Source organism: Malus sylvestris, chromosome 3 (genome assembly GCF_916048215.2).
Source record: "Malus sylvestris chromosome 3, drMalSylv7.2, whole genome shotgun sequence".
Classification (NCBI taxonomy): domain Eukaryota; kingdom Viridiplantae; phylum Streptophyta; class Magnoliopsida; order Rosales; family Rosaceae; genus Malus; species Malus sylvestris.
The window spans coordinates 33,007,072-33,067,617 of record NC_062262.1 but is presented as its reverse complement, the minus strand read 5'-3'; the positions used below and the strand labels follow the sequence as shown (position 1 = coordinate 33,067,617).

At 38.4% G+C, this 60,546-nt stretch overlaps 4 protein-coding genes across 5 annotated transcripts; 3 read left to right on the top strand and 1 right to left on the bottom strand.

Moving 5' to 3' along the window:
* The first annotated feature begins 10,041 nt into the window (after positions 1-10,041).
* Positions 10,042-12,675, top strand: LOC126616778 (uncharacterized). The gene is made up of 5 exons (XM_050284888.1): positions 10,042-10,394; positions 10,500-11,263; positions 11,343-11,538; positions 11,640-12,126; positions 12,476-12,675. Exons 2-5 carry the CDS (start codon positions 10,817-10,819, stop codon positions 12,579-12,581), a joined length of 1,236 nt encoding a protein of 411 aa, XP_050140845.1. The 5' UTR covers positions 10,042-10,394; positions 10,500-10,816; the 3' UTR covers positions 12,582-12,675.
* Positions 12,676-19,994: 7,319 nt separating this feature from the next.
* LOC126616472 (uncharacterized) lies at positions 19,995-25,634 on the top strand. 2 transcript variants are annotated; one of them, XM_050284532.1, is made up of 16 exons: positions 19,995-20,484; positions 21,282-21,384; positions 21,691-21,760; positions 21,900-21,938; positions 22,026-22,143; positions 22,237-22,294; positions 22,408-22,479; positions 22,670-22,730; positions 22,894-22,953; positions 23,087-23,106; positions 23,203-23,268; positions 23,715-23,882; positions 24,069-24,326; positions 24,496-24,708; positions 24,811-25,082; positions 25,172-25,634. In XM_050284532.1, exons 1-16 carry the CDS (start codon positions 20,375-20,377, stop codon positions 25,311-25,313), a joined length of 1,830 nt encoding a protein of 609 aa, XP_050140489.1. In that variant the 5' UTR covers positions 19,995-20,374; the 3' UTR covers positions 25,314-25,634. The 2 variants fall into 2 exon arrangements, with proteins under 2 accessions (XP_050140489.1, XP_050140490.1); XM_050284533.1 differs by lacking the exons at positions 19,995-20,484; positions 21,282-21,384; positions 21,691-21,760; positions 21,900-21,938 and having other exon boundaries at positions 22,024-22,162.
* A 746-nt stretch (positions 25,635-26,380) lies between these two features.
* Positions 26,381-28,176, top strand: LOC126617204 (uncharacterized). Its single transcript, XM_050285238.1, has 2 exons — positions 26,381-26,715; positions 27,987-28,176. The coding sequence occupies exons 1-2, from the start codon at positions 26,381-26,383 to the stop codon at positions 28,174-28,176; spliced, it is 525 nt and encodes a 174-aa protein (XP_050141195.1).
* Positions 28,177-46,444: 18,268 nt separating this feature from the next.
* LOC126614529 (pentatricopeptide repeat-containing protein At1g53600, mitochondrial) lies at positions 46,445-48,922 on the bottom strand. The gene has a single exon (XM_050282195.1). The coding sequence runs from the start codon at positions 48,830-48,832 to the stop codon at positions 46,667-46,669; it is 2,166 nt and encodes a 721-aa protein (XP_050138152.1). The 5' UTR covers positions 48,833-48,922; the 3' UTR covers positions 46,445-46,666.
* Between the last annotated feature and the right edge of the window lie 11,624 nt (positions 48,923-60,546).

The window sequence follows — 60,546 nt, the reverse complement described above, 5'->3', positions numbered from 1 at the left end:
ACATCCAGTACCTCATGTTTACATCCAAAACGGCATGGCTGATAAATTCATTAAGTGTTTACAAATGATTGCTCGATCGTTGGTCATACGTACCAAGCTCCCGATCACTACTTGGGGCCATGCAATATTGTAGGCAGCCATGTTGGTCCACCTGCGGCCTGTTACGACCTAACCATATAGCGTATTTCAGTTGGTTACCGGATACGAACCCTACATATCACATCTGCACGTTTTTTGTTGTGCGGTCTATGTGCCGATTTCGCTGCCCTTATGTACAAAAATGGGGCATTAGCAAAAGATGGAAATCTATGTCGTATATGATTCTCCTTCGATTATTCGTTACACATAACCTTTAACAGGCGATATGTTTACCTCTCGATTCGCGAATTGTCACTTCTATGAGACAGTATTCCCGTCGTTAGGGGAAGATAAGAATGTCAACGTTCCTGAAAAACTACACGAATTATCGTGGACGACTCCCACTTTGTCTCATTTAAATCCCCGTACCGCTAAGTCTGAAATTGCAGTGCAGCACATATTATATCTCCAGAGCATAGCTCAGAGCATGCTAGATGCTTTCATTGATCTAGCACGAGTGACAATATCACATATTCCAGTTACGAATGTGCCTGCAAAGATGGATGTAACAAATATACGACAGACTTCCCTCCTAGAGGCCTAGGATGCCAACTTTGGTGATCCACGTATATTAGCAACTAGCCAATCATCTGCCCCTACACATAAGCATGGCGGACCTCTTGGTTCAAAGGATTCACACTCCTAAAAGAAGAAACCCACGACACATGCTTGTGAATAGCCTAACGTGAATCCAACTGTTGCTTACTCATTCTATCCAACTCATGAGGAAATTTTAGATTACGGAAGCGTTCTTAAAGAGACGAATCATCCTTCTGAGAATCGTGATATTTCAGTCTATTATGCTAGCTTAGATGATGTGTGGTGTAGAAATGAGATGATCGCTAACGATGCATTAACATATGCAATAACCACTGAGATCATATTGAGCGATGACATTGAACCTCGTTCTGTTGATGAATGTCGACGTAGAACCGATTGGTCAAACTGGAAACAAGCAATCTAAGTCAAACTCAATTTGCTTGCGAAACTTAAGGTTTTTGGACATGTAGCTCTTACTCTTTCACATGTGAAGCCCGTTGGTCATAAGTGGGTTTTCTTTCGGAAGCTTAATGACAAGAACAAACTTGTGCATTACAATGCTCGTCTTGTTGCGCAAGACTTCTCACAACACCCCAGGATTGACTATGACGAAACTTATTCATCCATTATAGATGTGATTACTTTTCGCTACTTTACAAGTTTGGTAGTTTTCGAAAAACTGAGTATACAGCTAATAGACGTAGTAACTGTATATCTCTGTGGGGATCTTGATATGAAAATTTATATGAAAGTTCTTGAATAACTTACATTGACTGGATCAAATATTTCCAAACCTCGAAACACGCTCACAATTCGGCTAAGGCGTTTATTCTACGGTTTGAAGCAATTCGGAAGAATGTGGTATAACCGTTTTAATGAGTATTTAACTAGTCAGGGATATGTGAACAACAAACTATGCCTTTGTGTGTTCATTAAGAAGTCACATTCTGGTTTTGCGATAGTTGCAGTATATGTCAATGACATGAACCTTATCGGAACTTCTGAAGAGCTCGCAAGAAATGTCGCGTACCTGAAGTCGAAATTTGAGATGAAAGATATAGGAAAGACTATATACTGTCTCGGTTTCGAGATAAAACACTATTCTGATGAAATCTTTGTACATCAATCAAACTACACCTGGAAGGTGTTGCGTCGCTTTAACAAGGATAAAGCGAAGCCTTCGAGTACTCATATGGTCGTTCGATCGCTAGATGCGAAACGGGATCCCTTCCGTCCAAATAAGGATGATGAAAAGATTTTGGAGCCTGAAGTTCCTTATCTAAGTGTGATAGATGCTTTATTATACTTAGCTTAATGCACTAGACCCGACATCTCCTTCGCTATTAATCATTTGGCAAGATACAATAATGCACCAACACGCATACACTGGACTGGTGTTAAAGACATTTTTCGCTACCTTAAGGGTACTACAGATTTAGGCTTGTTATATCCTTACGAATCCTCGAGTGATGCCGTACCCCCTGCTTCTCGAGTCGATTCTCGCCTTGTTGGTTATCCCGATGCAGGATACTTATCTAATCCGCACAAGGCGCGTTCTCAAATGGGTTATGTCTTTACTGTTGGAGGCACCGCAATCTCTTGGAGGTAAACTAAATAGACCTTAGTTGCCATTTCGTCTAACCATGCTGAAATTTTCACCTTACATGAAGCAACTCGGAAATGCTTTAGGTTGAGAGCAGTTGTGGGCCATATTCGAAGCTCCTGTGATTTTTACCCTGTCGTGGATGTCCATGCATTGAACAACTCAAGAAGGGTAACATCAAATGAGACAACATCAAGCACATTGCGCCGAAGTTGTTCTTCTCACATCAACAACAAAAGCATTAGAAAATTGAAGTCACGCAAATATGTTCACAAGACAATCTAGCTGACCTTTTCACTAAATCACTACCGAATGCGACGTTTTAGAAGCTTGTTCAAAGAATTGGTATGCGTAAACTTTCTGAATTGTAACATTGTTATTTCTCTTTAGAATTGTGTCAAACTCAAGGGGAGTATTCTGAAGAATAATTGCTTGATCTTAATGTACTCTTTTTCCCTATGATTAGGAGAATTTTTCTCACTGAGTTTTTGCTACCTAACTAGGTTTTAATGAGGCACGCACCTTGAGTTGATCATATCCCTGATGACGTCTCGTAGACGTTTATTTTGATTTTGCACTTCTCACGCATTTTTCCTTATACTATGGATTTTATCCCTACTAGGGTTTTTGCCATAGCCTTAGGATTTTTTAGTGAGACTTACTTCCTTATGCAAGTTCCTACCTTATTGAGAATAAGCGTTGTTCCTAGAATCAGTGTCGACAAGTCGACTTCCTCAACATCTGCATGATGTTGAAATCTACCTTGGGTATTTACACACTCAAGGGGGAGTGTTATGAACTTTCCTAATTTAAGTGTGATTGTGTAAATACTAGATTAGATTTGATTCTAATTATTTTTTCCTATATGAACTTATATTCCTTGGGGATGAAGGAATTCTACTCCCTCTTTCCATGCTACCGGCCCTCTCTCTTTAGTTAAATAAAATAGCCTACAACAAATCCAAGTTTTAAGGACAAACTCAAACTAAATAAAATAGCTTACAACAAATCCAAGTTTTAAGGACAAACTCGTCGATTTCCACTGCTTTTTTAACGCCTAGTGATATTGATTATAGTATTATCTCTGTTAGGTTATTCATGTTAGTTGTATATCATTTTCATGAAGGAAATTACACCATCTATTCCAATATTAAATTGAACAAGTATTTTACCATGTTTCAACTGCATTCAATTATTTTTAAAGAGTTTTAACGAAACACTCTCGGTAATGTTCATTTTTAACAAAAAATGATATTTTTACCTTTCATAGTACTATTCACTTACACCTATTTGTCATTTTTCATTAAAACTAAAATTTTTAGGATCTTTCGTTAGTTTTCCTTTATTTTTATGCTTGGTCGAATGCTTCCAAATTGTTTTAGGTAAAGGGCTAGCTTTCTATTTCACTTGTGAGTCGTTCTGCATGGAAAAAAGTTACGCAATAAAAAATTAGAGTTAGTATGGAAGTATTTTATAAAATTACTGACAATGGTTTTAGTAAAATATTGTTGGAACTAACTCTTAGAAGAAATGCAAGTAAATCTTGAAAAAACACTTAAAGTGATTTTCTTGGAAGAATCACAAACTAATGCTTCTTCTATGAAACACTTTAAGTGATTCTGGAATCCAAAAATATTTTTTCTAAAAACGTTTTAAGTCATTTTAAAAACATTTTCAATCGAGTCATTAGTCTCTCTAGACTTGCAAGATAAAAATAACTACTTGATTTGAAGACAATGATCGAAAACCTTCATATTTAATTTTTCACACACTAAGCAAATGCCAAATAATAAAACGTTTAAGTTATTATGACCTCACAAATTAGAGAGATTTTTCAGTGTATTCGGAACACAGGGAGGTATACTACAATGTCATTATACAAGTGGATGTACACTTAGAAAATAAAACTTCCCTTCACTTATATAATGACATGTGGTATACCACTCTCTATTTCGGGCACACTAAGAAATTTCTTCACAAATTGGAATAAATTAGAGATAAATGTTAAGGAAACACTCTCAAAGTAGGGATCCAATACATGAGGTGGTAGAGAGTCCATAGAGAGTTCCACTTTTGAAAAAGACTATTTATAAAGTGGAAAAATACTTAAAAAATAAAGTTGTCATCTTCTTATGTACTAATATGTTGTGTACTATCCGAGTTCCAAACACATTAAAAGATTTCTCTGCAAATTGAGAAATAAATTAAAAGCTCATGTCGGAAAAGCAAACATTTAGGTCGTGTAAATAAAAGGAAAATACTTATTATAATAGTAGTAATATCTGAAAAAGAAAAATAATATTTTCCTGCACCTACCATGCACGCACAAATCAAAGAAAAGCATCACCTTTGTTCATCCCTTATCCTAATTAAGCAACAAGTTAGCAACAATTAGGGCAAAACCCTACTTCAAAAAGAAGCATAAGCTTTGTCATGCCTTCCATTAGTTATGGATAATCCACTCACCCTTTCCCTTGATGCAGGTCCAACGCTTTCAAGCAATCACCTTATGGAGGAAAAGCATAATAGTATCCTTTATCGTTCATATTGTGCACACTATGACATTATGGGTAATGTGTTATCTATCCGAATTCAAAGTGTTTAGTCTAGTCCATCTTTCTCATCTGACTTCTTATCTTATACATAAATTCAGTTTCATCTCTTGTGTTAACGACAAGACTTCAATTCTTTTCATCCATTCTCTTGAATATACACAAGCGAATAAACATTTTCGACCAATGTGCCCAAAAGTTTATCAATTAATTTCGAACAAACGATTTTATCTACACTAAGAGTGTGGGAGATTAGGCTAACCCTCACAATGGGCTAGCAATAATGTCGTTCAAATTCACATTTGGCGAGAATCGAACCTAAGACTTCTCACTTACAAATAAAGAGGAATATTAAGTGGCAGTTTAGCAAGTCAATTTTAACTTCCACATTTTTACGTTGTTGTTAACCTAATTAGGGATCCAATATGAACTTGCTTGAAGAAGAACTAATATTTCCTTAAAACTTTGGATCGAGTTGAAGTGTGAAATCCCATATAGATACACATCATACATTAATAAGTCACTAACCATTTGTCACTTAATATTACAATCTAGTGGTATTCCTCTTTACTTGTAAGTGAGGGGTTTCTGGTTCGATTCTCACCAAAGGCGAAATTGAACCACATTATTGCTAGTTGATTATGAGGCTTTGCCCACTCCTCACATCTTTAGGGTAGATAATATCGTTTGTTAAAAAAAAAATAAAAAAGCACTAACCATTTCTTCACGTCATAACTATAATTAAATACGATGGAAATTGTTGTTATATTACAAACCTACAAATTAAGATGATTCAATAGGGAACGAAAATTAGGAATGCTTGACTTCTCCTTAAGGTATCAAACTCCCATTTACATTAACATATTGTATTTTTTTGTGGCTATTTGACAAAAAAGAGAAACATGATAAAGTAGAGCGAATTTTGAGTTTTAAAGAATAAAATAGCGATTTTTGAGTTACTAAAGACAAGGTGAGATCAAAATCGACATTCAGAAGACGTAGCTAAAAGTAAACCTAAAATGATCTATGAATTTAATTAAGATTCCATTTGGATGCACCCTCCTCAAAGCAAACATTAGCATAATAATAAAAAATCTCATCTACCAAATCAATAACAAACATTATCTATACTTTATACCTTACTCAAACCCACAAGTAACAACAAATTGAATAAAGAAGTTTCACCGTTCATATTAGTTCCCCAACTATATAAAATAAACAAATCTTCGAATATAGTCATCATGTCAATAATTTGACAATGTATGATGATTGGTCATTCGAGTCTGAGTCGGTGATATACTCATAACGAATTGAGATGTTATCACAAGTCCGCACTCGTCACATAATATCAGAACATTCAATTGACTAAAAATTTCGAACACTATTCAAAGGTTGCTCCCACGCGTAATGGACCGTAAATTCTCCATGCACTCGATTGCCACTAGCATAACTCGTTTGATTCGACATATGCTTTCCAACTTCATGTGGATCCTCAAAGTACACCCGACGACATTGCGGAATCGCTAGTCCTCATAGTACACGTACTAAAGCCCTAAGAAAAAAAACCCTCAGAGCCTGATTGGTGAGCCAATTGGGATATGTGTGACCAATTAAAAAGGATTTGAATCGAGTCCGTTGTTTGTTGTGTTAAATATAAGATGAACAAGACTATAAATGAGAGTTATGAATTCACAAGATGATGAATTACTAATATATTTTTATACACGAATTATAAGTATTGTTATACAAAGTCTGATTCTTAAAACCTAATCTTATCCGGACCTGGTTTTTCTGCCTTCCGTTCATAATTTGTGTGGTTACAGTTAGGTCATGTCAACATTTTATATTAATTTTTTTATAGAGATAATAAAATAAAATAAAATAGTGATATAAAATATTGACGTGACTTAACTATAATTGCACAAATAAAAAGAGATAAGAGTGTACGGAACTGGAAGGGCAGATAAGCCGGGTCCATCTTATCCAACGCGTCCTGAAAGCTTGCAGAAGCATCCTACGTTTTTGTGTGGACAAAACACGAAGGACTTGTACGCATCAAATGGTCACATCAGGTGGCATTATCATCTCAACGTCTCTCTTTCTTGAGAGTTCGTGATAATTGTAAATATTTAAGGGGACCATCCTACCCACTGTAGACTGATATTGTACGTAATTTAGTGGGACATATATGTCATTTCAGCAGTGTTTTTGAGGGTCCATTTTACCTGAATACCTAACTCTTTCCTCTTCAACCCACTTTTGTCGACATGCAAACTTATGGGCCCACCAGTACTAACGGGCTCTGAAATCTGGATCTATAGATCCGAACCCGATTTCTCTCAACGGCCACTGGGAGGATTCAAATTCCGTAAGGATGCGTTTGTTGTATCGGACTGTCTCGGACTAGACTAGCCTCAGGAACTAAGTTGGACTGGCTTAGACTAGACTAAGCTGGACTAACTTAATGAAGCGTTTAGTGCATTGTCGGACTAACAAGCAGGATAATTAACAAACTCTAATATTATATTATTTAATCCATAATTATTAATATTTTATTTTTATCCTATGTTTTTTATCCCTCTATTCCTCCCTTATCGTCCCATTCTGTCCCTCTTTTTCTCCCTATTTTCTCCCTTTTCCGTTCCAATATTTTCCTCCCTAGATTAAACCTCTCGATTCCAACCTCTCTCTCCTCCCTCCTTCCCAATTTCAGTCTGTATATCTCTCTCTCTCTCTCTCTCTCTCTCTCTAGCTCTGCTAGTCGAATGGAACCCTCACGGCTCCATTTTTTTCGATGAGTTGCAGGTTTCCCGACAAGTTTTTCGACTAAACCTTGTTGGATTAGATGATGTTTGCACCACTAACAAACTCTTCCCCATCTTTAGTCCTAGATCCGAGCTTTGCATGCTCGAATCTATCATGGATTCGATAAAACCCAAACCGCCCGAGACTTCCAGGCGATTTTTCGGCCACCTCCAACCACCTTTAGGCCTCGATTAAGGTAGAATCGTAATCCCTTCACTCCCATCTTCAATTTGTTATTTTATATGAAAATTGGTTGTGAAAAGCATCTAGTCCAATGGTTTTCGAGGGTGTGTGGTTGAGGAGCAAGGCGAGGAGGAGAGAGGGGACAGTCTTAGCCAGTCCCATGGTTTTCGAGGGGTCTCACTAATACCAGATAGTCCCTGATTTAGTCTAGGCGAGTGAGACTTAGTCTCATTAAACTTAGTCCATGTCGAGAACAAACATGGGACTGGACTAACCCTTAGTCCAGTCCAGTCCAGTACACTTTAGTGAGGGCAAACAAACGCCCCTTAAGGGGGTTAGTGTGGTGATTTGGCAGTCAGCCGAAGTAATCCAACGACCATCACCACCATGTACTGCACACGTGTCGAAAGATTACAGAAAAGACATAACGTCCCTAATGCCGCATGCCTTGCTAACGGAAAATGATCATCGCTGGATCATTTTCCTAGAGATTTCGTAATTGTGACCGTTTATCGTATATCGTGCGACAAGAAATCATTTTAAAATTTAAATTTTCAAATTAAATATAAATAGTACCTAACAAAAATTGACCGTACGATGTACGATGAACGATCACGATCACGAAATTCCTAGGATTTTTAGGAAAAGGATTCCCCTTGCTAGCGACCCTACACCAACGGCTATGCATAAATTAAAAGGAAAAATTCCCTGCTTTCCCAAGTGAGAGTAGCACCAAGTACTCAACGGTCATCGAGTATGGATCCCACACCCTCCAACTTTGTTTTTTTTGACCCCAAATTTTAGCATTATTAATTTTTTTTTTCAATTTTCTCTATAGCTTTCACCATCACTTTGGTTGGTTCCCCAATCCTTTCAAAAATTTTACCATTTATAAATTTAAAGTATATGTAAATCTTAGGTGGAAGAACATTGGTCTATAATTTGATGTTTAATCAAAATTATAGATCATCAACCAAATTATGGTGCTTCAGTTACAAATTACAAACTACTAGTTTCAAAAGCAACGTTTTTTTTTTTTTTTTTTTTTTTTTTTTTTTTTTTTAAGATGAAAGAGCATATCTAAAACTAAAAAGTAGTTGAAAGCGAGAATATAACGTTTACCTCGTATACAATATTGAAAAAACAGAGTTGGAGGGATAAAATTTCGAAAAAGAAGGTAGTATGAGGGAACTATTGTTTTACGTATTTGATTTTCACAAATGTCGAAACACAAGCATCACTAATTCGTTATCCGATCACTGTTTTGTTAAGCAACACCTTGGTCACATGGGCACGACGCACGTGTCTCCCATCCCGAAGTTAGCTTCGGGTCTATTTGTAATACTATAATGTTGTATGTAAGTTATGCAAAAATGTGTAAAACGTATAGTACAATTAGAAATTCCTTCTTAGTTGAATACTGAATAATTTTTTCCTGAGGGGCCAAAAACTATTTTACCATTACTATAGGGGCACTTCCAGAAAATACTCCTAAAATGGACCACGTTAATTCAGGTTTACAAAAGGGCCTTTCTGTCATACAAGGCGCGCCAACCACTCCAATTTCAACCTGGAAGTTTGATGGACTAAAATGACGAATCTACCCTAATCCATATCCAGCGACGCTGCCTGAAAATCCGTCCCAATCAAACTTTTATTTCCATCCGGATGATAAATTTTGTGATCGGCACACGAGGTGATACATAAATTGTTATTATACAAATGATAAAATATGTGTGTTAAAAAGTTAATAACTTAAAAAGTAAAATTTCCCAATACTTATATAAAAAACATGTAATGTACCTGTATTTCCGTCACAATAGAAACTTCCTTCACCCCCGGAAGAGGACTTTTCAGTCAAAACAAGTTACGAAAAAAAAAAACCAGAAAACAGATTGTTTTTGGAACTCGGACCACGCCACGAACGTGAGGGCGGTTTTGGGATCGAGAGCGCCCGTATCACGAGAGCCTCGAAAACAACCACCGCACACCGGTAATATTAGCAAAACCCAAGGGCATTTGACATAAAATGCGGAACCAAGTCGCCACGTAGCCACAAAACCGTAACGTGTCAGCACGAAACGGCGACAGCTTAACGAGCCCGGTTCGCGCTTACGACACGTACCCCTCCCTCGACGGATTGAATACTTTGCCACGAAGGATATCTACGTGGAGGGCCGAAGTCTTAGTCAGCAGCTCCTCTTTTTATAGCTCACACCTTTTGCTCTTTTGCATCCGTAACAACAAAAAACCAGAAACAGAGGAAGCAGCTCTCATTTCGTTTTCACCTCTCTCTCTTTCTCTTTCTCGAAATTTCTAGGGTTTTCGCCGGCGAACGGGAACAGGTATCGCCGGAAAATGGAGTTTCCGGCCGCCGATCGTCTCGGAATTGAGGATACCAGCAGCAGCATCATGACGTTCTCGTGCCGTCGCGTATCTCGGGAACCCTAACCGCATTTCCAGAGAAAATCCTACGCAAAAGCGACTTTTACCTGGCAGAGTTTCGAAGTTATTCAATGCTTTGTTTGGCAAACTGGAGGCAGAAGAAACTATATAATATTGGATATTAAAAGGTACTTGCTACTTGTTCTTCATCTCGCTCAGGAGCCTCGAATTTAGCTTAGTCCGGAATATTTTTTTTCTAATTTTTTTCTTGATTTCTGTTTCATCGATCTCAGTTGCGAGAAGATGCTGTGGAGTTGTCAGTGAAGGTGTTTGATCGATGTATCGGCATTAGAACCCTCTGCCTTTCGCTTTCGGGGTTTGAATGTTGTAATTTCGGTTTTTTTTTTTAGCGTAAAAGTTTAACTCTTTGGTCTCGGATTTTGAACGTGATTGCGGAGAGAAAATTGATTAGTATAATAAGTAGAGAATTAGGCTTAATTTTTTTGATTAAGCTTGAGAGGAAGCTTTAACCTTGTGGAAATGGAGGGACTTTGTGAAGACGATCGGAGGTTCTGATTTCTTTTTTCTCGTGAATTTGATCACGCCGGTCATGCCTTTTTCATTGAAAATCCAACCGATCGATTTTCGCACGAGTTCTGACGACCTGACTCGGTTCGAGCCGGTCAAGCCGGTGGCCGCGAAGTCGCGGCTCAAGCGGCTCTTCGAGCGGCCGTTCACTAACGTACTGAAAAGCTCTGCAGCGGCAGAGAAGGCCGCCGTCGGAATCGAGGAGCCGCATTTCAACAAGGACGGCGTCGTCGCAGGCGGCGGCGGAGGATCGGCCGAGTTCGAGCCGAGTTCGATGTGCTTGACGAAGATGGTCCAGAATTTCATCGAGGACAGCAACGAGAAGCAATCATCGACTGTGGCGCGGTGCAGCCGGAACCGCTGCAACTGCTTCAACGGCAACGACAGTTCGGGCGACGAATCGGAGCTGTTTGGCGGTTTCGGCGACTCCAACGTGGCATCCTCCACCCAAGCATGCGAGCTTCTCAAGGTAAATAAAGTATTTGATTCTCCGGGGTTTCAACAGCCAAAAAACGACTTCGTTTTGATATGAAAATGTTTTTCCACAGGGTTTGGTTTCGTGCCAGAGCGTCAGCGAGAGGAACTTGCTAGCCGAAGCGGCGAAGATCGTTGAGAAAAACAAGGCCTGCTGCAAGCGGAAAGACGACGCCTGCAGAACCGTCGTTTCTGATAGTCTGTTAGCTCTCGGATACGACGCGTCGGTTTGCAAATCTCGTTGGGAAAAAGCGCCTTCCTATCCCGCCGGTACTTTCTCTTTCCGCCTTCCAAATATATCGATCCATACGACGCCGTCTTGGAATTGTTGGAATTTATCAGGACTAAAATTTGCTGATTTTTTTTTGCAGGAGAATATGATTACGTTGACGTGATCGTCAGAGGAGAGAGACTGCTGATCGACGTCGATTTCAGATCGGAATTCGAGATCGCACGGCCGTCGAAGAGCTACAAGGCGATTCTCCAAACGCTTCCGTACATCTTCGTCGGGAAACCCGACCGGCTGTGGCGGATCATCGCGGTGGTGTCGGAGGCGGCTAAACAAAGCTTGAAAAAGAAGGGGATGCACCTTCCGCCGTGGAGGAAAGCGGAGTACATCAAGGCCAAGTGGCTGTCTCCTCACAGTCGAGCCACGCCGGCGCCTTCCGATTCGACTCAGCCTCCGGAGGCCGGCGAGTTGGGCTGCGAATCGGTGTTTGAGATGTCGGCGAGTTCTGGTGAGGAGGAAAATGCGGTGGTGGTGAAGGAATGGAAGCCGCCGGAGCTGAAGCCGAAGAGATCGTCGGTGACCGGAGTAAAGATCGTGACTGGTTTGGCTTCCGTCATGGAAGATGAGCAGTAAAATTTTGATAATTTTTGGATTTTTCTTGTACTTTTACTTTTGACTGATAGGTTAAGTGAAATATCGTATATGACCCTATAAATGGTAGAGCATAACAACCGTTTGATCCCTTCTACGTTTTTTATGTAAGGGTCGGATTTACTAATAGCAATAAAAATAATATGTTTACTAAATTATTTTGCCCTTTGCTTTTTTATTATCTGGGAAATTTTGTTATTTTAGTCTGCGAAAATAAGGAAAAGAGAAAAAGATAAATATTTTATGGTTTACATTTTTTCAGTGGCTTAATGATATTATTATTTCAAACCCCTCAATTGTTTATTTTCTTTTTTCTTGTTTTCAAAGGAGAAGGAGAAGATGGGCAACAAAATTCGATGATGAAAGACTGAAGAAAACTTGGCATATACTCGTGTTGTCTCGAGAATTGCGACGGTCTCTTGGGCTTGTGTGATTTTCAATAAGTTGAACTTATAGTAATATGTTCGTGTTTTAGTCAATAAGTTTTAATTTTCATTTGCGTTCGGAATAAGCCATATTTTTCTCTATTTTCATTGTTTTGGTGGGAAAAGGATCCTCGCCTGAACTTTTTTTTAGGGATCTCGTGATCGTAATCGTTCAGCGTACATCGTGCGGTCAGTTTTCGTTAAATATTATTTATATTTAATTTTAAATTTTAAAATCTGAAACGATTTCTGATCGCACGATGTTCGATGAATTGTCACGATCACGGGATCCCTAGGATGATCCCAGAAAAAGAATCCAGCAAGGATCCTTTTCCGTTTTGGTGAGCAATTTTATCTTTTAAATTTCAGAATCTAGTGTGGTACAATACTGTGGCATATGTTACTTATATTCCCAATTTTTGCCGTTGAATTTATTGAATTGGTAGAGATGGAAATGTGCTTTAACAATCTGGTACTGATGGTGGATAGGAAACCGGAAGTTTCATTTAGAAGTATGGGGCGAGCTCTGGCCTGTCGGTTATTGACACAGTTGCGGCATCAATGAGTTTTATCTCCTTCGCTCATGGAAAGTCGATAAGAGAGTTTGTCATATAACCGGTTTTATATCATCTCTGATCATCGAAAATCTTAGGTAGATTCGGAACTAAAAAAATGAATGATAAATTGGCCATATAAAAGGAATGGGAAGGCTCGTATGCACTCTCGAGGCGACACTACCCAGTACACTCTAGAATCAGTAAGGCATGTTTGAAGCATGAACGATATATACTATTGAACGGGAACGTTTAATAGTTGTGTACCATTTGACGTATTGACTCAAGTGACTTTTTTTAGTTTAGAAAGGGATGTTTATTCATAACATCACGAGATAGTGTAAAATTCAAACACGAATTTTCACGTTTTAAAACTTACGCTAATGAAAAACTCTGCAAATGTCAACACGGCAATAAAACCAAATATTCGGTTGGTGCCAACTTCGCATGGAAAACGTCGTAAACACATTTAAACCCTAATCTTGTAAATTTATAATCCTCCACCCACCGCGCAGATAGCACCTTCACTCCGTGAAGTCTGCTAACTTGCACCAAAATTTCCCTGTCGCCTTAAGGAGCCTCGTACCGAACCGCCGGGTCCATAACCTTTATTTGGAACTGCGTTATTTTAAATTTATTTTTTGGGTATTTTGTTTTAAGTCATGTAGAAAAGTGTTTGAAAACTTTTATTTTTAATAATAAGGACAAAATAAAGGGTAAAATAAATAGTACCAGGTTTGACGTTTTAGTGTAAAAATATGATTTTTCGTTAAAGTGAACAGTACTGTGGACTTTTCGTTAAAACTCTCTTATTTAAATCTTGAAAGTTCATTCTATCCGTTTCGCTTTTATTGTCATATAAACATTTTAAATAGGGAAATTCAGGTAGGGTCAATTAAAATTATACAATTTGGAAGAGAGGAATAGTAAGAAGACTCTTTTAAAAATGAAATTTTTCATGAATTTTTTAATACTTTATATCTATGGTATAATATTTTATAATGTTGGTATGAAAAATAACGTTAAACTGTGAGTTGATAAATAGTTCATGAAGAGCCTAACTTTGAGAGAGTCTTTGTAGCCTTTGTTGAGAGAAGATGTTAGACCTAATCAAAACAAATTTGTTTGTTATTAATTTGAGAAATGTTAAGGCGACTCACTCAAAAGTGTAACTCTTCACAAACTATCTGTTACTTCACAATTTCACATTAATTATCGTGTCAATATTATAATACATTATCCAGTAGGTACGCAGTGGTGTGATTGTTACGCACAATTCTCCTAAACCAACATCCAACTACTTGAGACCAAATGCTAAGGTGACTCTCTTAAAAAATGCAACTCTCCAGGAATTTTGTGTCACGAAACAATTTAACATCAATTCTCGTGTTAACATTATAATACATTATCCAGTACTACGCAGTGATGCAACTGTTATGCCGCAAAATTCTCCTAAACCAACGTCCAACTGATTGAGACCGATGTTTTACTTTGTGAAAGGAATCCACCAACTTTAGTTAACTCAATCGCAAATAAAATTTTGTTTTTGGTAGCTTGTCCTTGAAATATTGGGTTACTTGTGGGATTAAGCTTGGGACAAACTAATTTGGTGAACTTGCAAATCGCTGTGATTCTTTGCTTAATTTAAATCTTAATCGCGTTTGAAAACTCTCCTTTATCCAAAGTTTCTCACACTTAACCACGTGTGCTTTCACAGTTTAAGCTAATTTTTTTCAAACTTAGTTTTTGGGTCCAGATGTAGTTGTCTCTATTTAGCTGGAAAATGCTTTATGTTAGATTTTATAGAGCTTGTTTCAATGTGCTTTTAAAATGACTGAAAACACTTTTTAGTGAAAACACATTAAAGAATTATTGTCTGTTTAGGTATTTAGAATTATAGTCATTCGATACCCTTTCGATCAATGGCTGGTTCTGCCCTAGACCGCTGGAGCAGTGCTCAAACATAAATAAACAATGAAAAAAATTGAAGTTCCAGTATAAACTTAATTGGTAATATGGGAAGTAGGTCTTTATAAGCACCTGCAATGTCTCTTTTCTCTCGATGTGAGCTTTATACTCTCAACACGTTTCCTCACGTGTGACGACTTTCAAATCTAATGCATGGACAATATAAATAGGGTAACGTGAAGCATATATGACCGTTGGATTTCACACATATTCTGACACTATAAAAAAAGTTAAAATTTTATTATAAAATAAATTGACAATATGAAAATAGTTGAACTATTTTTTACCACATGCACTCTTTTCATAACGTGGGATTGAAACTTTGAATAAATAAGCCAAGGTCTCTTTATATGAGGCAAGTTTTGAAAATTTTGAAATACGGAATGGCTTTTGTATAAAGTAGTCGGTCTTCAGGTTCTGGTGGAGCGTTCAGAGGCTTTGGGATTCTGCTATCTTAGAAGACAAATAATGCTTTCTGCTAGTTGCAGTCTACTATGATTTTGTCCTCAACTTATAATTTTTAGGGTTGATTTGAAATTTTGTGTGTGTTCAAAAGAGTTTCCAGTAAGAAGTATCTGCTATGTATTTTTTTGTAGAAAGTATTTAAGTATTTTTTCATAATTAATTTACAATTGTATTAAAAATAGACAAAAAATAGTTTCTTTAAAAATCATTTCAGTCGTTTAAATTACTTTCCAAACAAGTCCTTATTCACGATATGACAAAATGATAGTTCTTTCCCCAGTTCACTAATATATACTCTATTATTTTATTGCGGTAAAAGTTGTTTTAAATTTATGTTTCTCATGTTAAAAGAACAAAATTAAAAATAATAAATTACGAAGTCATGAAGGTACTTTTGTGATGCTAAATACGTTCTTCTCTTTCTTAGTGTAGATAATATTATTTGTTAAAAAAATAATAATAAATTAAGAAGTCATGAAGGTACCTTTTGTGTTTATTCTTGGTCGAATTGCATTAGTAGTGCCCTTTGTTTACTTGTGTTTTCAGTTTCGTACATGCAAAGGTTTTATATGGCAGTTTTTATGGAAACATCGACAACTTAATCTCCGAATGTACTGACAGATTTTTTTAATAGTAATATATTAATTATCAACGATAATGATAAAAATGAGGTCCTAAACTTAAAAATTTAAGTGAAAATTTAGAAATGATTTAATCACTTAACAATGCATGGACAGATGTAGAATTTTTGTTAAATTTGTGTATTTATATTTTTGGTTTTGATTTACTTTAGTCAAATCCGTCAAATAAGTAGATTTTTCCATGCGAACATCCTCTCATTTGAAAAACGGACTAACCGCACTACAAGTAGAATACAGCAAGAACAAATTGCAATACAAAATTACCATGACAAAAGTGAAGATCCGAATAAACTACAGAAATTATATTAGAACCATTACTGTTATTCAACCTTTGATGTTTTGCATGCGTCGGTGCAAAGGGACACGAGAGTTTCGCTTCGTGTCTGATATGATCCAAACACACATCACACATGCCTTCCTTCCGCTTCGAGTACTACTGTAATCTTTTTACTGTCACATTATATGGACCACTTCGAAGAATTTATATTATGATGCTAGCTAGGGTTTGTAGAGCAAGCTTTATTAACCCTGGCTTCTGCTCTCAGGACTTGCCAAAAGTAGGGTTCTGCTTTTGGCATTCAAAGAATGTGTCCATACTACGTTTTTTCTGTTGTAGTTTTTGCAGATGATAAAGGGGTCTTTGTTGTTTGTGTCATTCCTGGTTCCTAATGGCATCATATACTAATTGCACTATACCAAATGCCACAGGTATGGTTTGATGGTTGTGTCCTTCCTGTTCCTACCCATCAAACCATACCTGTGGCATTAGGTATAGTGCAATCAGTATATGAAGCCATTCCCTGTTGTATGGGAGCAGTAATGATGTAAGAAATGAAGTAGGATTCTTTTCCCTTCCCTTTCCTCTTCTCCTATAACAGTCACGATTAAGTCATATCAACATCTTGTGTTGACTTCTTCGCAGAGAGAGAAGACAAAGAGGAAAGTGAGATGGTGGGGAGGGGAAAGGAGGGGAGAGGATTTGGAAGGGAGAGAATTCTAACTACTTCGTAAGAAATAGACCTAACCCTAATCTCTTCAATCTGCCACCATATATGTATAAAATATATAGTTAGACTAATTGTAAGTTGTGAATGTATGTAAGTTTTGATTCTCGCATACTTCGTTGACATCTAGTCATCGATGTAGCGAATATAGCTTAGTAGGGGGCTAAAGTCCTTTATGTCCTCATGAGGAGAAAATATTAGCGAGCATAACCAATAGTACATGACCATAAAATTCCTACTAGACCACAACTTTTTAATCTCATCCTAGAAAGACAAAAGGTCAACATATAAACTGTTCAAAGCTAAATTTTTTATGACTAACTGACATGCGCGTGGACTATAGACACTTGCTAAATTTCGTTACGTGAAATTAGTTCTGCAAGATTGCAATCAATGGCTCACTAAAATGCAACCATCTTTCTCTTGTACAAAAACTTATTCATTTGAATCCACACTCACAAATGATTAAAAAGGGTTTAGGGTTTATGTACACGTCGATCTCAGATCTGCGGTACACTGCGCGTTGCGATCGGTGACGATTCTAATTTTGGGGATTTCTAGGCTCTGGTACAACAATAGTGAGAAGTTACGGATTATGAGGCTTTCCCATCCCCTCCCCTCCCACTTCCCGCACCTAGGCGTCTCTCCTCCTCCTCCTCCTCCCACACCAATTGGTGTGGTGGGCAACCTCTCTTCCTGAATTTCATGGAAACCTTCATCGCAAACTTGGAACTTGGCCTCTTACAAGGTCATTTTCGTTGATTTTAAGCTAGATTCGTGGCTTGTGTAGGATTTGTGGGTTTTTGGTGGGTTGAATTCATCTTCTACGATTAGTTTCCATGCAAAATGAACTCTCCTCGACCATATCTATGGCAGTGCCGCCTTACTTGGTCAGATCAATGTCGGCTCTGTCTCGCTTGACTCGTGGTAGCTGCGTATCTCACTAGAAACGATATGGTCACGGGCGGTCTTTGCGTAGGTATCCTAATCCCTGTTATCGAGATAGTCAATCGATGGATTCTTCTCGGATTAGTGTCGATTTGTTGTTTACGCCGTTTTTAGCGTGTATTGTCTCACCTACTAATGATGTGGCCTTACCTATCAACCATGACTTGACATGGTCTCGCTTGCTAGCGATGATAGTGCGCGCTTTACTGTAAATTTGTTATGTGTATCGTCTTTGTGACAGATTTGTACTAACGGTGTCTATGATGACAGTGTAGAAATTAACTCATGATGTTTATTTGTGCAAATTACCTATAAATCAATGTCTTAATTACATGAAAAATATACTCACGTGGCTCCCATTATAATCGTTCTTATTGATGACTGAAATATCGCTTATCACGTCTTGTCAAAACGGGGAGATTATGTAACACATAATTAAGATCCCAAAGGCAAAGAGCCTCTGCGATGTAATTATGGTTCAAAAAGGCTTTTCGATGACCTTAACCAAGTTAACATGTCTCACTAAATTGTAGAGGGTAGGCCGGCCCAGGAGACTTCCCTGTTGGATTAAAACTGGGCCGAGGTGTCCAGAGGATGGGATCCGTTTGTTGGTGCAAGTGATAGGGCGGGGTACTTTGTTTAGGTCCGTTTTGTAAAAGCACTTATGTTCACTAGCATTTTATGAAAAAACACTTGCTAGAAGCATAGCAAAAATTTTTAAACTAAAAATTAAAATGTTTCCTGCAACTGCATTTTAGAAGCACCCCTCCCCTGAAAAAACAAAACCCTTTACAGGTTCTTACATAACTCATAAATAATTTTATTTTTTTATCAAGCGTCCCCGAAAATATTTTTGACATGAAGGAATATAAATCGGCACTTAATAAGGGTTGAGGCTTCAATGTTGCGGAATACTCAGTGCCACAAGTGCTTTAGTCGTTAGAATTAATCCACAATTGCTTATATTTTTTATTTTCAATTTCAATCATTTATTTTTTGTACCACTTATTATTACGTTACATTAAAAAAAATTTGCTTAATATGTTACTGTTGACTTTAAAAACTATCAAGCCTACGTGATGCGCATGCCGAGTAATTAAAAAGTTAACTACGTCATTCGGTTGTGTGCGGGGCATGCCAACTTGACGGTCGAGCTTGGCCGGTGAGTAAAATGTGTTGATGTCACGATGGGCGAGCTGCTGACTTCTTGATCTTGCGACTGTGGTCGAGAAAGGAACATGTCTCGGCCTTCGGGTTTTAGAGCCTGAAGACAAGGTTGCTAGTTTTACGAAGTTCACGGATTGTTGGCGCCGAGTTCGGTCATAGTGATTATATTCGTAAGGGTTTAAGCACGCCGAACTGGCACCAAATTATACGGACACAAGTACTCAAAAGAGATGTATGTCTTGATGATGAATGTGGTTTTCGGCCATTAAAATGCCAAACTGTAAAACTTACTTATGAATATCCAATCATAAAATAACTCGGCGTTTAATGCGCTACATCCATAAGTCCAGCGGAGCAGCAAAGATGAACTGCATGCGACAAAGGTTCCAAACACAACCACCAACAAGAGCGGCCCAGACAAAGCCACGACCAGATTTTCAAGTCCAAACCAAAGCAACACCACCAAAGAGGCGCTGTGCTCTAATCCCAGCGTGGATATAGGCAAATCCACAACACCAAAAATGAGTGTCGAACCGTGGCTCGAACCCACCAGTTGCCCCAATCCTCACCAAGACAATTTAAGAACGTTGGAAAAGTCGTGGAGTTCCGTTTTGGAACACAAAAGGTAAACAACAACAACAACAAACAACGTAAACATAACCAATCAGAATCCAGTTCTCTTCCAGATGCCAAAATCGTTACTCCGACATATTGTTTACTCTAATTTACCAACCTACCCTTGCCAAACTCCAAAATCCGAGGATTCATCCGTCAATCCAAACTTATACCCCAATCAGACCACTTCCGCTCTCTTAGGGCAGGAATCCTGTGCTTTTCGAGACCAAAAGCCAACTGTCCTGAAAGCTTTCCCCTCACAGTAAACCGCCATCGTGTGGGTGCACGATTCTTAACGTACACTCATCTCTTCGTCTTCCCCAGATCCCATTCACGCACACTGCCTCTCTCTGTTGAACACGATTGCTCTTCTGACCCCCATGATTGCTCGGTGCACACAGTTCCGTGAACCCGCCTGTAACTCCACTGCATTTGCCATATGAAGGCCCCTGCTTCTTCCATGGCGATATCGAATTGGGTTTTTGTGTTTTCGATTGTTGTCTGCTTTTTCGCATCTGGGTCGCTCGCAATTGAGAATTTCCACCAAGCGTAAGTGATTTCTGTGATGCAAGCTCTGTTTTTTTGAATCTAAAGTTTGGTGTTTTTTCTGTTTTTGCTGATGGGAGAAATCTGGTGCCAATGGGATTAGCTGGAAACAGCTTTGGCTTTTGGCTTTTTTGGATAGTTGGAGTTGAATTTTGATCATGGTGAACAACATTGCAATGCATTTGTTATGCTTAGTGAATAAATTTTGAAACTTTTGTTTTAGATCTGGGACGGCGTTTAGTGATTCTAAAAACAAGTTTCAGAAACATGAGAAAGTTGGAAAAGTGCTTCCAAAATACTGAAAAGTTGGGAACTTTTAGCTTATTTGTGTCGTTTAGTGATTTGTTAACAGCATGAAGTATGTCAATGTGCTTCATATTAAATTTTTTTTTATGAGCCAATTGATAGTGCGGTTATGTTAATTTACTTTCTGATAGTGTAAATTAGAATGATGCAGCAATGCGAGAGTGCCGGCCAATCACGAATGTTGAACATGATTTTAAGGTGCTCTAGATTGTGAAGGTTAAATATTGTTTTGCTCTCGACGTAGGTAGGATGTTCCTAAACACTAATGAGAGACTATAACGAGGGAAATAAAACATCATAAGAAACCATGCTTCCTGCCTCAACTGTGCGGTACTGCGAATTTTCGCATCTTATTTTGGAAACCTTGTCGACCCATGAGTCACTTTATGCACCTTAATTTTGAGATTACATGCTGCCTAACCATTGTTGCTGTTTTTCTGCCAGTGTTATGTACATCGTATGTGGCTAATGTTTGTGTAATATTTTACATACAGATTTCCTATTGTGGAACCTGATCCTGGTCATACAAAACTTCGTCTTTCAAGGGAAGGGTTGGAGGCCATTGAAAGAATAACAAATCCAATTGCAGCTGTTGCCGTAAGACTTAAACCTGTTCTCCTTAGCATCTATGTTACTTGTAAGCTAGAGTTAAGAAGATATCAAAGTATAATACGTAATATTAAAAGATTATACATCGAACTTTACATTTTTAATTTTGGAAATCTTACCAAACTCTGGGTATTTAGTTTTAGCTTGAGTTTAAGGCAGTGGTTTTCAGTCTCCATGCATACAAATATGACTAAAGATTTACGATTAAATTTATTGTCTTACATTTCCCTGCGTAAAGCAAATTTTCTATTCTCCGTGTACATTTTGATTCTATTCAAATGATTTTTTTCTTAGGTTATTGGACCGTACCGCTCTGGAAAATCTTTTTTGCTCAACCAACTGCTCTCCCTTTCTTGTTATGAAGGTGTAGTCTTTACTTCTATTAGTTATAATTTTATCGCCTTCTCCTTGTGGATCTTGTTTGATTAATCTTTATGCATTAGCTGTTTGGTTTGAACAATATAACAACCTTTAAGTTTTATTTTTAAACGGCTTCCCCACAGGGTTTGGTGTTGGACACATGCGTGACACAAAAACAAAAGGTAAATCTATATGCAACCTTGATATCATGGATGTGCATTATTGTTTTTTAGAGAGATATATTTACGGTGGCTGTTTGCCTCTTACAGGGATTTGGGTATGGGGAACACCAATAGAATTGGATATTGACGGAGTGAAAACTTCGGTTTTTTACCTTGATACTGAGGGATTTGAAAGTGTTGGGAAGTCAAATGTATATGATGACCGGTAATCTCCAAGTCATCATGTAATCTTCAATTTTCCTTTGGTGGACATTTAAGTTTTGTGTCTTCCGCTGGGTTTCTGAGTATTCTTTTGCAGGATTTTTGCTCTGGCAACTGTTATGAGTTCTGTCCTTGTTTATAACCTGCCTGAGACGGTGAGTTGCACAACGCGTGATGTAATAGAAACATGTACTAGGTCCTTGGTCCATTATTGTTCAAGCCCAGTTTGCCGTATTTGATTTATCTCTTTGGTTGTCATTTCCTGTAGATCCGTGAAGCTGACATTGCCCGTTTATCATTTGCTGTTGAGCTTGCTGAAGAATTTTATGGAAGGTCCGCAGTTTGTTCAATCCTTGTTGTTATTGTACTTAATTTGTTTTGCTATTATCAAAACTGACATGTTTGCGTCTTGGTTGCAAATTTCATGTGGCAAATAGAGTGAAGGTAAATTCCAATCCCTTAAATCATTGTCCTTGGTGTGTATTATCTCACAATAATTTACACATGTGAATGATTGGATTGTTTTGTAGGGACAAGATGTTGCTTTTGAACCTGCAAAGCTATTGTGGCTCATCCAGCGTGATTTTTTACGTAAGTTTGAGAAATGCCTATAGCATGTTTGTTTAAGTTAAATATGGGCAACATAGAAGTTACAATGACAGTCTACCAAGATTTGTTTTTTCAGCTATCAACCCTTTTTTCCAAGCTTTCAGCAGAATGCTCATGAATTGACATTGTGGTGTTTATTCTGCAGAAGGGAAATCTGTGCAAGAAATGGTTAATGAAGCTCTTCTTCGCGTCCCTAACAGTGATGGTTAGTGTTTTGTTTCCTCCCAGTATGCATTCTTGTAAAAGATCTGTTTTTACTACTTACATAAATGCAGGACAACTTATTTATTTATTTTGTCTATCATGGATTTAATAGTGGGTGCTTTGTGACATTGCAGGCAACAAAAACATTGATATGGTATTTTTCACCCCTATATTATCACTTGCCGGCGTTTCCGCTGAGATATTGCTGTTTGCGGAATGAAAACGAACCCTTTTTGTGTGTCTTTATCAGGTCAACCAGATCCGAGATTCTTTGGCTATTATGGGTGATAATAGCACCGCCTTCAGTTTACCACAAGTATGGGTTTTCCTATTTTCAGCAGTTTTTGCACTCATTTTCTTGGCTTTTTATTTTAGTTGGGAGGTTGCTCAATGAAGCCTCTCAGCATTACACATTTACAGCAAATCCCTAGATTTTTTTTTTTTGTTAAAAAATGGGCAAAATGTTGTGTCGAGTTCCCTTGACGTGGGCATGTTTTGGACAAGCTTTATTTTTGACCTGTGTGCAATAATTTATGATTTCTTAGTTGCTATGTATGCTGTATGGTTATTTCAACATTGAGTCAGACGCTTGAGTTCATTGTTGATAAAAATAAGCATCGTTCTAACCTATACAATATAATCCATATTATTGTAATATTGTGCGTGTATTATAATAAATTTAAACTTCCCTTTGCTATGGATATATTTTCTATTTGTTTGTCAAGTGTTTTGATTCTGTGGTGATTCCGAACTTTCAAACAGCCTCACCTTGAGCGAACGAAACTCTGCGACATGAAGGATGGTGAGCTTGACCCCATGTATGTTAAGAAAAAGGAACAACTAAAACAGCTTGTTTCTAGTATCATCCGTCCAAAGATTGTGCAGGGAAAAACTCTAAGTGGAAAAGAGTTTGTATCTTTTCTGGAGCAGGTACCTGTTATATTATAATGTTGGTTGGTTAAAATCAGCTAAGATAGGAGAATCATTAAGTTTCATTACAATTTATGTTGTGTGGCATCCCATCCATAAGGTATTTCAGAGAAGCAAAGGAAAGGATTCTAGCTACAATCGTTCTTTTAGTTTGTTTTGCGTTTTTTTAATTAATTATTTTTTCAGATTCTGGAAGCGTTGAACAAGGGGGAGATCCCATCAACAGGTTCTCTGGTGGAGGTTTTCAATAAGGGTATTCTTGAGCGATGCTTAAAGCTGTACCATGAAAGGATGGAAAAACTCAGTTTACCTCTCGTAGAGCAATCTGTGCAAGAATACCATGAACGGTCCATGGAGGAAGTGATGAAACTTTTTGAGGATCAACATTTTGGCCGTCACCATGCAAAGAAGTCAGTCGAGCAACTACAAGAAGAAGTAGACAAGGTATATGAACTTTGTAATAGTAGCTCTAAACCCCTCTCTATGTACTTGGTCTCTGCCTTAACATGCCAAGTCGTTTTACATATTTTGTTGGCACCCTCACTTGCACCAGCTACGCATCCTGCAATATTTTAGCATGACTTTGCTGCTTGAACTCTGGGGATTTGTTTAGGTGTTTAAGAATGTGGTCATGGCAAACAAATATCAATCTTCAAAGCTCTGTGAGGCATTGTATACCAGATGTGAGGATAAAATGGACCAACTACAAGTTCTCAGACTTCCTTCCATGGCAAAATTCAACGCAGGTTTCCTGCAGTGCAACCAAAGTTTTGAGCAAGAGTGTGTTGGACCTGCAAAAGTAAACTATGAGGTTCGCATGATGAAGGTCAGGCATATGTTGTGTTCTGCATTTTGTTTTCCTCGTCTTCAATCTCTCCCCGCAGTGTGCAAAAACTCATTTGTACGATGTATATGATTTAATTTGCAGATGTTGGGCAAGTCACGATCTCTATTTATAAAAGAGTACAATCACCGACTCTTCAATTGGTTGGTCGCCTTCTCCCTTGTCATGGTGGTCGTTGGCCGGTTTATCATAAAGTTTATATTGATTGAAATCGGGGCCTGGATCATGTTCATCTTCTTAGAGACGTACACGAGGATGTTTTGGTCTGCAGAGTCTCTCTACTACAACCCCGTTTGGCATGTAATAGTAGCCACTTGGGAAACACTCGTGTACAGTCCCGTCCTTGATCTGGACAGGTAACAAAACCCTCCTACTCTGTAGTCCTCTCGAAGTTGCTTGAATAGCAAGTGAAGTTGTGTTTTAATTTGTTCTTCCTTTGTGGCAGATGGGCTATTCCAGCCGGTGTCTTGGTAGCTCTGTTCATACTATATTGGCGGTGTTACGGAAGAAGGAAACACGGGTCCAGATGGATCTTACCCTTGTACAATAATCACAAAGGCGGCTCAAATCGCCCAAGATCAGACTGAAGAGACAGAGAGGATGCTTGATATATACTTTGTCTCGGGCGATTTTGTCTATTTTTGTACACAAAGCCCGGCCGGCCGGCCTAGCAGCAGCTCTTTTGGTACTGAAATGTCAGATTCATTTCACTTTCCAATTGTGAAGAGGTGAAGAATCAAAAGGACAGCTCGTATGGGTCGAATTACTGTAACAATTCCAAATTGTTTGTACTGCAATTATTTTTTAATTAATTATTCGAAGTAGCCATTTAAACTGGACTTGTATAACACTAATGTTTAAAAAAGAGAGGATAGCAAAAAACAGAATGAAATGTTCACTTCGGATGAGGGCTTTCTTTTTCCCGCTCTTTGTTGAACAAACCGAGCACATTGACGTTTTAGGATTCATACTGTTGACTTCACTTAGTGTAATAAGACTTTGTTGTTCCGTTATTGAACAAATTGATATTGTATTGGAGACCTTGTCGAAAATATGAGATTTCCGAATATCAAGATTTTAAATAATTAACATTATCTTGTTATGGCCTTAACAGTTTATCAAAATATGAAGATTCAGTCAGCTTCCGATAAACCATTATTTTATAAGGAAAATTAATGAAAATTGCTTGAAAATTTTGAGTTTTAATGATAAGGACAAAATAAAGGGTAGAGTGAATAGTACAAGGTTTGACTTTTTAGTGTAAAAATGTGGTTTTTCGTTAAAGTGAATAGTACCGTGGGCTTTTCGTTAAAACTCTCTATTTTATACTCGGTTTTGTGCTTAAACAATTATTTTATTTTTATTATAAGCAATAATATAGAATAATGAGAGGATGATGATTTGAATATGAAACGCAACGGATTGAAGTTTAAGGTCATATTCGAGAGGTCAATATCTACCAACTTTAGCTCTGGGTTTGCGTAATAGATTTCCAAGAAACTGCTTCGTACATGCCATAACAGACTAATTCACGCATTCTTCCTTTACATTAATAATGTTCACATGAAAATGGAAACCCAAATATACGCAACACGCAGAGATATAAAGAGTGCGCGAGATGCCCTTTTGCGATACCTAATAAAACTGTGAAGAAATGAACGCATTTGAAATATGTCTCATAGCCGTTGGCTCTGTGATTGCCATTTTTGGGGTGCTTTCTTGCTGTAGTACAGGTAACAAGAAGAAGCAAACAAGCCAAGCCACCGTCGTGCCTTCTTCGGCTCAAAAACCTAACCGCGGCGATGTTGAAAGAGGCGAAGGCGGTGGACAGAAAGATGGTGGGATGGTCATTCTGGCAGGAGCTGGTGCCGCTTTTGCTATAGATAGTAGCGGTTGTGGCGGGGGCTGTGGCGGCGGTTGTGGTGGTGGGGGCTGTGGCGGCGGTTGTGGTGGTGGGGGCTGTGGTGGTGGAGGCTGTGGCGGAGGAGGGTGAGGGTGCTTGTGATCGGATCATGTTATACTATTTCTTCCCAATAAAGGGTAAAATGAATAGTACCGAATTTGACTTTTTAGTGTAGAAATGTGGTTTTTCGTTAAAGGGAACAATACCGCGGATTTTTCGTTAAAACTCTCTTATAAATAAACTTAAAATGAGAAAACATTTAAAAGAAATGAGTGACACATAAGAAAAATATGTAAATACAAAAGTTTCCAAAAATGATTGTACCGAAATATATTAAGACTGTTTGTAACCGAAATGTCTGTATTGAATTATATTATGATGAATTAGTATACCTAAATGTTTGTACTGAACTGTCTGTACCAAACTATATTATAATGAATTTGTGTACTTAAATTTAAATGCCACAACCATAGGAGGTGTTATCTATACCAGTTTAGAATTTTGTTTTTTTGTTTTTTTTATACATGTGATAGTTTACACTAAATTAATCTAAATCAAAGCTCTCATTCGAAGAAGAAAAAGTGGCCTTTCCACTTCTCTGCCAAAGCCATTTTGTCAAATCACCGCTCACATAATAATAAAAGAATTGCTTAAAAAACTCATGGGTTGAGTGTTACATCGTGCGGATGCTCAGGTGCCGTAGGCTGCGATGGCAAAGATCCCGGGACTGAAGCTAAATCCGTTAGGAGTTAGTTGCCCTACCGTTAGGCTTTCTCCCTTCTCAACCAAATGAAGGAGATATGAATTCAATTCCAGCTCATCCAACGCTTTCTCGAGCAAAGTCAATAAATGACTTATTTTGCACTACACCATCGCGTTTGATACCTTTCTTGATACGTCATTCCTCACTCGGCAAAAAGAAACACACTACCCTGCCCAATGTCGATCCCACTGGGCCTAGTACATTATTCGTATGCATAAGTATGGCTTGCATGATAAATTCCAAGAACTTGCTATATGCACCAAAAGTCAACTTATGATGGGAAGAAAAATGTTGAATGACAAACTTGACGCATTACCTCCCACAAATTAGTAAACCCTAAAGAAATTAACGACAACTGTAAACTTCCACATAAACGCACTTAAAAAATGTCTAGCATAATGCATGCACGATCCAACCCCTAACATCCGCAATACGAAACGTGTATATATAAAGAATGCGCAGCATGCCCCTTTTCCTGTGGAGGATAATTGTGAAGAAATGACTTCATTTGCGCAGACTCTCGTAGCCGAAGGCTTATCTGGGGTTGCTGCATTTGTTTGGTGTGTCTTTGCTTTCTACACGTCAAATAACAAGAATCGTAAAGCAAAATGAGCCACCGCGGCGCCTCATTCTGGTCAACGAGGTTCCGGCCGCGATGTTAAGTGGAGGAACTGTTTTGGGAGGAGATGGTTTTACTTTTGCTACTGCAGCTGCTGTAGCTACAATAACTAGTGACGTTGGTGGTGGCTGTGGTGGAGGTGGTGGCGGTTATGTTGAATTATAAGTCTATAGCTGATTAGTATTAGTGAAATAAGATGAGTTTATTTGTGTATTCACTTGCGCATATCTACCAAGTGTAAAGTCAAAAGATGTAAGGCCATGAGTGCCATGTGTGATGATCCTAGTTGTTAGGTAATGAATGGCTGAGATCAATTTTTCTGATGTGTTGATCCAGCTCAGCTCTTGTTAGCTGTAATATCTCTTCCTGCACGTTGTGTGAGAGAGTGAGAAAAGCATTAATGAAATAGAATATCCCTCTGTGAATTTTGCAGAGAGGAAGAGCAACCATTCTGTTTGGATTAAAAGTTAACTTTGGGCTCAAGAAAGGAGTTGGCCCAAAAGGAGGCCCGAAAGGGAGATAGTCAAAGCCCAGTCGAAGCCCAGAAGGCAGGGAAAGGCCTTTTCTGACTTGGTGCAGCTCATGAAGACCACTTGCTTACCTACCCAAAGGCCAAGTGGTGTAGACTGGTCAGCTACACAGCCCATAAAGCACTTTATGGTGGCATTACATGTAAAATAGCTGATGAGTCATCACCCTCAAACCGCATTCGGGCAAAGCTGCTGCTGCCAAAGGCCAAGCCGAGTTGTCTATATAAGAAGAAAGAAAATCCAGGATTAAGGACACTTAAACAAACAAACAAATGCAAGCACAAACTCTGCTCAAAGCCAGATTTGCCTTCAAAACAAAGCTGTAGTCAGCCTTCATCCATTTCGGGATAACCCTCTATTCAACCCTTTGTAATAGCTCTGCTACCTTGTTCAACCTTGCTGTAGTATCGATTCATCTTTTGTAATCTCTCTTTCTCTCTCTCTACCCCTCTAAACTTTCAGACATTTGACAAAACTACAAAGCTAGGAACCTGCAAGACGAGCAACCTTACCCGATAAGCCTTGCCCGAAGAGTCTTACCCGAAGAGTCTTGCCCGACGAGACTTGCCTGACGAGACTTGTCCGACAACGCCTGATAGTGAAGCAGAAGCCCGACAGCAGCCCTCAACCGACGCCAACCTCCAGGGGAGCTGTGTGCTCGTCGGCCAGGAAACATCCTCGACGGAAATTCCTGACACGAACATAGTTTTGGCACACCCAGTGGGACCCCTTGATCAGAAAATATATGTCAAAATGCCAGAAGGTTTACAAACTACGTTACTACAAATGTTGCAAAGGTTGGAGAAAGTTTCCACAGGCTTCAGAAAAGAAACAAACCTGGTTCCTCCCGAGGGAAAGAGACTTAAAACCAGCCCGCCTGAAGAGTTGGTGGTAGACAAACCTGCGGTTCCCTTTTCAGAAGTCCCTGTAAATATGATCAATATGACATGAGCTGAGAAGGGAAAAGAAAGAATTACAAAGGAACCAGAAGAGAATAGATTGGCTGAAGAACCTACAGGAAGGGTGATTAAAACACCCGAATATCCAAAAGCAGCCATAATCAAGGGGATGGTTATGTGCAGTAAGTGCCAATGCGAGTGTGAGCTTGAAATTCCCCCGGCTGGAGTATTCATTGACCGTGAACTAATCAGGAGAAAGGAAGAAGAAGTCAGAAGAGAAGCCCGCGAAAAGATTAAGCAGGCAACAAAAAAGGACACTTCCCGAAGCGTCTTTCAACGACTAGGAGGTGATTCCCAACCCAAAGCTTTGTCAGAGGTATTTCGAAACCATGAGGTTTCTGATGAAGCGGAAGACATGGAAGCCAAAATACGAAGGGGTGCAGACCATCCTCAATGTGGCCAGATGGGGAGGGAAATCAAGAAGATTGATAGCATGACCAATCCTGGTAGAAAAGGGAATCCTGCCCACCTCGGGCGAAAATGGTATGTAGTCGGGAAGAACGGACAGCCTACCAAACCAATGGGAGCCTCTATGGTCAGGAGGGTTCAAAGGCAGCACAAAGCCTACATGAATTCCTTGAAGACCCCCACAACATCTGAAGCCTCCAAAAATCAAAAGTTGGAGAAAACAGCATCTGGAGGAAGTAGTCAGCTCCGTTGGAAAAGTAAGAAAGAGGTGGAAGAAGCCAACAGCAAGACGGAAGGCGAGGGAAATCACGTACCGCAGAGCCAACACCCTGGGAAGTACAGGATCTTGAGGAGAGCTCAAGAAGATCTAATCATGATGCCAACCCCTGGGTGGAAGCCAGGTCCTACCCGTGCTGAAACTATTTCATCTGAAAGGAGACCACCTTCTCTGCCGTTGGTGGATCATTTTGGTGAAGTTCCAAAACAAACACTGTATGCGGGCATGAATCAACAGCAACAGGAGGGGGCACCAGAACCATTACTTCCAGCTGATGCGATGGCCTGGTTTGGATGAATTTATGGACCAGATTGGGGACAATAAAGAAGATCCGCCCGAGCCTAGTAATTTCCATATCAACATGACATATGTGTTGTCTGCCACATTTGGTGCCAGACCTGATCAACCCGCTACTATGGAGGGTGATTACTTGACAACTAAGCCAATGATGGCACATGTCAATGTAGAGGTAGTTGAAGAAGAAAGCTCGGGCACGGCTGAATCCTCAGAAGCATCCAAAGGCGGTCCTCTAAGGATTTACACAGACGAGATGGTGTTTAGCTGCCCGAACAGCTCGTTGGCCAATCATCTGAAACCCATATACGTTACAGCCCACTTAGAAGGTGTGCCCTTCGAAAGAATTCTAATTGATGGAGGAGCAGCTGTTAATGTGTTACCAGCCAAACAGATGAAGAAAATGGGAAGAGGTACGGAGGATCTTATTCCCACAGACCTCACAGTCTCTAGCTTCTCAGGCGTTATCACTAAGACTCATGGAATATTGCCTCTAGAAGTGGATCTGGGATCTAAAAAGATAATGCTGGCATTCTTTGTGGTGGACTGCACCTCCACTTATGGGGCCTTACTCGGAAGAGATTGGATCCACCAAGGTTTAGCCATACCCTCTACTCTTCATCAACAAGTGGCTGTTTATCATGAAGCGGGCACAGAAGGACCAGGCTTTTGGGAGATGATAGAGGCCGAATCACGGCCATTTCTCCCCACAGCCAATGTTGCGGAAGCAAGTTTCTACAATCCCAATGTAGGAATCTTGAAGTGTTCAGGAGCTGACGAGAACGGCCGCCCTACCAAGGTGACAGCCCAAAAGCTTTTGGAACAAGGAATGCTCCTTACTAGAGAGGAGTGGGATAGACCTTGTATCCTCCCAAATCCCCTACACCATCAATGATTGAACAAAAGAAGAGAGATCAGGTAATGGCAGTCAGATCCCTGATTAAAAGACTGCTGGTATACGGGAAGGGAAGAAGACAAGAAAGTGAGCTCTTGGACAGAGAGGAGCATGAATGGCAGGGGGAAACTTCAACCAGCCAGCATGAAAGCAGAGATTGCAGGGAAGAACTGGATAGGGCCATTCAAATGGCCGAGTGCATCTATGATCTAGATGGACCAGATGACTTGCCTGAGAGCCCGGAGCTGGTCGAATTTTTGTGTACAGAACCGGATAAGCCACCACCAGAAGTCCAGGATCCTCTGGAAGTTATTAATTTAGGAACAGAGGAGGACCCGAGACCAATACAGATCAGTGGTTTATTAGGGGTTGATGATCGGGCAAGGATTGTTTGTCTTTTGCAAGAATTCAAAGACTGCTTTGCTTGGCATTATACCGAGATGCCAGGGTTAGATCCAACCTTGGTAGAACATAGAATGCCCATCAAAGAGGGATATAAACCTGTCAAGCAAGCACCACAGAGGATGTCAAAGGAGATAGAAGAAAAGGTCAAAGAAGAGATTGAAAGGCTAGTGAAAGCTGGCTTTATCAGACCAGCTAAATATGTAGAGTGGTTGGCCAACATCGTGCCCGTTTTAAAAGCTGTAACAAAAGCGGTACGATGTTGTGTGGATTACAGAAATATTAATGGCGCTACCCCAAAGGATGAGTATCCCATGCCCATGGCCGACGTATCCATAGATGCAGTGGCAAAACATAAAGTCCTATCTTTTATGGATAAGAATGCCGGTTACAATCAGATAAAGATAGCTCCAGAAGATATACATAAAACAGCTTTTAGGTGTCCCGGTCATGTGGGGGCATATGAATATCTGGTCATGCCATTCGGGCTCAAAAACGTTGGTGCAACTTACCAGAGGGCAATGAATGCCATCTTTCATGATCTAATTGGCCAGAGCATGGAGGTATACATTGATGACATAGTGGTAAAGTCCAAAACAGAAGAACAGCATCTGGAAGATCTCAGACAGACATTAGCAAGGATGAGGATCCACAAATTGAAAATGAATCCAAAGAAGTGTGCGTTTGGAGTAAGAGCAGGCAACTTCTTGGGATTCCTGGTGCATCAAAGAGGTGTAGAAGTGGATAAAAACAAATCTCGGGAAATAATGGAGTCACCTTCACCTACCAACAAGGTGCAACTCCAGAGGTTACTGGGCAAAATTAACTTTTTGAGGAGATTCATTGCTAATTTAGCAGGCAAGATCCAGCCGCTGACTCCTTTACTAAGGTTGAAAGATAAAGAGAAATTTGAATGGGGACCACCGCACCAACATGCCTTTGACAGCATCAAGACCTATTTAACTTCTCCACAAGTGTTGGTGCCACCTCAAAGGGGAAAACCCTTGAAATTGTATATCTCTGCCTCTGAAAAGTCAATCGGGAGCTTGCTAGCCCAAAATAATGAAGGCGGGAAGGAGCAGGCAGTGTACTACCTCAGTAGAATTCTGACCGAGGTAGAAACAAGGTATTCCCTGGTTGAGAGATTATGCTTGGCTTTATATTTCACTGCCAGTAAATTAAGGCATTACATGTTACCTTGTCACGTGCACATCATCGCCAAGACGGATGTGATAAAGTACATGTTGTCAAAGCCAATGCTCGCAGGAAGGATTGGGAAATGGATTCTAACTTTATCAGAATTCAGTTTTCAGTACGTACCCCAAAGGGCAGTCAAAGGTCAAGCAATTGCCGACTTCCTGACCGAGCATCAAGAATCTTCAAGTGAGGTGATCAATATCCCTGGAAGCTTAGAAGTTACTAGCATTTGGATCCCGCCGAGAAAAGATATTTCGGGCAAAGAAGACTGGGTCCAACAAGAGATAAGAAGAGTGGCTGGTCTCTGGATCACTCCTTGGAAGTTGTATTTCGATGGATCCCACACTCAGAAGGCTTCAGGAGCAGGGATTGTAATTGTAAACCCTCAGGGAGTTTATCATTATTATTCATTTCTCTTGGACTACCAAGGGAATACTAATAATCGGGCAGAGTATGAGGCCTTAATTATTGGTCTGGAAATCTTGATGGATCTGGGGGCAGAGGAGGTAGAGGTCTTTGGAGATTCAGAGTTGGTAATAAACTAGTTAAATGGGGAGTTCAAGTGCAGACATATTACCATGGCGGGGTATTACTTGGCAGCTACGCAATTATTGAATTTCTAGGATTCTGAGATATCGGTCAATCATGTTCCCAGGGAATCCAATTTAGCGGCCAACGAGATGGCACAACTAGCCTCAGGAGCGCCAATACAGGAGAGGAAATATGGGGTAGATGTTGAGATCCAAAGAAGAAACCTCCCTTCCATCTTAGAAAGGGGATTCAGTCTAGATATAATGGTGCTAGAGGCCGAGATAGAAGATTGGAGGTCACCTATTATTCATCATTTGAAGGATCCTTCCTCGCCTACAAGCAAGAAGGATAGACAGCAAGCAACCAAGTATGTCTTATGGGCGAAGAACTTGCTAAGGAAAACTCCAGATGGGTTACTGTTGAAATGCTTGGGCCAAGAAGAATCCATGAGGGTAATGGCCGAAGTACATGAAGGAGTATGTGGAGCACATCAGGCTGGAACGAAGATGAGATGGTTGCTTAGGAGGTATGGTTATTTCTGGCCCGACATGGAAAAGGATTGTAAGTCTTATGCCCGAGGATGTGAAGAATGTCAGAGGCACGGACCTCTCCAGCATGTGCCCTCAGTGCCTTTAAATCCAGTGGTCAAGCCTTGGCCCTTCAGAGGATGGCAATGGACTTCATCGGGCAAATCTATCCAGCTTCTAGCAAAGGGCATACCTTCATAATTGTAGCAACGGATTACTTTACCAAGTGGGTGGAAGCATCAGCAGTAAAGTCCATAAATTCAGCCACAGTCAAGAATTTTATCGAGACCAAGATCCTGCACAGATATGGGGTGCCCGAAACTATTGTGACAGATCGTGGACCATCTTTTATTTCAAAAGAAGTTGAGGAGTTTGCAAGTAAGTACAAAATAAAGATGATCCAGTCCAGTCCATACTACCCGCAATCAAATGGCCAGGCAGAAGCCAGCAACAAGATCCTGGTCAACATTATCAAGAGAATGGTGATTGATAGTCCAAAAAGATGGCATGAAAATCTAGGGAACACTTTGTGGGCATACATAACTTCTAAGAGAGCAGGAACAGGGACAACTCCTTATACTTTAACTTTCGGGCAAGATGCAGTGCTCTCCGTGGAAATCAACGTAAGTTCTGTAAGAATTCAAAACCAATTTGGATTGCATAGTGAAGAGTATGTCGAAGCCATGTGTCAAGGAATTGAAGACTTGGATGCCGCCCGAATTAAAGCTTTGAACCAGATTCAAGAAGGGAAACGAGCCGTTGTCCGAGCCTATAACAAAAAGGTGAAATTGAAATCCTTCAAGGAGGGAGACTTAGTATGGAAGACAGTCCTCCCTCTAGGAGCTCAGCTCAAGGGTTTTGGGAAATGGAGCCCGACATGGGAATGTCCTTTCATTATTAGTCGCGTTTTGGATAGAGGGGGATACTACTTGGCGGACCTTGAGGGAAACAGCCATAGACATCCCATTAATGTTAGATTTTTAAAGAAATATTGTCCTACGTTGTGGGATGTTAGGGACTGTTATATCGAAGATGATACAAGGTAAAGCAAGCTTCAGGATGTCAATGTGCAGTGTATATTTATCAATTGATAGGAGCATATTTATGCGACTTAGTTGGCTTGTTCTTGTGCATTTATGTCGTGTTTCCTTAGTTATTTTAATGTTTAAAGTCATTTTCGTGTGTTTTCAGATTTTATGGACAAAGTAGGCAATAAGATGCATTTTGGAGCAAAAATGGAGCTTGGAATGCATGTCACATATTTGGGCCAAAGTGGATGGACGAATTTGAGAACTAAAGAGGCCAAGAATGTGAAGAATTATGGTCCAAAAGATGAAGAACTCAGCCCAAAAATTTGTCACCCCAACTTGCCTTCATTGCCATGCAAAACAACATAGAATTCCCTTTGGATTCCCATGCCATGCTTGATCACTCTTGTCCCCTACATAATTTCTGATTTCATGCTTCAATTCATTTAATTATTGCACTTAATTGCTTGATACCTCTTGTTCCCTTCACCCACAAAATTTTATACAACTTTCACAACCATAACATGCACCAATTGATGCTCCATCATTCACATTTCGAATCCCATGCCTTGTGTACCACATGTTGCTGCACCTTTGACCCATTTATTGACACATTTTCACCTCCCTTTCCATCTCTATGCAATGTACACAATCATTCATGCCCCCTAGCTACAAGACCACTCTATTTTACCCTTCACACTTTGCATCATCACTTCATTTTCACCCTTGGACCATTGCACACCACATACACTCTTTGCCGTGCATTCTCCCTAGCCTAACCTGATTCTCTAAGGTTTTTGGGGCCTATATATACATTTTTACACCCCTTGGCAAAGGGTTCACACTCTCATATTCACCATTCATCACAGAAATTCGTCCATACAACCTCTAGGTAGCAAAACACCCCAAAAACACCATTCTAGTGCCTAGAAAACATAACAGCCACTCCACCTTCTTCCACCCTCTTTGCCTAGTTCTCCACCACCCTCCAACCCTCAAACACTCCTCCACACTTACCCTAAACCTTTCCATACCATTCCCCATCCATTCTACATCATAAAACTACCCAAAAATCTGTCCACAAAGCAATCTGCCGCAAGCAAGCAAAGGAGAATTCTTGGATGCACTTGCTACCCAAGTTGGAGCATTTTATGTGTTTTCTTTCCTTTGATTTTAATGTCTAATTTTATGTATCTTTGCTTTGTGAGTATGAGGAACTAAACCCCTCTTAGTTAGGGGGTGATTCGAAACCATGTTCATACTTGCAATATGATTTGATTACATCCAGTTGTGATTCATAAGTTGTGAATTCAATTTACTTATCCGATCGTATAAAAAATGATTTGTGTATGTTGGTTGAGAGTGCACGCTTAATTTTCATGCATGAATTTAACGCTAGAATATAAGGGAGTTTCACCTAATCGTTATGAACTTATATTCACAAGTAGTGAAGGTTGCTAGTCACAATCACGTTAAGTAAATTCTTGGCATAAGTTTCATGCAAATCATAGTAACGAGTGCCTCGTCAATGCTTATGTTTTTCATAGAACTTAATGATTCTTGCTTGTATCTCTACTATGCAATTCATGTAGGGAACTTGTAGGGAATGTTTTGGGTTGTCGTATGCAATCATCCAATCCAATAACTTGTGGAAAAACTGAGGGTTAATTAGTGCAATTCACGGTTAATTTGGGGCGTTGAGTATTCATAGCTTATCGAAAAGCAACTGGAAATCGTTTTGTATGCAAGTGTGACATGTGTGGAGAAGAACCTCCTAGCTAGCCTTCCATCCATAAGTTTCTTTCAAATTCATTTTACAATCTGTTTTGATTCACTTAAATTTGTCTAAGAATTTGTTTACTTTGTTCTTGTCTTAATTTAATTATTTTCGTCCAAAATCAACCCCATCTTATTTCTTTGAGTCATATTAATTAGAACTTGTCTTAGATTATGTTTTTAAGTGTTTTAGTTCATTAGAAAACCAAAATTCGTCCAAGTTTGTGTTAGAGTCCCAAAACTGCCCAGATTGTGCGTTTAAGGTAGTTTTGAGTGTTTAGGGGCTGTTTTGAGTCTTTTGGTTTGTTTTAGTGTTTTAAAGTATAGTTTTGCATTTTTTTGAGTCTAGTTAGTGTTTTAAACTTTGTTTTTACGTTTTCAAGTCAGTTTCCAAGTGATTTAGCAATCCCTCCTAATCCCCGGCCTAGAACGATCCCTACTTACATACTTTACTACAATTGATAAAAAGAGGGTTTAATTTGTGTGCTTATATATTTCGCATCATCAATCATTCAAGAAGATAGAAAGACAAGAATTGCTGAGATAATATATATTTCATTTCGACAAATTGATAAAGTTTACAAAAAGTTCTAAGCCAACGCACTACAGTCAATTCTCTTTCTGGATGCAGTGGGATCTTCAGCTGATTTTTCGATGTCTTCATGGATGGAACCCGATTAGGTGATCGGGTTGGGCGGCCAACATGTGCCTGGTAGAGGATCCTCAAGCAGGACCATCGCCGTATGTGATGGTCAAGCCTGATTTATCACCGCAACAAGCGGGAAGACGAGCCTGCGAGAGGAAACCATCTGACCAAGGGTGTTGGAGATAGTGAGGTGTTCGACCAAGGGTGTTGGAGACAGCAGTCTTTTGAGGAAAGCCCTTTTTTCTCACGAAAAGGGAGTTTTAGGAGATCCCACTCAAAACCTAAAGAACCCATTACTCAGTTTCTGAACGCTCGAAGATGATGGAGGAAAAGGCTGAAGAAAATTTGATGGCTTGACAGAAGAGATTTCGAGCCAGAATTTATAGAGCCCCAGGGGATAGTTCAAAGGTCGTGAGAAGAGCAAGGGGCACAAGGTTGCCTTCATCCTGTTTAGAAAACACGAAGTTCCAAAAACTGAGATGCACGCATGCAGATTTTCAATCAATGATGACGCCTGGGATTCCAACCTTAACATTGATTGAAGGGGGCACTGTTTGGATAAAAAGTTAACTTTGGGCTCAAGAAAGGAGTTGGCCCAAAAGGAGGCCCGAAAGGGAGATAGTCAAAGCCCAGTCGAAGCCCAGAAGGCAGGGAAAGGCCTTTTCTGACTTGGTGCAGCTCATGAAGACCATTTGCTTACCTACCCAAAGGCCAAGTGGTGTAGACTGGTCAGCTACACAGCCCATAAAGCACTTTATGGTGGCATTACATGTAAAATAGCTGATGAGTCATCACCCTCAAACCGCATTCGGGCAAAGCTGCTGCTGCCAAAGGCCAAGCCGAGTTGTCTATATAAGAAGAAAGAAAATCCAGGATTAAGGACACTTAAACAAACAAACAAATGCAAGCACAAACTCTGCTCAAAGCCAGATTTGCCTTCAAAACAAAGCTGTAGTCAGCCTTCATCCATTTCGGGATAACCCTCTATTCAACCCTTTGTAATAGCTCTGCTACCTTGTTCAACCTTGCTGTAGTATCGATTCATCTTTTGTAATCTCTCTTTCTCTCTCTCTACCCCTCTAAACTTTCAGACCTTTGACAAAACTACAAAGATAGGAACCTGCAAGACGAGCAACCTTACCCGATAAGCCTTGCCCGAAGAGTCTTGCCCGAAGAGTCTTGCCCGACGAGACTTGCCCGACGAGACTTGCCCGACAACGCCCATTAGTGAAGCAGAAGCCCGACAGCAGCCCTCAACCGACGCCAACCTCCAGGGGAGCTGTGTGCTCGTCGGCCAGGAAACATCCTCGACGGAAATTCCTGACACGAACACATTCTTTTCTCATCGTCTCCATGCATTCATCTTCTCTCATTCTCTTTTGCTAATCAGAAATATCAAACACTAACATGGCCTCAGAGCCAGGTTGCGTCATTTAAAATCTGGGCGTAAATTTATGAGGTTACTTAGCTCAATCGAAGCTCACGAAAGGTTTGCAAGATGTCTGGATCTGGAGGCTCGGAGGTGAGAACTCCAATCTTATCCGGTGAGAACTACGAGTTCTGGAGAATTAAAATGGTAACAATCTTCAAATCTATTGGGTTATGGAATCTGGTAGAAAAAGGATTGCCAACACCCGATTCAAAGAAGAAGAAGGAGGAAGCTGAAGGGTCGTCGGAAGACGACGGTGATGAAATGGTTGCTGTGCTCATGAAGGATGCAAATGCTCTTGGTATTATACAAAATGCTGTTTCTGATCAGATCTTTCCTCGGATTGCCAACGCCGACTCAGCCAAGATGGCATGGGATCTATTGTACGATGAATACCATGGTGGTGATCAGGTTAGATCTGTAAAACTTCAAAATCTTAGAAGAGAATTTGAGTATGCTAGAATGCGAGATGATGAATCCTTATCTAGTTATCTCACAAGGCTGAATGACTTAATTAATCAAATGAGAACATTTGGTGAATCTCTTTCTAATGAGAGACTTGTGCAGAAGGTTCTGATAAGTCTAAGCAAACCTTATGATTCGATCTATTTGGTTATAGAAAATACAAAGTGTCTAGAGACTGTAGAATTGCAGGAAGTTGTTGCAATCTTGAAGAGTCAAGAACAACGGTTTGATTTGCATAATGTTGATACCACTGAGAAGGCATTTGCATCATTCTCAGTGAGTCCCAAAGGGAAAAATAGAAGTGGAGTTCAATCTGGTTCATCAAAATTCCAGAAGAATTTGAACTCTAAGGGAAAGAAATGGGATTCAAAACCTCGATTCCAACATAAATCTTTCAGTAGTCCTGCATCAAATTTATATCAGTCACATTCATTGGGTCAAGAGAGTATCAAACCACAGTGTAGAGTGTGCTCTAAGTTTCATTTTGGTGAGTGTAGATATAAGGGGAAGTCCAAATGTTATACATGCGATAAGTTTGGACATTGGGCTAGAGAATGCACTGTAGGGAAGAATGTGCAAAAGGCAAACTCTGCAAATCAGGTGGAAGTGACAGGGAATTTGTTCTATGCTAATAGTGCAATCTCAGAGACAAATGTCAATGGAAATTGGTATGTTGACAGTGGTTGTAGTAACCACATGATAGGGAATGCTGATCTTCTTGTTGACATAAAAACAAATGTTGCTGGAAAAGTGCAAATGCCTACTGGTGTGTTAATGAATGTTGCTGGAATGGGTTCATTGCAGATAGATACAAATAGAGGTAAAAAGTATATTAGAGAAGTCATGCACCTGCCAGGGTTAAAAGAGAACTTATTGAGTGTTGGAAAAATGGATGAGCATGGATATTATCTAGTATTTGGATGAGGCTTGTGTAGTATATTTGATGGACCTTCACTTGACAATCTTGTCATCAAGGTCAAGAAGAAGGAAAATAGATGTTACCCTCTTTCTCTGTTGAAAAACAATAAGTTGGTTCTGAAGGCTAGCATAGAGCACTCTACTCAGATTTGGCACAGAAGATGTTGGAAATGTGCCCTAAAGCCAATCATATGATGATACTTTACGGACATTTCACATGTTAAACTAATCTAGTTTAATATCAAGGGCAAAGATTATTGTTTGAAGCTGTCTCATATAAATGTTATATGCTTAAACAATAAGTCCAAGGAATATGTGATTAGGAGAATGTAATTTAAAGAAGTTAGATTCATAAGACCATTCTCTTTCGTATACATATCCTAAACGTTCCTGATCATAGGATTGCCAATTGGGCATTGACAGTCCGTTAAGATCAGTACGTGCTATGTCTTCTCTTAGGGAGAGTGACTAGTCTCGAGTCATTGGTGTGATTGACACCAAGACAAGCATGTAGGTGCTCAATAGAGAATGAGTCCACTGAACACGATCAACGATGAGTTCTCATACTCATGTCACATGAGAACTCATGGTTGGGATAATGCAAAGTAGTCATTTGACCTGAGGCATCATAGTTGTCTTGTGGTTAGGTCATTGATCTTTGATTATGTCAAAGTCACTCTGTCAGAGGGTGTACACGACATAGTTGGGGTTAAGCCACTTAGCCATGGAGGCAAGTGAATGCGCAACAAGGGATCTCTAACCTTCAAACTGTTTGAGGGAGAATACTCTATGATATGATTAAGAATCTCTGGCCAGAGTATGAATGAGATTTAGGAAATCGTTCCAAATCATGTTCAAGGTAATCATATAAGTAAGAAAATCACATTGGATAGTAGACATGAATAAACTATCAAACCAAACAATGTGGTCAAGAGTATTGTATTAGAGAAAGATCGTATTGCATTGTAATCCTAAACTGAATAGGTTCTCCACTTCTTCTGATTAGCTTGGGTAACCATGACATACTGCTAGGTGTCACTCATGGTTTGTGGAAGCCCTAAACGTGTATAATCACTAAAGGGAGAATTGAAAGTAAGTTTCAATTCACAATCGATTTGAAAGAGTTCTAATCGCTCATTGCCTCGCTAAAAGGAACCTAATGGATCGTACACCGTGTAAGGTAGAGATTGAAGAAACAACGGAGATGAATAAGGATAATTAAATGGTTTAATTATTTATGGCAAGGATTAATTAATATGTTAATTAATCAAATGAATAAAGTTCGTTAAAGACCTGGGGTTAGTTTTGGGCCTCAAGGCCCAATGGGCTTCGAACGTCAAGCCCATTGACTTAAGTTGTATGACAACTTAATGACTAAATATTCACAAAGGCCCAAACAGCCCAATAACACCCTATGGCCGGCCATATTGATAAAGGAGTGGGTTTTGAACTTATTACAAGTTTGCCACTCCAATGAAGGTAGGTATAAATATGACTTTATAGCATTTTCTTCATTGGGGTTTCTTTTAGAGAAAATTGGAGAGAACATGTCTCTCCCTTTCTCTCTAAGAGGCCGGCCCCCCTTGGAGGAGATTAGCTAGCAATCTCTCATCCTCCAAGGTCACTCCTCTTTTATTCAAGTCTCTCATTGGTGTGGAAAAATTAGAGGTTCTCTATTTTGAGAACTTGGAGAATCTTTTCTATCCTCATCCTCCAAGAAATCGATGGATCTAAGAAGCAAGGAATGAAGGCCCTCTCCTTGGGTGATTAACCTTTGCTTATGCAAAGAGGAATCAACAAAGGTATAATAATTCTCAACTCACTTTGTTCTTGAGTTGAGTCATGGTTCACCTAACTACTAGGCTTTGAATTTCATGGGTATTGTTTTGTTTTGAGTGCATACAAGCATGATTCCGCCTTTAATTGTTAATTGCATGCTATAGATGTTGCTCAAATGAACATGTTTTTCACAAAATTTCCTTCAGAAGACTAGGTCACTTGAACTTCAGGGGGCTTCAACAACTCTGTGAGAAGAATATGGTGCATGGTCTTCCATATCTAGAAGCCATCAAAGATGTATGTCAAGGATGTCAATTTGGAAAACAACATAGAGACTGGTTTCTAAAAGAACAAGCCTGGAGAGCAAACCGTCATCTAGAACTTATTCATGTTGATCTGTGTGGTCCTATGCAGAATGCATCCTTGGCAGAAAACAAGTATTTCATGCTATTCATTGACGACTGTACAAGGATGATTTGGGTTTACTTTCTCAGATACAAATCTGATGCATTCAATTATTTCAAAAAATTTAAGTCTATGGTGGAGTTGCAGAGTGGTTTCAAACTTAAATGCCTAAGGAGTGACAGAGGTAGAGAATTCTTATCATCTGAGTTCACTAAGTTCTGTGATACTGAAGGCATTCAAAGACAACTTACAATGGCTTATACTCCTCAACAGAATGGAGTAGTGGAAAGGAAAAACCGAACTGTGGTTGAAATGGCAAAAGCTATGCTTCATGATAGAGATATGCCATACTTTCTTTGGGCCGAAGTTGTACTCACAGCTGTGTATATTCTAAATAAGTGTCCTACAAAGGCACTTGGAAATACAACTCCTTTTGAAGCTTATAGTGGTAGAAAACCAGGTATAGCACATCTCAAGATTTTTGGTTCCCTGTGCTATGTACATGTGGCTACTGAGACAAGACAGAAGCTAGATGCTAAGAGTGTCAAAGGTGTGTTTGTGGGATATGCTACATGTGAGAAATGATACAGAATATTTGATTCACGCACTAAGAACCTAATCTTGTCAAGAGATGTAGTTTTTGATAAATCTATGACTTGGAATTGGAAAGAAAATTCACAAAATTCAGTTGCTGCAACTTACATTCAGGATCAACCTGAAAATGTAGTTGGTGTGAATTCATATGAGTTGAGTGAAACTGAAGAAAGCTCCCTCAGTTCTAGTTTTCCCTCTTATACAGAAGAACAAGAAATCTGTACCCCTGAATCTGCAAAGATTTTAGAGACTTATGATCACTCACCTCTGAAATGGAGAAATTTGAATGATGTTCTTGCCCAATGCAACTCATGCATTCTGGAACCAGAAAGATATGCAGATGCAGCTCAAGATGAATCATGGTTAAAGGCAATGAAAGATGAATTAGCCATGATTGAGAAGAATGGCACCTGGAAGCTTGTGGATAGACCAACAGAAAAGCCGGTTATTGGAGTTAAATGGGTCTACAAAACCAAGTTAAATCTTGATGGTTTAGTTTAAAAAAAACAAAGCTAGGCTAGTTGCAAAGGGTTATGCTAAAAAACCGACTACAATGAAACTTATGCTCCAGTGGCTTGATTGGATACTATCAGGACACTTGTAGCTTTGACAGCACATAAGAGCTGAAAATTGTATCAGCTTGATGTAAAATCAACATTTCTGAATGGTGTATTGGAAGAAGAAGTTTATGTAGATCAGCCCGAAGGATATGTAGTCAAGGGAAAGGAAGATAAAGTCTACAAACTGCATAAAGCTCTGTACGGGTTAAAACAGGCTCCAAGGGCCTGGTATGGAGAAATTGATACATACTTCTTTCAGTGTGGTTTTGAGAAAAGTTTGAGTGAACCAACATTGTACACCAAAGCAAGGGGGGCAAGACATTCTGATTGTTTCTATCTACGTGGATGACATAGTCTATACTGGTAGTAATAGACAGATGCTTGAAGAATTCAAAGAAGACATGAAAAGAAAATATGAAATGACAGATTTGGGTCTTCTCCATCATTTTCTTGGAATGGGGATAATTCAGACCAACTTTAGCATTTTCATTCACCAAAAAAAATATGCAAGTTCTTTACTAAACAAGTTCGGTCTAAATGAGTGCAAATCTGTGATCACACCACTTGTGGCGACTGAGAAATAAACCAAAGATGATGGAAGTGGAGCAGTAAGTGAAGAATTATACAGAAGCATTGTGGGGAGTCTTCTATATGTTACAGCTACTAGGCCGGACAGTATGTATGCATCTAGTCTACTTGCTAGATTTATGCATTGTCCTACTAGCAAGCATTTTGGAACTGCCAAACGTGTGCTCAAATACATCAAAGGGACTCTAGACTATGGTTTGGAGTATACAAAAGGCAAGAAGGCAATGTTGATTGGCTATTGCGACAGTGACTGGGGTGGATCACCAGATGATAGCAAAAGTACATCCGGTTATGCATTTTCTTTTGGAAGTGGAGTTTTTTCTTGGGCTTCAGTTAAACAAAGTTGCGTGGCATTATCCACTGCATAAGCAGAGTACATAAGTGCATCAAATGCCAATGCACAAGCAATCTGGCTCAGATTTGTATTGGAAGATTTTGGAGAACTTCAAACTGAAGCAACTCCATTGCAGTGTGACAACACCTCTGCAATTGCAATCACCAAGAATTCTGTGTTTCACCAGAAGACTAAACACATAGATAGAAGGTATCACTTCATTAAAGATGCACTGCAGGAAGGAATCATTGATTTGGTGTACTGTCCCACTGAAGAGCAGTTAGCAGATATTTTCACAAAACCTTTGGCTAAGGATCGGTTCAACTATCTCAGAAATATGCTCGGAGTAAAATCAGCTCAAGACTTAAAGGAGAGTGTTGAATTATAAGTCTATAGCTGATTAGTATTAGTGAAATAAGATGAGTTTATTTGTGTATTCACTTGAGCATATCTACCAAGTGTAAAGTCAAAAGATGTAAGGCCATGAGTGCCATGTGTGATGATCCTAGTTGTTAGGTAATGAATGGCTGAGATCAATTTTTCTGATGTATTGATCCAGCTCAGCTCTTATTAGCTGTAATATCTCTCCCTACACGTTATGTGAGAGAGTGAGAAAAGCATTAATGAAATAGAATATCCCTCTGTGAATTTTGCAGAGAGGAAGAGCAACCATTCTTTTCTCATCGTCTATGTGCATTCATCTTCTCTCCTTCTCTTTTGCTAATCAGAAATATCAAACACAAACAGGTTAGCTGCAGTTGTGGACGATGAAACTCCACACCAGTACATAACTGGTGTAGCATTCCTTAATATGCACAAGGCTAAAAGAACAAGTGACAGACGACAGATTAAACCACAAAAAGCACCGCATAAAAATTGAAAAGCCCCCTCTGTGCATCAATCTAATTAGACGAGCAATGCACCTACTGAACACAACAAACAGTTTTGCGTGGTGAGGCCATTAGATCTAAATCTTTGTTGCATAAGAAAATCTCTCACGCTTGGGCTCATTTTTAGTATCCTTCCTCATTAGGCCTGCAACTTGGATAGGAATATATATGCGATTCCAACCGACTCCAAGCTGAAATTTTCCCAAATATTCCGTCTGATTCAAATCCGAAATCCAAAAAAATCTGAAAAAAATGGATAAGAATTGGAATGTATTTAATATTCCGATATGAAATTACACAGTTAATTATGTAGTTATTGACTTTGGATTTGTAATACAAGGTACTCTAATATGTAACTATTTCTTCAATTACAACTCCCTTGAATATATTACAAAAAAATGAGAATTTGATAACTATAAAATTTTATATTATGTAGAGAGCTATATGGAGATGACATATATATATATATTTTTATCTTGGTAAGTCATACAACTCCCATAATGTTGAAATTATGAAATAATCCGATTTCTGAAATACCGAATTTGGCATGAGTCTATGAAATTCCAAAATTCCTATTCCGAAATTGGATTTCCGAAACTTTTTGGATTGGAATTGAAAACATGTATTTCAGATCTGATCCGACAGAAAATCAAGCCTACTCCTCATTGAGAAAAAGAATAAAAGGAAATAATTAAGTGAAACAACTTTTCTTATCCGATCTGACAGAAAATCAGGTCTACCCCTCATTGAGAAAAAGAATAAAAGGGGTTAATTAAGTGAAATAGCTTCTTTCCTTCATAAAAATAAAACCTTTTTTTTTGTTTTTTTTTGTTTTTTTGGGTGAGGATCTATTGCTAACATTGCTTTTCCATTAGGGTAAAATATTGAAAGAAACTGATGGCCTTTTTTTTACCAATTAACTCTTCTAGCAGGAGTGCATGACAGTCCAAGTATTTTTACCAATTAACTCTTCCAGCAGGACTGCATGAAGTATTAATCTGTTTGCGTGAGAACCCAACAGTTCACTTCTTTCAGAGATATATTGGCGAAAAACCATACCAAAGTATCCCTCACCAAACCAAGTTTAGGCAAATAAACAACAGCTTCTACTCAAATCTCCGACGAACAATGGTGTAGTATAAATACTTAAGTACATAACAGCGGAAGGATCCCAAAACCTTGATGATTGAGAAGACGAATACATAGAAAATTTCATAGAATTATCATCTATAAAAATGTAGCTGTCCCATTTCCATTGATATGATCGAGAGTAATCCTTTAATTGCTTGCGAGTCCAAATGGGATTGATCTCCTGCAAGAAACAAATGAACCTTGTCCTTCACTGTAATCCAGCTGCAGCCTGGACTCTTCCTTATCCCCCTTGATTTTTTGGTCATCATCACTTGGTTTCCATCCTTCATTTTCCCTAAAGTAGAATATAAATTAGACAAGACCACATAAGGGGTCGCGTCATCAGGCTCCAATCTGATTAGCTTTCGAGTTGCAAGCTGTGCAAGATCAAGACATAAATGAGTCCTGCTAGCACTAAGAAGAGCTCCCCAAACCCCGGTATGGGGCTCAAACGGCATTGAATGAATCAAATCGACAGCTTCATGTAGCAAACCAGCTCGACCAAGGAGATCAACCATGCAAGCGTAGTGATCCGGTCCTGGTTCTATATTGTGTTCCAATTTCATCGAATTAAAATACTGCCATCCTTCTTCTACTAGTCCCACGTGGACGCAGGCTGAAAGAACACCCAGAAAGGTGATTTGGTTTGGCTCGCAATCTTCATTCTGCATGCTCCGAAATAAGTTAAGAGCTTCTTTCCCAAACCCATTTTGCGCAAACCCTGTAATCAATGAGTTGAATGAAACAGTATTGGGCGAAGTGATACTTCTGAAGATATGATTGGCATCAACAGTGTTCCCGCACTTTGAATACATAGAGACCAGAGAATTTTGAACGGATAATTCAAACTCCATATCCATCTTAAATGAAAGAGCATGGATCTGCATCCCCTCGTTTATACTGGCCAAACTGGCAGAAGCACTGAGTGCACTGCTCAAAGTAAGGGGATTGATCCTGATTTCCTCTCGACGCATCTGAATAAACCAAATGAGAGCCTCTTCATATTGCCCATTATTTACAAAACCCGAAATTACGGCAGTCCAAGCAACATCATCCTTCTCAGGCATCATTTTGAACAACTCCATGGCTTTCTCAGTCATCCCTTTGCAGGAGAATCCCGATAACATGGTCGTCCACGAGAATATATCCTTTGCAGGCATCACCTCAAACAATCTAAAAGCTTCTTCAGTTTCAGCACATTGAACATAACCCGCAATTAAGGAATTCCAGGAAACTACATCTTTCTTGTTCATCATATTAAATACCTTAGAAGCTTCATCCATACATCCAAATCTACAATACATAATGATAACAGAATTTCCTAAAAAGACATCATAGTCAAACCCCTTACGAGAAACTAACCCGTGCATCTGAATCCCTTCTCGATATCTATCAAAGCTGCCACAAGCTTCAAACAGTACAGCCATTGTAGTGCTATTGACCTTCACTAGCCCTTCCCTACTCATATCCAAGAACAATTCAAACCCGGCTTCAAAAATTCCCATCTTCATATAGCCATCAATCAGTGCTGTCCAAGTAACCACATTCCTCTCCAGCATCTGATCAAACAAATTTCTAGCATCAATAATCCTTCCCATTTTGCAATACCCATCAACCATACAGCTCTGAGAAACCACATTGCTATTTATCATACCCTCAAAAACTCGAACTGCGTCTTCAGTTCTTCCAACCTTCAAATACCCATTTATCAAAACATTTGAACAAACTGGTTCCCGCCACCTAACTGGCATTTCACAGTAAAGCTTCTCAGCCTTGTCAAACATCCCCGCCTTTACAAAACCCGTGATCATGGCACTATAAGACACCTCATTGCGCTCCGGCATCCCAGAAAACAACTCAAAAGCTTCACCTACCATATACTTATTTCTAATATAAGCCGTGATCATCGCATTATACGATGCTATGTTTCGTTGGGGAATTTCATCGAACAGTTTACGTGCTTTGGAAGTTTGGCCATTTTCGGCATATGCAGTGAGCATAGCAGTCCAGGAAATAGTGTTTTTCTCGGGCATGCGATTGAATATTGATTCGGCTTGTTTGATATCACCATTTCTTCCGTTTTGGGTGATCTGGGAATTACAGTAAACAAGAAAGCTGCTGGCTTTTCTGCTTTTGGACACGCTTTGGGGTTTTGAACAAGCTTGAGTGGACAGATATGAGCAGTGGATCTTACAACGCGAAACGCTACAGTTGGAAAAGTGCTTAAGGAAAAAGCTGGTTTTGAGTATTGTTGGCATGTTTTGAGTTGACACACCACATGATCTCAATTAGCAAACTTGTCTTTTAAATCTAACGGGCAAAAATCCATGTGAATCAACTTGAACTAGTTGCCTGGCCTCAATAGCCCAACTCCTGTTTTGATGGGCATGTTGGCATTGTCCTAGACCCAACGATCGGAATAGGCTTAAAAATCCTGGCCCGATTGAGATGAAAGTTCGGTTAGGATTGTGAATTTGTTTGGCCTGACTCTGATATCATTTCTAATTATCAGAGAAATGGATCAAAAATCTATTTTCAACAATACCGATATTGTCCCTAACTTGGTAGTTATCACTTGCATAGTCCGACTGGTGTGAGGTTTTTATCACAAAAAGCCTCGCTATTAGTTGTAGTGGGGTTAAGATATTTAAACTCTTTTTTTTCTCAGAGATACGGTTGATGTGAGATATCTCAATATACTCCGTCACGTGGGAGACAATTAGTGGGTCACACGTGAGTGATCCACACATCGACAATCACGTGGAGCCAAGGGGACTCACCCTAGGCCAAGGGACCCACCATCATCGTGTGGGGCCAAGGGAACCCACCCATCGCGTGCAGTACGAGCCCGCTCCCTGACTCTGATACCATGTCAAAATATTAGAGTGAAGGAACAAAGACCCACTTTCAACAACATCGATATTGTCTCCAACTTGTTAACTACCACTTGCAGAGTCCTACAAGTGTGAGGTTTTATCACAAAAGGTTTCGATGTTAGTTGGAGTAGGGTTAAGATATTTAAACTCTTCTTTTCTCAGAAATACGGTCGATATAGGGTATTTAACAATATTGAGCCTTGCTCATAATGGAAACAAACAAAATCTTTAGCATTAGCATGTTCGGCTCTTAAAGTTTATAAAATTTCGGTAGAAGCGAAAAAAAAAAGAAGACTTAATATCAATCTCCTTCTAAAATTAATGTCAAACTAAAGATGGTCAATCTAACCTTAGAACAAATGTAAACATGATTCTTCAAAAGAAAAATCACAAGTATGACCTTTTGTTCAAGAATTTTATAATATAGTTCCATATGTCTCATGAAAGAATACGGTTGCTCACAAGTTTGACGAATCAAACATACCAACTTAATTCTTATCCAGCTGAATATAAACTTTTCTTGTTTCTTTCATTGTCAAGCTCCAACTAACTGATTTACAGCCCTTATAAAAACGCAAACCTTATGCACTAGAAACCCAAAATTTTATATATCGAAAATTTCACGATATAAAATTTCTTTTGTTCATTCTAATATCGAAATCCAAATGCATCCCACCAGGCTATCCTTATCCTATCATGCATCTAACCCAATTTTCACTCTTTCATTCTCTCAATATAATTTTGGAATGCATGCATGCACATAAACAAAACAACATGTGTATAGGGTTTAGTAATATCTAACCAAGTGATGTTTTTTAGGTAGCCAATTAATCAAATGGTTTAAAGTACTCCCATTGCACTAATTTAGCATAATATTTAAGGAAAACTAATGAAGAGGGCTTGAAAACTTTGAGTTTTAACGATAAGGACAAAATAAATGATAAAGTGAATAGTATCAAGATTGACTTTTTAATGTAAAAATATGATTTTTCGTTAAAATAAACAGTATCGAAAGCTTTTCGTTAAAGTTCTCATATTTACTACCATCTATTCCCCTTTTTCTCCTAATTTGTTCTTTGCTTTTTAAGTTGTCGGCAGAAATAAAGCATGATAGATCAAGGTCGGTTGACAGCTGTGGAAACTTTTTAAATCCAAAGGTAGAACATTTTTACGTTCATCAAGAATACGATAAATGCTTTTTTTTTTTCTTTTTTTTTCTTTCCGTTTTTTATTATTGTTGATCATTCAGTTTAAATGAATAATTAAGATTACTCTCATGCAACTCAAAATTTCTAACAGACTAATTCGTTTAAAGCTAGAATCAAACTCAAATTTCAGAACCACTTTAGAACGCATTAACCCTTCAACTGCAAACTAGAACTTTCTTTAACTCGAGCAAGTGGATGACAAATCAAGATTACGATTAATCAAAATGATTATACTTTAATTAATTGGCGTGGTGCCTGCCTGCTGTATCGTGTTGATGTCTTGTCGGTAAGCATATCGCTTGGGTGGGGATTCATATTCACAGGCCACTAATAGAGGTTGAGGAAGATTTTGGGATCTGAATTCCACCAAAATTGAGGTGGTGGCACCACATGCACCGTAGAGTATTGGATGGTCGATCAAACATATTTCACTAATTGGTATCCATGCATTTTTTCAGCATCTTCCTCCAACCATATCTTTGACCGACAGCCCCCTCGAGAGTTTGATCAGATAATTGCATCTCTTTTGTTTTTTGGTCAATGATAATTGCATCTCTTATAATGCATCTTATATCTTAGAGGAGCCAATGAAATTAATAACAATAAATTATACAAGTGGATAATATTGAAGTAAGAGAAAATTGAATAAGAGACTTCGGATGTAAGACTAACTCTCTGTTACTTACTTTTTTTTTTATTATTAAGAAGAGAGAAATTTTGAAACTATTATAATAATAATTTAAAAATGAGAAGTTTCGAATCTGGGACGCATGTGTGGAAACTCAACTCCTTATCTACTAAGATATTGAACCGCATGCAAACTCTGTTAATTACTTGGAGGGTGATGCTAGAGAGACCATGGTTTTAGACCACATCATGTGACGGTTGACATTGGATTCCATTTTAGATCATCAAATATAAAATTCAATCATCAATTGCTACATTATGTGATCAGTGATTTACAAACTATACTATAAAAAGATAGTCTTCCTAATATTTTCTTTACTTGAATTACAAGATACTAGAAGAAACCCGTGGATGTTCCATGTAATCAATACTCCAAGTGTAGACAGACAACTGGATCGGACACCCATATTCCAGGACCATACAATCCTGTTACATGAAATGCACCAAAACCAAAGCAAGCCACCCCTGATAGAAATAAATGAATTCCAAAGATCTTAGGCAAATCCAAAGAGGGTCCGAAAGAGAGAATGCGCTAGGGGACTGCAGGGCAAGTCATCGAATCCAATGCAATGAGACCGAGACGAGAAGTATGACCCTTCGATTAGAACGCCCCATATCTCGTGACACGCGGAGCGTGGCATTTACTTTTATAAAGTCCGTATAACTTCTAAAAAAAAGATTCATTCTTTATGAATAAAGTACCATTCAAAGAGTGCATTGCCCCCTTGAGTGAAGAAGAGAACGGCTTTGTATAGAAACCCTTGAGCCGTGTTCGTCGCCCTACTAGGCTCACCATTATTTCATTCTATTTATGAATTCAAGCTCAAAAGAACATATATATGGAGCTATGTCAACTTGCGTACGTCTTGTTGACCAAATGATCAGGTATACCACGCCACGTATCATCCTCTCTTTCTATAGAGGAGAGATAAAGAAAAAGAAAAGATATAGTGATCGTGCCGTAAGACCCTATTCGTTTCTATTTGACGTTATTTTTCCTCGGTTCCATTTTCTTCTCGAGACCTTTTACTTTTTTTCATCATGTGGGAGTTAGAATTAATTCAAGTTTATCTACTTCTATCCATGTGGGGGGGGGGGGGAAAGAAACGTTTGTATTCGGCTACAAAATTTATTTTGTACACTGCAGGAAGTTCCGTTTTTTTATTAATGGGAGTTTTGGGTATTGGTTTATATGGTTCATTGAAAAAAAGATCATAGCATAGCGCAAGTATGATCTTCACATATGAACCGGCCGTACACTTTACATGTTTCTAGCGATTCACATGGCATCATCAAATGATACAAGTCTTGGATAAGAATCTACAACGCACTAACACTTTTTTGATTATGGATCTACTACCAGAAATTCAATGCGTAATCTTGATCGTGTCATTCTTTCTTTATACGCCAGAAAACCCGTCGTATTCTATCTTTTTATTTTTGCCTTCGTCCAGTGGAAAGTGGAATTAACCCAGGTTTGCAAAACTTATGTTGCAGGTGAGTCACCACTTCAACAAGAGACCGACTCGCATTCAACAACGAAGAGTCTTCCCTCTTATCTCCTTCTTTAGAATTAAATTCTTCTGCATTTCCCACCCGCTCCCATTTCGAGTCAAGAGATAGATAAATAGACACATCCCATTGCACTGATCGGGGGCGTTCGTAGGCCTATCTCCAAAGGGCCTCCAGGTGATCTACATCCACATAGCATCAATCGGTCATCCACGCAAACGAAGAAAAAAGAAAGTCAAATATTTGGACTAAATGAATAGTATTAGACCATGCTAAAAGAAACCCGTGGATATTCCACGTAATAGTGAAATACTAATTATAAAAAAAAAAGGAATAAAAAATTCTTTTTTATGACAAAATTACCCCTTCATTATTTTATGGATTATTTTCGGCTAGTTTTGAACTTTTTGGTTTGGAGAGCATTTGTGTCCTATTAATTTTTGTGAAGCCTGTGACTCCAAATGGATTGATGGCATTATATATTAGTATAAATTTGAGAAGTTTTTATGTGAAACACTTGTATCCATGACCTGTTTTGTTAAAAAAAAAAAAAAAAAAAAAAAAGATTTTATTGCAAACTTTTGCTTTTTAAACTTTCGTGTAAGTGTTTCTTGAAGAAGCATCGTAAAAAAGAGTTTTATAACTTAATTATTATATTAACTCGGAAAAAATATATAATATAACAAAAACGTATTCGGTTTATCTAGAATTTATTTATTTTGAAATATTCCAAATACACACCTAGGTCTTTGAATAAAATTAAAGGGATATATATCTAACCAATAAAAGAGCACAGGTGGTAGCTAGTGGGTGAAATTTATATGATAAGATGTCTTCGTGCGAATATGCCCATGTTATCATGACTTGCATGCCTACATATATATATATATATATGTGTGTGTGTGTGTGTGTGTGTGTATAAGGCCTAATTTGTTTATAGTTTCATACCACTTGCAAATCATTTAGGTCTAATAACTTAGACACAAGTTCCAGACTTCCACCTTGCAATATTCCTCATTTTGTAGTTTCTTGCCAATTTGGTCTCTTTCCCAAATGGCTTCTTTGGCACCTGAAAACTGGGCATACGCCAATATGGGTGTTAACCATAATTTCTCGGAATCATCAGTTGGAGTTGCATCATCAAACGTGAGCAATGCCCTACTCATGTCCTTGTTGGAAGAAACACAAGGTGGCGATCAAGATCACGACGAGGAACGGTTAAGCAGCCTGATCCGAGCTCTAGAGGTAGAGCTCGAGCCTACAACGAGTGAAGGTGATGGAATTTTCATGGATAATCTTCATGAATTTGGTAGCATTAACCAAGAGGATCATTTTCAGCCGTTCGATGTTGGATCTGTGGACGGTAGGGATTTCCAGGAAACAAACGCACCTGGGTTCGGTTGGATGGATATGGAAATAGGGTTTTCTTCTTCACAGGGTACTGATGAATCAGTTGATTGGTACATGGATGATTCTTGTTTTGGTGACATCGATCGCATGTCTAGTTCTGGAGGCTCTCAGTACAATGGCAGCATTACTACAACTATTACTCCTTCTGAGGAAGATGGATACCAAAAGCTGTGGCAGGAAACGTATGTTAATACAAGGATGCATATGTATAATTGAAGATTATTATTAATTAATTACATGTAAAATCTAATTTATGAATATGTTTCGCGTCGCAATTTAAGTTGTTACAAGCTGATGAATAACTATCCCTGCCTATTATTTTTTCTCTTTTAAAAAGGGGACAATTAGTGATGAACCACGTTTTATTCACCTCTTCGAGGCCCGAAGAAGGTTACTTGAGAATTTCACTCTACATGTGACCACGATTAAGCAGATTCACAGCTTATAAAGTATCGAACCCATAACCTCTTTTTTTTTTTTTTTAAATTTAGAGAGCTGTTGTTCGCACTTTATTATTGACATCTAGGAAGAAAACTGCAAGCCTTATCTTTAATTAATTATTTTGGTGTAGTTTGAGAAAATTGGCCGAGTTATACCGCGTGGTAGTTTGGTTACCCATAAATTTTTTGTTTAATGAGCAATTGTATGTAATAACTGGTGTTACAATATATTCGTGCGAAATAGATAATTTGGACGAAAGATTTGTAGACCCTTGGATTGGGAAAACCTAATTGAAGAAGAGACATTATAAAAGCCTAGAGAGAATTAGATGTACAAAGTAAAAATTTCTCTACGAGGGTTGAGCAAGTAGAAAATTCAACTATTTTACGACTATAAATTTATACAAATAAAACAGATTCAAAGTCAAATTATTGTTGCAGATAGCGTTATGCCGCACTAGCAAAAAATAATTATCCTTATAAACCTGGGTGCGGGTTTGATTCTCACTGATTCCTTTCTTTCTAACAACTAAGGTCATCTCCAATCGATGGCTGGCCAGATGGCTCGTTTTAGTCCTCTGGCCCTCCAAGATTTTTCAAGATATTAATATTTTAATGAACAGTACATGACCATATTTGCCTCCGTCTCCAACCGAGGGCTAGAGGGCCAGAGGGCTCGTTTTAGCCCTTTCACAAAAAACCGTCTCCAACCGAGGGCCAAAGGGCCATAGGGCCAAACATAATTTATTATTTAAAAACTACAACTGAAATTCAAATCCAACGGCTAAGTGACTTAATTTAATTTAATTTTTATGTTGGTTAATGTTATTTAATGTTATTTAATGTTGTTTCATATTGTTTAATGTTGTTGCATGTTACTTAATTTAATTTAATGTTGTATAATGGCTTAGGAAGTTATAGGAAAAAAAATAGAATTTAAAAAAAATATGAAACAAATTTTGTGAAATAGAAGTTATAGAAAAAAAATGGAATTTAAAAAAAATATGAAACAAATTTTGTGAAATAGAAGTTATAGGAAAAAAATGGAATTAAAAAAAAATATGAAACAAATCAAATAAAAAAAATGGAATTTAAAAAAATATCAAACAAATCAAATCAAACAAATTTTAAATGAAAAAAAAATAATAATAATGTAAAAAAAAATCAAATCAAATGCAACGGCTAGTAGCCATTTCATTTGATTTTTTTCTTAATAAATCCTGTCGGTTATAACCGACAGGAATAACAAAACTATAAGGCCATCTCTAACCAAAGGGTCCAGAGGGCCGAAAATAGCCATAAAACAGTCTCCAACTGAGGGCTAGGCCAGAGGGCTCTGGAATCTAGGAGGGCCCCACGGGATCAGAGAGGGCTGGCTATTTTTTTTTAATGTTTTCCTATTGCTGTCAGTTATAACCGACAGCATTAAAGAAGAATTTTTTAATACTGTCGGTTATAACCGACAGTAATAGTTATTCAAAAGCAAAATTTTTATTTTAATTACTATTAGTGTCGGTTATAACCGACACTAATAGTTTGAATTTTTTTTAATATAACGGCTAGTAGCCGTTGTATTAACTTTTTTTTTTTTTATGAATTTAAACTTCTTTTTTTCCCTTTTTTTTTCCTTTTCATATGAATCAAATTTTGTTTCATATTTTTTTTCAATTCTATTTTACAAAATTTGTTTCAATTTTTTTTTAAATTTTATTTTTTTTCCTATAACTTCTATTTTACAAAATTTGTTTCATATTTTTTTTAAATTCCATTTTTTTCCTATAACTTTTATTTCACAAAATTTGTTTCAATTTTTTTTTAAATTCTATTTTTTTCCTATAACTTCTATTTTACAAAATTTGATTCATATTTTTTTTCATATAACTTCTATTTTACAAAATTTGTTTCATATTTTTTTAAATTCCATTTTTTTTCCTATAACTTCTATTTCACAAAATTTGTTTCATGTTTTTTTTCAATTCTATTTTTTTCCTATAACTTCCTAGGCCATTTATACAACATTAAATTAAATTAAGTAACATGAAACAACATTAAACAATATGAAACAACATTAAATAACATTAACCAACATACAAATTATACAACATAAAAAAACATTTAACAACATGAAACTTAAACAACATTTTTAAAAACATTTAACAACATAAAACTTCCTAGGTCACTTAGCCGTTAGATTTGAATTTAAATTGTAGTTTTTAAATAATAAATTATGTTTGGCCCTATGGCCCTTTGACCCTCGGTTGGAGACGGTTTTTTGTGACAGGGCTAAAACGAGCCCTCTGGCCCTTTGGCCCTCAGGTTGAGACGGAGGCCAATATGGCCCTGTACTGTTCATTAAAATATTAATATCTTGGTGAATCTTGGAGGGCCAGAGGGCTAAAACGAGCCCTCTGGCCAGCCCTCGGTTAGAGATGGCCTAAAAAAAAAATAGCCAGCCTGGGGCTGGCTGGCTGGCCGAAAGCAGCCAGCCCTTTGAAATTCCTTGGGGCCCTCCCAGATTCCCGAGACCTCTGGCCTAGCCCTCGGTTGGAGATGGTTTTAGGGCTATTTTCGGCCCTCTGACCCTCTGGACCCTTCGGTTGGAGATGGCCTAACAAGTTAGCCCACTAATGCTATGTTTGAAAAAAAAAAAAGGTGAATTGTTGTTAACAACAAATAATTCATTATAAAGAGACTACATTTTTCTAATTTTTATATAAACTTTTTGAACAGAACTCGAATGATTACTAACCTTCCTCTTTGCGAAAGAAAAAAAAAAAAAAAAGAAGAGAAGAGAACTATATACTCATCATCATGTGAAACTCATCTCAAAAGATTTTCTTTAATTTATACAATGTGATTAGAACAGTTTTAATTGAAAAAAGAAAACCTCATAATTTGTAGCGTTTTTTTGGTGATATTGAAGGTTTTCGAACTTTGAATCTAGCTTAATATCTTGTAGTTTCATTCATGCATAGGCACATTGATTTTGTATTCTTAATTATACGAAAGGCAGGGGCATATGTTGCTTACAACTGATTTCAAAAATATTTTTACTCACCACTCTAAAGAGTGATGTTCACCACTATATTAATTAGTTGAATATGTTTGATTTAATCTATTTATTGCACAAATTTTAAATTTTAAAATCATTTAAGTGGTTAGCAAAATTGCACTCGCCAATGCCAACTAATCACACATTACCATAGCAAAGATGATGATGTATAGAGTCGATAGGGGATCAGAAAAGTTGGTCCAGAATTTTCTGCACAATAACTAACGGACATAATCACATGGTGTGTGGGATCCTTATTCATTCACCATCCATTTAATCATTAACAAGTACTACATATACGGGATCTAAATCTTTAAACACCACCAAACATGTTTCGGTAAGCAAGACTTGGAAGAAAAAAAAAGAAAGTTTGATGTATACGGGAACACTTATCACATGGTGTATTATTTTATATTTTATAATATGATATGCGACATAATTGATATGTCCTACTTATATTAATAAAACAATAAATATGCTTGTTATAACTTAAGTAAAATAGTAACATCACATGATCATGTTCTGTTAATACCCAAAAATTCTTAAAAATGGATATCAACCCATTATTATGCGTGTGGGAGCCACTTGTTAATCACTTTTATTCAAACGTTTGTCGAAAGAAAATCCTACACGACATGTGATAGAGATAAGAGATGTTATGTGGTCAATATCAGATACAATTGGACACACCACTTAACCGATCCTTGATTAAACTTAATAACATCGATCAATTACATATGCACATAGTTGCCTAGTTGGTATCAATTATTTGCTTTTAAAATTGAAACGAGAGCCTCAAACTTCACATCACCAAAGCAAAAGAATCCAAAGAAATCAACATTGTTTTAATAATATTGTCATAGAATGTATCTTTTCAAGTAAGCATCTGGGACAGGCCCAGCTGATCACCCTTAATTATTTACATTATATTGTTATTCTTTTGGTGATCCATCAGCCATAGATATGTTCTGCCGTACTTGTTTGCCTCGTATTCAATGCATGCACGATATCGCATTTTCGCTTGGTTTGCAAGCAAAGCTGGGGATATGCGCTTAAGACTCTGACAATGAGATATTTGTTTAATGGTGAAACTGTGAAGTGGTCCATTGTTAACATAGAGAGATTTTTCAGTGTGATTAGCACATGAAGTGATAAATCATGTGTTATTATACAAATTATGAGATGTATGAGTTAAAAAGTTAATAACTTACAAAATAAAATTTCTCACAATTTACATAAAAACATGTGGTGTACCACCTGTGTATCTGTCATAACAAAAAAATTTCTAGTTAACATGTATGTTTCATCATTACATAATCCTTTCTCTCTCTCTTTATAATTAAAAGTAAGTAGTCCACTTGTATACATGTTACGTTATATGCTGATAGATTGTCAATATAACTGATATTTCAAACAAAATTGAGTTCATTTGATTAGTGGTTACATAACATGTCGGTTTTAATATACTATATACATACCAAGTAGTATTACCAAATTGTCGTTAATTTGAACCACATATTCAAATACAAACTTACATAATTAATAATTTATATCGCTAGTCTGACAAACATTGATGTGTGTGTATATATATATGTCAATGTTGATATCGACATTAACATATGGTTTGATAAGATGACATTTTTCTATTTGTTCATGCACACATGATTGGCCAGTCCATAATAAAAGGTCACCCCGGTGGTCATATGCCTATATAAAGTCCTACCTCTCTTGAAGGGAATCATATAACCAAATACACAAATATTTAAGGGCCAATATCTCACTTCTTGAGCTTGGCTTTCCTTGAAACTCTTTATTTTCTTCAATTGTTTTCTCTCCTTCAAGAAAATAAAAACTTCTTCTGCAAAATGGATTCTTCCACCACACTGATCAGAAACTATGCAAGCATGAATGACAACGACGCTTATGCTTTCGAAGTTCACGAAGGCATGGAAACAAATGGTGCCATTCTCATGTCGTTGCTAGAAGAATTGCAGGAGGAAGATCGAGACGAGGAGAGATTAAACAGTGTGATCCAATCCCTAGAGGCAGAAATAATCAAACCAACAATATTGGGCAGCGATGGTTTGAGTAATACAGACTCTGAATGCATCACTATCAAAGATTTGGAAGATAGTAACTTGTGGAACATCGTAGGAGGCTTGGACGGTCAGGATTGCTCACGATCACCGTCATCAGATGATTGTGATCATTTGGGATGGTTTGAAATGGATCAGGCGGCTTGCTCACCAAGTAATGACATGAATTGGTATGTGGATTCTTGTGAGTATGATCAAATGGATAATTTTCCGATTGATCATTGTGAATGGGTTGGTGATTATTCTCATGTTTATTGTAATGGTGATGGCATAGAAGAGGAGCATGTGTACAGCTCTATATGGCAGGAAACAGCCTATGATTCAATCATGTACGACTAGGCCAAAGAGATTTTTGCCCATCTGTAAATTTTAATTTGAAAGCCTTGGAGATTTTTCGATTCAGATATATAATGTATGCATCTGCAGCCATAATTGAATTTCCTCGAGATCTAAGAAGCAAAGAGATTTATTATAGCAAAAAACGCTTATGAACAAAAGTGCTTCTAAAGCAGTCCCAAACGGATCATTAATAACAAAGCCTGAATGCAGGTAGATTTATGATATATCTTCTAACAACAAACAGGATGGTTTTACATGTTTGAAATCATATAATTCTTCTGAACTCAGGCAACTGAACTTCAAAATTCAAATCTCTGGAAAACCAAAGGTTGCATCTTTAAAAATTCAACTT

Bases quoted from the DNA above. Each gene is read 5' to 3' on its own strand.
- LOC126616778 (XM_050284888.1), top strand. From the start codon at position 10,817: ATGCCTTTTTCATTGAAAATCCAACCGATCGATTTTCGCACGAGTTCT. The intron at 11,264-11,342 runs GTAAATAAAGTA...GTTTTTCCACAG, and splicing joins AAGCATGCGAGCTTCTCAAG to GGTTTGGTTTCGTGCCAGAG. The intron at 12,127-12,475 runs GTAAAATTTTGA...TTGTTTTCAAAG, and splicing joins TCCGTCATGGAAGATGAGCA to GAGAAGGAGAAGATGGGCAA.
- LOC126616472 (XM_050284532.1), top strand. From the start codon at position 20,375: ATGAAGGCCCCTGCTTCTTCCATGGCGATATCGAATTGGGTTTTTGTG. The intron at 21,385-21,690 runs GTAAGACTTAAA...TTTTTTTCTTAG, and splicing joins ATCCAATTGCAGCTGTTGCC to GTTATTGGACCGTACCGCTC. The intron at 22,295-22,407 runs GTGAGTTGCACA...CATTTCCTGTAG, and splicing joins TTTATAACCTGCCTGAGACG to ATCCGTGAAGCTGACATTGC.
- LOC126617204 (XM_050285238.1), top strand. From the start codon at position 26,381: ATGAACGCATTTGAAATATGTCTCATAGCCGTTGGCTCTGTGATTGCC. The intron at 26,716-27,986 runs GTGAGGGTGCTT...TCAAATAACAAG, and splicing joins GGAGGCTGTGGCGGAGGAGG to AATCGTAAAGCAAAATGAGC.
- LOC126614529 (XM_050282195.1), bottom strand. From the start codon at position 48,832: ATGCCAACAATACTCAAAACCAGCTTTTTCCTTAAGCACTTTTCCAAC.